This window comes from Mchenga conophoros, linkage group LG12 (genome assembly GCF_057382185.1).
Source record: "Mchenga conophoros isolate Kocher_MC1m ecotype Shallow Benthic linkage group LG12, M_conophoros_male_GT1.1, whole genome shotgun sequence".
Lineage (NCBI taxonomy): Eukaryota > Metazoa > Chordata > Actinopteri > Cichliformes > Cichlidae > Mchenga > Mchenga conophoros.
The window spans coordinates 20,252,737-20,313,280 of record NC_140537.1 but is presented as its reverse complement, the minus strand read 5'-3'; the positions used below and the strand labels follow the sequence as shown (position 1 = coordinate 20,313,280).

The 60,544-nt window shown below is 41.0% G+C and overlaps 8 protein-coding genes across 15 annotated transcripts; 4 read left to right on the top strand and 4 right to left on the bottom strand.

Annotated features, from left to right (window-relative positions):
• Positions 1 to 1,089: 1,089 nt before the first annotated feature.
• On the bottom strand, positions 1,090 to 21,223 carry ssh1a (slingshot protein phosphatase 1a). Of its 2 annotated transcripts, XM_085294341.1 has the most exons (15): positions 20,921 to 21,223; positions 18,918 to 18,955; positions 11,789 to 11,889; positions 9,695 to 9,759; positions 9,061 to 9,182; positions 8,609 to 8,677; positions 8,366 to 8,431; positions 7,889 to 8,083; positions 7,687 to 7,780; positions 6,614 to 6,742; positions 6,341 to 6,387; positions 6,078 to 6,224; positions 4,581 to 4,781; positions 3,820 to 4,492; positions 1,090 to 3,710 (listed from the first exon to the last, which is right to left on the bottom strand). In XM_085294341.1, the coding sequence occupies exons 1-15, from the start codon at positions 20,999 to 21,001 to the stop codon at positions 2,604 to 2,606; spliced, it is 3,135 nt and encodes a 1,044-aa protein (XP_085150467.1). In that variant the 5' UTR covers positions 21,002 to 21,223; the 3' UTR covers positions 1,090 to 2,603. The 2 variants fall into 2 exon arrangements, with proteins under 2 accessions (XP_085150467.1, XP_085150468.1); XM_085294342.1 differs by lacking the exons at positions 18,918 to 18,955; positions 20,921 to 21,223 and adding an exon at positions 14,024 to 14,983.
• On the top strand, positions 20,149 to 33,934 carry LOC146562534 (D-amino-acid oxidase-like). 4 transcript variants are annotated; one of them, XM_085294350.1, is made up of 13 exons: positions 20,149 to 20,248; positions 21,746 to 22,507; positions 23,023 to 23,223; positions 23,320 to 23,434; positions 26,163 to 26,239; positions 26,770 to 26,835; positions 27,199 to 27,253; positions 27,804 to 27,908; positions 27,992 to 28,074; positions 29,037 to 29,154; positions 29,396 to 29,494; positions 29,578 to 31,664; positions 33,733 to 33,934. In XM_085294350.1, the coding sequence occupies exons 3-12, from the start codon at positions 23,030 to 23,032 to the stop codon at positions 29,701 to 29,703; spliced, it is 1,038 nt and encodes a 345-aa protein (XP_085150476.1). In that variant the 5' UTR covers positions 20,149 to 20,248; positions 21,746 to 22,507; positions 23,023 to 23,029; the 3' UTR covers positions 29,704 to 31,664; positions 33,733 to 33,934. The 4 variants fall into 4 exon arrangements, with proteins under 4 accessions (XP_085150476.1, XP_085150474.1, XP_085150477.1 ...); XM_085294348.1 differs by lacking the exon at positions 20,149 to 20,248 and adding an exon at positions 20,911 to 21,048; XM_085294351.1 differs by lacking the exon at positions 20,149 to 20,248 and having other exon boundaries at positions 21,314 to 22,507; positions 23,028 to 23,223.
• On the bottom strand, positions 30,036 to 36,423 carry svopa (SV2 related protein a). Its single transcript, XM_085294343.1, has 16 exons — positions 36,188 to 36,423; positions 34,928 to 35,085; positions 34,732 to 34,817; positions 34,542 to 34,640; positions 34,038 to 34,109; positions 33,749 to 33,873; positions 33,589 to 33,652; positions 33,384 to 33,509; positions 33,153 to 33,281; positions 32,959 to 33,032; positions 32,770 to 32,846; positions 32,546 to 32,650; positions 32,148 to 32,259; positions 31,976 to 32,057; positions 31,780 to 31,869; positions 30,036 to 31,688 (listed from the first exon to the last, which is right to left on the bottom strand). Exons 1-16 carry the CDS (start codon positions 36,232 to 36,234, stop codon positions 31,476 to 31,478), a joined length of 1,659 nt encoding a protein of 552 aa, XP_085150469.1. The 5' UTR covers positions 36,235 to 36,423; the 3' UTR covers positions 30,036 to 31,475.
• Positions 36,424 to 37,259: 836 nt separating this feature from the next.
• On the top strand, positions 37,260 to 45,002 carry usp30 (ubiquitin specific peptidase 30). Of its 3 annotated transcripts, none has more exons than XM_085294345.1 (14): positions 37,260 to 37,369; positions 38,315 to 38,471; positions 39,552 to 39,661; positions 39,753 to 39,926; positions 40,020 to 40,123; positions 40,427 to 40,525; positions 40,750 to 40,795; positions 40,875 to 40,969; positions 41,073 to 41,132; positions 41,222 to 41,308; positions 41,497 to 41,577; positions 41,709 to 41,931; positions 42,037 to 42,145; positions 43,185 to 45,002. In XM_085294345.1, exons 2-14 carry the CDS (start codon positions 38,401 to 38,403, stop codon positions 43,435 to 43,437), a joined length of 1,512 nt encoding a protein of 503 aa, XP_085150471.1. In that variant the 5' UTR covers positions 37,260 to 37,369; positions 38,315 to 38,400; the 3' UTR covers positions 43,438 to 45,002. The 3 variants fall into 3 exon arrangements, with proteins under 3 accessions (XP_085150471.1, XP_085150470.1, XP_085150472.1); XM_085294344.1 differs by having other exon boundaries at positions 37,263 to 37,369; positions 38,312 to 38,471; XM_085294346.1 differs by lacking the exons at positions 37,260 to 37,369; positions 38,315 to 38,471 and adding an exon at positions 38,521 to 38,746.
• On the bottom strand, positions 44,991 to 48,944 carry alkbh2 (alkB homolog 2, alpha-ketoglutarate dependent dioxygenase). Its single transcript, XM_085294354.1, has 4 exons — positions 48,809 to 48,944; positions 46,851 to 47,147; positions 46,579 to 46,777; positions 44,991 to 46,495 (listed from the first exon to the last, which is right to left on the bottom strand). Exons 2-4 carry the CDS (start codon positions 47,128 to 47,130, stop codon positions 46,159 to 46,161), a joined length of 816 nt encoding a protein of 271 aa, XP_085150480.1. The 5' UTR covers positions 47,131 to 47,147; positions 48,809 to 48,944; the 3' UTR covers positions 44,991 to 46,158.
• unga (uracil DNA glycosylase a) lies at positions 48,448 to 51,210 on the top strand. 2 transcript variants are annotated; one of them, XM_085294353.1, is made up of 7 exons: positions 48,448 to 48,707; positions 49,038 to 49,238; positions 49,322 to 49,417; positions 49,954 to 50,051; positions 50,230 to 50,318; positions 50,443 to 50,621; positions 50,705 to 51,207. In XM_085294353.1, exons 1-7 carry the CDS (start codon positions 48,609 to 48,611, stop codon positions 50,843 to 50,845), a joined length of 903 nt encoding a protein of 300 aa, XP_085150479.1. In that variant the 5' UTR covers positions 48,448 to 48,608; the 3' UTR covers positions 50,846 to 51,207. The 2 variants fall into 2 exon arrangements, with proteins under 2 accessions (XP_085150479.1, XP_085150478.1); XM_085294352.1 differs by lacking the exon at positions 48,448 to 48,707 and having other exon boundaries at positions 48,936 to 49,238; positions 50,705 to 51,210.
• A 1,107-nt stretch (positions 51,211 to 52,317) lies between these two features.
• pxmp2 (peroxisomal membrane protein 2) lies at positions 52,318 to 54,876 on the top strand. Its single transcript, XM_085294338.1, has 5 exons — positions 52,318 to 52,487; positions 52,821 to 52,943; positions 53,144 to 53,306; positions 54,031 to 54,150; positions 54,254 to 54,876. Exons 1-5 carry the CDS (start codon positions 52,378 to 52,380, stop codon positions 54,320 to 54,322), a joined length of 585 nt encoding a protein of 194 aa, XP_085150464.1. The 5' UTR covers positions 52,318 to 52,377; the 3' UTR covers positions 54,323 to 54,876.
• Positions 54,864 to 56,046, bottom strand: LOC146562528 (polyubiquitin-like). The gene has a single exon (XM_085294339.1). It carries the CDS (start codon positions 55,441 to 55,443, stop codon positions 54,943 to 54,945), a length of 501 nt encoding a protein of 166 aa, XP_085150465.1. The 5' UTR covers positions 55,444 to 56,046; the 3' UTR covers positions 54,864 to 54,942.
• Positions 56,047 to 60,544: the final 4,498 nt, after the last annotated feature.

The window sequence follows — 60,544 nt, the reverse complement described above, 5'->3', positions numbered from 1 at the left end:
ATGCAAACACTGACGGGAAGCCAGATGTTATATAACCTGGCTGTTAGAAAATATTTCCTCTGCCAAAGCGTACAGATGAGGACACAATCATGATGTAATGTCAGGGCGCACACTCCATCACAGTGGATTCGTGTATTTCGTTATTATGTCTGAATATCTGTGCCGGACAGTTCGAACATTCATGAAGATTATTCTAGCTGTTTGTGTTCACCAAAACATTTCAAAGACTAAAACCTTTTATTTATTACAAGTTCAAAAACTTATTTTTCCATTTGCCATCCATCCACATTGTTTGTAATTTGAACATGGAAAAAAAAAATAGAGATACTGACTGGGCACGACAGAGAAAAAATGAGTTGTAAAAATGCAAGGAAACGGAAATAATCGCAAAACAATAAAATACAAAAGAAAAAAAAAACATTTTGGTTTTTAAATGCAAAAGATCGTGGAATAAAAACTTATTCCACAGGTACGTGTTGTTTTGAATCTGTAAATTAAGTTGGATTAAGTTACCCAGTCAGGGTTACCATAGCTGATAATCATGTATATTATGGCTCAAAATGTTATATTTTTCCTCCAAGGAACCACTTTGCTGTATTGTTTTGAAAGTGGTCTTGAGAACAACTTGGTGAAAAAATGATTTTCAATTGTATTTTTGGCAGTTTATTACTAGCAGCTTGTCACAAAAACAGCAAATTTGTTCCCACTTTAGTTGAATCTATGAAAAATGTCAGACACATAGACAAGTCTTTTCACACAAAGACGACTTGGTATGATAAGAAAGGTGTTCATACCAAGTATTAACTTTAAAGCTGGTTAGAATTATTCAAACTCCATTTTTGCTTTATAGACTGTATTTCCATGTGTGTTATTTTGTATTGTTGTTGTATGTTATTTTTCCATTTACTTTATCTTCATGAACCAGTTCTTAACTGTTGGGGGCTCAGTTTTGAGACGACTGTGATTCCTGTCGGTCCCCTCTGGCATTTGACCCCGAATTGCAACGTTTGGATCTTTTACGAAATCCTGAGTAACTCTTCAGTTTTGAAAGAATTATGCTCAGAGAGGGAAGAGCAAAAGCAATTATGTAAAAGAAATGTTTATTTCCATAATTAACACATACAGTACAGTATCTTTACCAACATAAAAAGTGCAATATGCATTCAAACTACAGCAATGTACAGTACAAAAATTACTGCATACTTAAATATAAAAAGAAAATGGTTACCAAACCATGAAGTAACCTACTGTGATCGCTGTCACGTCAGTGTGACAAAAGCTTCAGAACTCATTAATGATATGAGTGTAAAAGCTTAACAGCTATGAGCCCGGTGACTCCAACGAGTCTCTTTTGTTTCTCCCAAAAGGTGCAAAACAGATGTGACAGCATTTAAATATGTACGTGATTGACGTTATGATTCACATGTTTTATACAGCTTCAACGGCATTTCCTATTTAAGACAGCCAAAATTAAAAAACTTAAAAAAACAAAAAAAAACAAAAACACTTTGGTCTTTCACATTGGAAAAAAAAAAAAAGTAAAAAAATGTTGTGAGCTAAAAATGTTGGCAACCCTTAAATAATTTTAAGGTAAAGAATGTTGTAATGTTTTCTGTTGTTTTGTCAAGAATGTTCAGCTAACTTTAGCTGTCATAAATCCCCAGTTTCTGTCACGCTTTATGATTTTCAGCCATGTAGTGTGACTCCACACTCCGCTCTCCAAGAACAGTGAACATTGTAGGGAATGATGAGGTCAATAACATTACTCCAATGTTATTTTGGAAGATAGCTTGTTGTGTACCAGTATTCACTCAATAAAAAAGCAGTGCAAAGGAACAACAAACTCAGAAATGTTTCTGTTTGTTGAGAACAGTGAGCGTGCCTCTGGCAAAAAGTTACCTCTCCTCTCTACTCTCATCCCATTCACTCACTCAGGGACTAACACATAGTAAATGCATTAAAATGGATTTAAAAACCAAACTGATTTCCTCACTTTAACTAGACATCAGCAACTGAACTGACTTGAACTCTTGGTTGGCGTTCATGTGAGCAAAAGCTCCATGAACACAACATGAGGTAACCATTAATTTTACAACCCGCTAGCATCTTAAACATAAACCGTGTGGTAAACAACTATGTTTATTCAACAGTTTGCTTTATGTGAAGCTCTTTGAGGGAATCAAGTTCATCAATGTAGGCTACCACTTTGTACCCGACAGATAAAAATAAGATAAGTGCCAGTGGACACCAAATTAAAGGTTACAGATCACCGTACCGTCTCGTTCTGCGGACGAACACACAGCTCTGTGCCTCTGGTCTCGTAGGTAAGGCACTTGTTTGTCCATAAATCAAACAACTTAGAGGTGAACTGATGGCTTTACACACTTCTCAGATACAGCAATATGACTTTCATCACTGTGAACAGCAGTTTGAGAAACAATGTGGCAAAGGAGAGCATACACTCCTTATAACAACAGTTGGCTTTCTTTTTATTTTCTCAGACTCTACCCTTTCCCGTTTCCAGAATCTGTACAACCTTCTTCAGCCCCGCAGGGTGACAGAAGAGGGGATGAGTGGACCGTATACAGCCTCCACTTGATTTGTCAGCTTCTAGGTTCACCTGGTCGTGCCCTCTCTGGAGTGTGCAAGTCCTTGCGGGGCCGGGATAGCGCAGAGGTGGTCGGGGAGTCCCAGTCCAAGCTGGGGTCTGGCTCTGGCGACAGTGAGAGGAGCAGGAGTGTTCCTGCATCTGAGGAGCAGACTGAACACAGGTCCTCGGAGGACAGGTTGAGGCTGCCCAACTTGGCCAGCGAGTTGGACCGCTTCAGCCTCGAGGGCACAGTAAGGCCAGCTAGCCGCATGCGGGTCTCGATCTCCTGTGCCCTCTGGCGTACGAGGCCAGGCTTCCCCCTCACGCTCCTCAGGCTGTCACTGCTGGAGCTGCGTGTCAAGGTGGAGCCGTGAGGCGAGGAGGTGGGTGTAAGCAGCCCAGACCCCACCACCCCCAACAAGGCTTCATTGGTCAGTGGCACGACCAGTGGCTCTAACCGCACTTGGCATGGCGTTGAAGATTTAGCGAAGTCGCTGGAGAACTCCTCGTCCTCCTCAGTGTGAAAGGGACTCTTTTGGGACATTTGGCATCCGTGCAAAGGCTTCAGAGAGTTCAGGCTTTCCTGAGATAAACCCGCAAGTCTCTCTAGTCTCTCTGCACGGCGGCGGACCAACCCAGATTGTCGCAGCTGTAAAAGGGTCTCCTGTTGTTGGCCAAGGTAGCAAGCCACTGCAGGCTTGTCGTCCTCAGAATCGATTTTCATCAGCTCAGGGAGAGCCTCTGAGGCACTAGCAGACTGACTCTCATCAAGCTCAGTCTTTACTTCAGAGAACTCCCCATTATGCTCAGGCTCTACTAACTGCAGTGATTCTCCAAGCCGTTCCTCTCTTTCAAGTGGAGCCTTGGTTGGGGAGGCAGCACAGTTGGCACAGTCACACAGAGGCCCACAGGGGCTCCGCAGTCCCACTGAGGATCTGAGGCCTTCAGATGAGGTATGGGACTGTAGGAATGAAGCACTTGGGACTTCGGGAGGAGTCAGGTTAAGGCAACGCTTAGAAGCCAAGTTTGGAGAATCTCGTTTCAGATAAGACTTGGTCTGATCACACCAAGGCAGTGGCGTAGAAGCATCGGCTGGAAGAAGGATGGAGGAAGCTTTTTTCTAAATAAAGACGGCGCAGAAAAACAAATGCAACAATCAACAGTTATTTATGCAAATATTTAGCATTTTCAGTCTGAAATATGGGCTAAACTTCAATTTTCAAACTTACATTGTAGTTGCATGGAGTGCTGAAATGGTTGTTATTGTTGGAATTTTCATTGAGACTTGCCAGGTCCATCCCATTACCCTCTACTTCGACATCTTGCGTTTCACCACCGCCTTCATCATCTGGCTGCATTAATACCTCCATCTCTGCCTCCTCCTTTTGCACGTCCTCCTCCTCCTCCTCCTCCACTGTGCTGAATTCCAGCCTCAGACGCAGCTCCTCAAGGGGCTCCGGACCGCGACTGCAGGTCTGGGCCGCAGTCCCCTCTGCCGTCGGCCCAAAGTGGGGGAGCGGCAAGCCCTCACGGCCATCAAAGGCCTCGTCATCCAGCAGAGCATCCCTTTCCACATCCTCAATTTCTATAAAGACCTTCTCCATGCCGAGAAGGGGAGGGCCGCGCACAGGTGTTGATGGTTCACTGTCCAGCGCAGAGTCAGAGAGACGGCGGAAGTAATAGTTGTTGTAGGCTGGGTCGTTCTCCAGGGGAACAGTCCTGCATGGGGAGGGGCACGCTGCACCTTTATCAGATAGTGCTTCCTCACAGCAGGGAGACATTCCTGGATCTGGAGTCAGGATGCCTCCCTCCTCTCCTCTGCAGCACTGAGCCATTCCCTGCTGTCCCTCGGCCATCTCACAGTCTCCGTCTGGATGCCAGAGCTTGTTGTGCCGTTGTTTACTGAAAACAGAGAGAGACCAAACACAAGTTTAAAAAAGCTTAAAGAGTTCACCTACAATTTATGCATAGATCAATCGAGGGATTATACCTGGCATCCAAGATGCCTTCGTATTCTGCCAGCTGTCTCATGAAAGCTGGGTTGGGTCGCGTGATGCTCCTCTTTTGCTTGACAAAGTTATAAGCTTTCTCTAGCGACCAGCCGTACTCCTTCATGGCATAAGCGATGACGGTGGAGGCAGACCGACTGACACCCATCTTGCAGTGAACGAGACACTTGGAGCGGTTCTTTCTGTGGGAAGGAATACATGCACATTTTTATAAAACACACATAAACATCAATTAGCAATGAAAATAACCAAATAAACTACAAACTTTCTTGTTCCACATTTGCCTTCGTCTCATCTGAAAAACTGTTGAGGTTGGATAGTAGATTAAAAACAAAAGAGGCATCTGAGGACTAATTTTCTTAATAAGTAAACCAGACTCATTCTATTACTCGATTCAGCTGTTTTGTGAAAGGGATGATCAAAGTAAACCAGAAAATGCTGAAACGGTTTTACACTTATTAAGCAATATTTTGGAACACACACGTGATAAAATAATCATGTGAGGTTTGTTTTCTCAATTGTTTACTTTGTTCTCTCCTTGCTGCTCCTTCTCTCACTCCCAAAATCTCTCTTTTTCCACTTGTGGCCTCAGCTTATGGACTTGAGCACCTCCCCAACACTTAAACTGGTGGATCCCTTTATTTCCCCACTGTGTGAACTTTATCAAAGCAAATTTTGTGTTAATCAGCACTTCAAGAACCTGCCTGGCTGGTTCAAGTGTTGTCAGAAAATATGATCCCTAAAGCAGGAAGTTAAGCTGGAATTCTGTTTTTCTGCTACATAACAGATTGTTAACTAAACCTGTTCAACTTCTTTTTAACACAAATATCTAAACATTCAATCACATGGGAACACCTCAATGGCTTTTAGTCATTTAGACACGGTCATGACAACCTGCTGAAGTTTAAACTGAGCATCAGAATTGGGGAGAAAGGCAGTTTAAGTGAACGTGGCATGGTTGTTTGTGCCAGACAGGCTTGTGGTGGTGGTGCAATAGTATGAAGGATATTTGCTACCAGCCGAACACTAAACTCCACAGCCTACCTGAGTATTACATAAAACAGTGGGGCCATCTTATGACAGCTGCTTCCAGCAGGATAATCCAAGAGAGCACCTTTGGGCTGTGGTGGAACAGGGGATTCGCATCATCTGCTGCGTGATGCTATCATGTCAATATGGACCAAAATCTCTGAGGAATGTTTCCTTGTTGAATTTACGGCATAAAGAATTTTAGGCAGTTCTGACTGCAAAAGGGGGTCTGACCTAGTATTAGCAAGGTGTGCCTAATGAATGAGTAAGTGTATGTACTACAACCTTGAAGTTACCAAGTGGGGTCATTTATGACCTCAGCTGTATATTTATATGTACTAATGTGTTACTTCACTAAAATACTAGCTTTGTTGACAGTAAGTCTCTAGTGATGATGACATACAGATAGTTATATCATCGACATGTTTTCTGTTCCACTCAGGACTCACTTTGCTTTAACAATGAAGTTATATGTGTCGTTCCAGTGAGCAAGCAGGTCGGTGGCCTCTTCATCGTAGACGCGTATGTTGTGATAACTGAATGTGCCTGGAAAGAAGTTGTCTATTTCTCGGGTTACATTGAGTATATAGGCCACCCTGGGGAGGAAAGATAACATGAACTCATCAACAGCATTCTTTCTTGCTCAAATCATAATGAAAATATGTTTTTTTATGTGGATATCTGAGCTTCTCTATTATCTAAAATAAATCACCCTGACTCTTGCAGCTCCTCCAAATTAGATGCATTCCATTCAGAGCCCTAAAAAACAAAATGAGAGAAAATAATGTTTAGACTGGGTATATTTTCAAATCTTCGGGAGACTGTTCTTTCTCCAAAACAATGATTTTAAAGGCAAGATTACTTTAACACTAATGTTCCTTTGGGGTAGAACAGAAAAGGAATCATTTTATCTCAGCTACTCGCAGGAAACAACAGATGTAGCAAATGTTTCTGTCAATGTAAGAGACAGCATTAGTTTTCCCACCAGGTAGACATGGTCAAAGATGAGGGTGGCTTTGTCCATCTGACCCAGGATCAGCAGCATCTCATTATCAATGAACTCTTTGTATTCCTTAAGGTTGCAGTTCATGTGTTGCTCCAACTCTGTACGGATCTGAACAAAAAAAACAACAAAAAACCCCCCCAAAAAAACAACACAGCATGACTTATGTGTGAAGGGCAATAAACACACATTTAAGTGATCTCTTTTAACAAGTTAGTCCATTGATTTTTATTTCATCAAGTGACCTACCAAAACAAAGGACAGGGGCTATTCAAAAATCTTTTATCTTGCAAGCTAGACAGTCAAAAATTGACATTAAGAAATGGCAGTTAAAGCAATAACATGGAGGTATTGACAACATCTTAAAGACTATTAATACTTTCAGATACAACTGCCCATCTGCTGGGTGAAACCTAAGCAGAATATTGACCTTCATATAACTGCAAAGGAGCTGCAGGAAGGTTTAGCTGACACAAGTGGCACTGCACCTCTCCACTCTGCAGCACTGATGCAGAAACAGGATCTACATCTAAAAAGGAAATCCTACCTGCAACCTCATCACAGAAGACTAAAGCATTGCGCTTGGGTAAGCCCAATTCACTGTATCCGTTTCTTGATGAAGAGACTACAGTGACCAAATTTAAGTAAAAAACAAATCCAATCTAGAGCTCAACAAGCACAAAGTGTATGGAGTGGCATTCAGAGTTTCCTAAACAGAAACTCTGCAGGGAGACTTTATGCTATATGGTAAAAAGTGAATAAAATCCTAAATCAAGAATAGAAAAGATAAATGGTGTAAAGAGGGGTTAGTAACAACTAACTTGGTAGGATAGCCAAATGCTATAATTTAAGTTAATGAGAAAAAAGTAGGATGCATGTTTAGGTGTTTGCTTAGTAGTTCTTTTCACTTCCAAAGCAAGAAATTTGCACAGGCGTGCCCAAGTATTTCCATAAATAATGATAAATCTTTAAAGAATAAAATTTAAAGGAAGCCTTTCAAAACTAAACCACATGAAATGGAAAGTAAATGACTTTTTTTTTTTTTTTTTTTAAACCTGTTTGGAGGTGACGTTCTCAAGGTCCTGGCACGTCATGATGCTTCTGAGTTTTGCTTTAATAAGGCACTCTGTCCTCTCTCTCTCTGAAGGCCTGCAAAAGATGATGTCTCATGAAACTCTCAGCACTTGTTAAAGACAGCTGCTCCAAAAGAATCTGAACCCATTTCAACAAAATTTAAGTTGGACCGTGTTTACTGACTTGTCGACAAACATGGTGGGTGAGTCTGGTCGTGTGGTCTCCAAGTCCTTCATGGCGTTCCACTCGTTGATGCAGCTCTGGTCTGAAGCAATGCAGCTCTCATAGTAGCCCATCCAGGTGAGAGCCATTCCTCCAGGGAAATAGTTATACCTGCGTGAAACCTCGCATGCTTTGTGCAGAACCTGCAGGGCTGACCTAGATGGTTGTTGAATAGGAAAATAAAGAATTGATAGTTTGATTCTCTTTAATGATGAAAAAAATAATAATAAAATAAAATCACATGATTGTGTTGTTTACAGTTTGGCCTTGTGCACTTTTGTGCACATATGTCTTTATGCCAGTAGGTGGCATATTGAGCACTGCCTCAGCCTGCACCATTGCAGCAGAGTCTGTCTATTAGGGGATTTATTGTTGTGTGCCATGAAAGTCAACTGTAGCAGCCAGCCACTGTGACTCCGGGGGTTGATCATTACTCACCACATAGCCTGCACTGACACGGGTTTGAAGACATGAGTCCGACCTGCCGTGTTCACAGTAAAACCCCTGAGGAGCAAATAAAACAGATGGTTACTATGTGTTCATCTAAAGTGTCAGGGATGGATGCAAAAAAAAAAAAAAAAAAAAAGCAGCACGATAATGCTCCAGCTGTGGCCTCTGTCCTTAAAACAAGGGTCATAAAGAAAGAATTAAAAAAAAAAAAACAAAAAAAACCAAACTCACCCATCTCCATCCAAGTGGATCTTTGTATCGCTCCACAGAGGTAGCACCATGCCTATCGAGCAGCTTTTACTGGAAAAGTAGAATAAAAAAGGCAAAAAGGGGGAATGAAAGAACAATGTTTACATGGACTTTTAATTCAGTTGTTACAAGAAATTTGTATTTTGTTTAAAACTACTAGCTTCACAGGTAACTCCATACCTCCAACAGAGAAATGGTAACATTTAAATGTCAACTGTTTTAAGGTACAAAGGTTTGAGCTTGTGTGTGGCTAGAAACAAGGACATATTTTAAGCTTCAGTCAGAGTGGTGCAGGTGAGTGCTATCTACATTCACAAGTACATATTGTATAAAGTATTTCATCTGTCTTGTTCAGAATAAACACAAAGTCAATAAAAATATCAAATCTTTAATGGAGCTTAGCCTTTAAGAATATTAAACTCTACATATTTTACCAGTCTTTGTTGGTGAAGTCAATTCCCAGAAGGATGTTCTCCTCTGTGTCTTGTCGCCCACTGGTGTACACCACCACCATGTACCGCACACGATCTGACCATGCACTCTCCAGCCGTACCGCCTGCACAAGACACAAACAGTGGAATTCAAAGTGTTTCATCCAGGTTATAAAATTTCAAAACACTAATTTAAGTATTTATATAATAATTAAAATGTAAACATTGTGTTAACTGCCTTCACACAGGCAGAAAAGCTAATGCACAGGAGAAGCAAGAAAATTCTGGTAAACTGCTTTTCTGTCCAACAAAGTGTCGCACGCTTGATGCAACAGGGTAGCTGAGTGCTCAGGATGTGTGCGGGCACATAGGTGGTAAACATAAAGTGGGTAACACATACACCCCTATGCTATGGAAACATGTTGTAATGCTCTCCTGAGTATGTTCAAACCTGCCCTTGTGAGCTAATAATTACAGTGAGCAAATAAGCATCTGATTACACAATAAAATGCATTCTGGAGGGTTTGTTAGTCACTGGTCTCACTGTGTGTGTGTGTGTGTGTGTGTGTGTGTGTGTGTGTGTGTGTGTGTGCATATTTCCATCTAGATGTATGAACAGATTTAAGCTGTCTCTTACCAGTTTGATTCTGTCCTCTGATCGAAGAATGTTTATCATCACCTGCAGGTGTTGAGGTAAGTCACCTGTTGAGGTGGTGACAGTTATTATAAATTTTCATCAGCATACACACATTTGTAGTTTGAAAACAATAAGGAGAATTAAGGAGAATAAAAAGCAAGCACAGTGGCTTATTAAATGCACTGCTGCAGGATACTGAAGGTAAGTGAAATTAGGCTGCTCCCTAGTGTTGAACATCAAGGCCAAAACTAATACCTGCTCCTGGAAAAACGAACAGATCACCTGCTCAGTGATTCTTATCAGCTGACAAAACGTGAACTGACAATGAAATTGCATGCACAAATTTATCTAACCACAACAACTCAAGAACTTGTCTTGGCTCCTTTTATATCACTGAGTGATCTATCTGCCAAGACATGTCAGTGGAGCTGGATAATAAAACAGGGCGTGAACCAGCAGTTGATAGAGAGCCAGCTATTTTGAAATATGTCACAACAGGTCAGGAGAAACAAACTGACATCCTGACTGGTTTAACTTACAGATACTGGCATGAGACAAGGTAAAAGACTCTTTCTGGCAGTGTCATGTCATTTCTCTGCTCTGATTTTTGGGCCAGGCTTAAACTATATACATTATATTTAAAACCTACAAATAAAAAAAAGAGGAGGATCAACACTATATTGAAGGTATTCTAAAGCTCCTCCACCAAGTTATTGCTTTCAGTACTAAAACATTACTCTGAATTTATTTGACAGACCCTGTTTATGCTTTGGGTTCCTTCTTCATAGCTGTTAGAAATAAATCCTCAGAAAACTATTCACATGCTGTGGATCAAAGTCAAGTGAGTTCCTAACACTAACAGCTGCAAGTTACCAGTCATACTCAACACATAAATGCATTGTTTTGTTAGTCTCGTTTAAACTAGTTCAACTTAAAGTCTTCACTTAAACCACTGAGCCTGGAGAGAAGTTAACAACAACCAAACAGCTCACTCATATGTAAAGTCAAACACGTCACAGCCACATAAATATTGTCTCCCAGATTGCAGAGCATTGTATTTTTAATGTCATGGTTATTTCCACAAAACTGGTTGATGAGACCAAAATATTTTATTCCCACAGAGCAGTTGTTCTTCTCATGCACGTTTTGCATGAATCCCTCTCACTGTTCTGCACTTTTCGTTTCTTAAAGGCCAGAGTTACTGGGAAATTACACAAGTATTTCCATAGTAAAATGTGTTTGAGGACAAAGTAGGACCTTCAAATATGTGGGTTACCTGACAAAGTGGCTGGCAGCATAGACCAAGCTGCCAGCCGCAGCCAGCACTTGCCAAGTGACTTGGCAGTGCTTCAACTGTTGGCTAGTGTTAAAGACCCATAATGTCATTGGACTGACTCGTAAGCCTTATGTCTTTAAAGCTATAATTGTGTCTTTCAAAAGTGATTAAAGATACATGCAAGTTCAGTTCAACTTGTAACGAAACCTCTGACTTTAATCAATAGAAAATCAATTACAGATAAATCACTAGTTTAAGTTCAAACAGGCCTCACAGGAGTGTAACCATAAATGAGAGACTTAAAACAATTTGTATAATGGTTCTATTTCTACAATATCCAAATTCCAGTATTCTATTGCAATATAATGGTATTGTGGCATTAATTTACACAAAGAACCACAAACTCGGTTTCACATAAAAAATTAAACTTGAATAATTTTGTTTATCTTGCTTGAGCTAAAATGATGAAAAACTACCAAACAAAGTCACAAAAGGGAAATCTGAGTACAACTGTTTATAGTTACTAGGTAAAGTTAACACAAGCAAAGTAGTTCAAATGATAAGGCCCTCCTTTAATCGTCAGCAGAAGTTTTGTCCACAGTGCTAACATACGCTGGATTTAAGCACTAATCTGCCTAAGCTACACGTCTGGAACATGCTTATCAACGAGGCAGCCTCCATTCTCCACACCTCAGCCGCAAACATCTGCTGCAGTGTTAGGAAGTTTACCAGCTAACCTGGATGAGAAGTCTAATGAAGAGATTCACAAGCTCATGAGTTCAGTTTGGGTGAATGACGTGGGTATTGTAGTGTCTCACCTGCATGTTTGTGATGAGGATGTGCTTTCTGGCCCTGGTGACTGCTTCCCTGCTGCAGAAAGAGAGCAGCACCCTTCACCATGAAGAAGCTCTCACTCAGGCTGCAAACAAATGAGAGGAAAGTCAGGGGTTACACATCTTTAGAAAAGACACACTGTGTGTAAACTACAACTCAGCAGAGCAACAGCTCAGGTTGCTCTTTGGAAAACTCAACCAAACAGTGGGACACGAGACAAATGAATTTTTTTTTTTTTTTTTTTAACAGGATGCTTCTGTTCAGTTGGAAACATCCAACGAGATGACAATAAATCCTGGTTGTCTGCTGAGGGCGAATTACCTCAACAGCTGAGTGGAAAAGCCCAGCTGCCATGTTACAGGCCCAGACGTCAGGTCTGCAGCCGCCATGAATCAAGCTTTGATCCTGAATGCTTATCTGTCTTTTTTCTGCTGCACTCAGATTTGACCTGTCAGGACTCCACTGTCTTGGTATAATGCAGCACAGGCCCAAATAACTGACCAAACTGCAGCTGTTTGCGGCGCTTAACCTCCACAAAGACCGAAAAGCAGCAATTACTACGTCACACCTGCTTGTAAAAATCCATGAGTTTTTCAGGTTAGGCTTAAGACGTGTCAACAGACGACACAAGTATGAAGGCGCAAAAATAAATAAATAAGTGAGGTGTTTCCTCCGGGCTGAATTCAATCATTCCATTTCACTGAAAAACAATGTCAACGCATTCATAAATCTACAGTACCTGGCAGCTGCGTGGAACACACGCATCACGTATTCTGTGTGTGCACTCTGGCAAACCAGGACATCTTTGAAAAAACAAAATCCTAACATGTACTAAAGAAGTGCCTGCCTGCAAATACGGTCGTCAGGAAATCACGGTTTTCAAGTTGTGTGAGCTTAGAAAGCAACACTGGCATCAGTTTATGATTATGAAAGAAAAGAAAAAATATTTTGCTTCTCAAGTTTGCAGAAGTTTAATGAAAAGAATTGAGATGAAATCACACTTCCAGGGGAAACTGCCGATTACTGCAGTGGCTCCTAAGGTTGCCTCAGAGGAAAAACTCAAATATGAATTATTATCATAAATGTCCTCATCTGAATTAAATCAACTACTGCACATTTTTATATCCAGCTCTGGAATTCCTCTCCCAAACAGCCCTCTCTGATCATACTTTCACAACCCACATACACAAGAGCAAGCCTGGCTCAAAACGGATGATTTTGTGGGAACAAAGGATTTCGTTTTGTACACCTCACAATAAACTCCGGCCGCCCCCAGCAGCACAGCAAAAAAGTTTCAGTGACAAAGTATGGGGGCGGACACCTCTCAACAAGAGCTTTTTGTCTCACTTTGGAGGATTTTTGTTTCACTGTGTTCTCTGCTTGGGATTTATTACGCTGTCAGGAAGGTCTACTGTCAGGGAACGACTATATGTGCCAAAAGTGGCAATACCAAGAGCAAGAGCAGAGCAACAGCCCCATTATTGCTCAGCAATTTGCACAAAATCCATGCTGCCTTCATTTTCTAAGTTGTAATCCAACTGTAAGTTCACTGATCTTAACCTGTGATACTAGATAACTTCTAGCAAAAAAACCAAAAACCAAAAGTGCACTCTGGTGAAATTTGAGAATCTGTGAAACTTGTCCTCGTGTAAAATCAAGAGCTGTCCCGCAGCTTCACGATCACACTCAGACATCCTAATTGAACCTACTGTCTCTTACCCTGCAGCACCCTGCTATCAGCTTCTCCACAAACACTATGGCTAAAAATACATCTGGTATCAAAGCAAAACAAAAACAACAAATGACTATGAAAGAAAAGCTCGCCAGATAGCCAAAATGATTCAGCTAGAATGTGGAGTGCTGTACCCATACCTTATTTACATCATAGTGAAAAGATCACAGTGAAAAAGTCACAAGAGCACAGCTACTAACAGAATGATGGTGAATCCAAGATTTTGGAATCGCATAACTCCTTTTAACTGATGTTCATTATCTCATATCAGCAGGAAAAGTCCTAAAACCAACTTAGTCTGTTGACCTGAAAAGACACCATGGCATCTGTTAGAATAGAATCCAGCCAATCTTCAACAACTTATACTGACAGATTTTATTAAAAGTTAGAATATACCAAGTTGTTTAAAAATCTAACCACTATCATATCAGTGAAGGATTTCATTCTTAGCTGTTTAAATCCCATTTAGAAGTTAAACTTAACTTACATGCGGTTTATCTCACTCTGGGTCAACACTGCATTCTTCACAAAATAAGGTAGCATCTTCATCATGGCCTCCTCAATGGCTTCTACAACCAGATACATCCTGTTAACCCGAACCAGACACACGCGTCTCCTGCACGAGGTAACCCCTCTTGGTCAGCCTCCAGAAACAGCGAAGGAGCAAAGCAAGAGAAGAATGGTGGCTACAGCACTCTTGAGTGACAGACTGACTGACAGCCTGTACTCATCTGCGCTGCTCAGTAGAGAAGTGCCGCCTGTTCAGATGCCACTCCCTCCGTTTCACCTCCTCCTCCTCCCTCATGTGAGCGTCTCTTTGTGCAAGTCAGCCTTCTTCCTGCAGGGACATAGTGCAGCCTCCACCCGTTGCCTCAGGCTCACACAGCCAGTCTCCCTCGTCTCCCAGTCTGTCCTGTCTCTATCACACACTTTTGCAGTGTTACACTGAGCTCTGTTACGATTAAGATATTCCAGTATCACTCAAAGTGCAGATCTCCAGTATGAAATCTGTGTCAGCTGAGAATGACAAAGTTAAAGAGAGGTGGTTTCTTCCTTAGCTAATGCAGAACATTTATCTCCAGGATGTTGTGTTGCTAAAAACATGTCTGCAAAACGACGGAAAAGCAGGGGAAAAGCAAAACCACTTGAAAGACAAAAAAGCAGACTGAGGAATTTTGGCTTGAAACTCCCTAATGGGATGTCTCCATGCCACATTATAGGTCAACAGAATCCAAGGTAGTTCCTCTAGGCTGCTTGACACATGGGCCAAGCATGGCTGGATAGGACAGTAAGAACTGGCAACGTCCCAAAACTCCTAAATCTCATTATACGCAGGCTTATAAGGGAGGGATTATCTTGGCTCTTTCCTTAAAGTGGCCAGTGCTGGTTCTCACTCATTCACATGAACCACAAACAAACAACATTGTGTTATATTGTTGGAGATTACAAGAGGTGAAAACAAGCATATCTTCTATGTCTAATATGTCAGCAAGGACTATTGCTTTTAAATGCAGGTAAAGAAGGAAAATATGGAACTGAAATTAAATACAATGAGGCCATTATAGTTCACAACAATTGGTGAAACGTGCAGCCACATGGTAGCCTAGGCTATAACTTTCCTTTGCACTTTCTCTTTCTCACCAAGCATTTAACCCCCCACACATTTACAATGAAGCGGCACTACTGTGTTAATCTGAGAAGATTGGCTAACAGACACTAACAATAGCTCTGCGACACGGATAACAAGATAGCCCTCCTTTTCTCCTCAACAATGGGACATCGTCTGTAACACCCGTGGTTACTAGCAGGTGCTGTACTCTACAAACTGCTCTGTGGCAGTCCAGGTGAAACCCTAAACAGCTTGATGTGCCAGGTGCAGGAAACAGAAGCGTAGACCTGAACATAGGAACTTATTCTGCATTTAAGGTCAAGCTTTAGAAGCAACAGGTAGGAATAAAGGCATGTCATTTAATTAAGGTGTAGGCTGTTCCTGTAAAAGTGTCCAGGTGGACCTGAATGGGGCCAAGCAGGACCAGATGTCTGCTAAAGCACTGCTCTGAGTCACCAGGTGAGCTGCTATGTTAGAAAGGTACTCTGGACTAGACTGAGCACTCACAAAGAGGCTACACAGAGGCTGTAACCAGGCGGGTTTATCCACGGTCTTAGAGTGTTTTGCACACAGCAGCACAATAAGGGGAAAAAAGCCTCCTCTCGGGGCTGTCAGTTGCATAATGCTGGCATTTTTCTCACTGACACCACTGAAAGCAGTAAAGAGAGGGAGGGGCCAGACATGGAGGAACAGACCTCAAGTATCTGTGGAGTTTTGAAGGACCTGAACAGGAAACAAATAACGTCATCGTGTTACAGAGAAAAATAGACCCGGATCTGGTGATTCTACTGTAGTTTGTTCTGCCAAAAAAAAAAAAAAAAAAAAAGAGTAAAAGTATTTACTTTCTGGACAATAAAAGTACAAGTATAATAGTGCCTGTGGACAACCTCATCTACCAGTCCTTCATCTCACTATCTGTGCTGTGCTTTCTTTCTCTAACGCACACATTAACACACATTTTTGTCCGATTCTGTGTCTTGCCCACCTCTGCTGTGTACAAGGTGGTAAAATGAAATCATTCCTTGGTTTAGCGCCATAGACACCTGCATGATGTTTATGTTGGCCCAAATCAACCCCTCCAATTCGTCATCATTATCGAGGTGGGCCAGGAACAGCGAGCACAAATACTCCCAGTTGGCAGATGCACAGCTGTCAATTAACAGATGCAACTACATATCTACCACAGAAGATAAGCAGTGCCTGTCAAGTAAAAGACAACTTATTACACCTTACTATAAACATGAATTTACTGGCATTTTAACCACAGAATGTTATCTTACAGACTCCTCAAAAAATGAAAGAAATCTTGAGGCATGCCAGCACTCGCATCACACATAGATCATTCCCTCACACATGCATTGCTTGGGGACACAGCACAGAAGATTGCATAACTCCAAAAGAAACGAAGCTCTTAAAATGATGAATGTGCACACATCATCCAAAGTGAATAATAAGAAATCAGGGAATCAAGTTTATGAGAACAAAGAACTTTCAACAGGAGAAAAGAGAAATCTGTCAATATTAGTGACACACAAAGACCGGCTTTCTCTGTTTCACCGTCTTGACAAGTTTATTTTGTACATGGGACTAAGCTGTTACAAAAGTTATTGTATTGATTTGTTGTGAAATAAAAAGTCTGCCTGTGCTTTGAGATTCAGTTTGGCAGAGTTCATTTTTCAAAATACAGCGGTTACAGTCATTGCATTTAATGTTTTAAACCTTCACATCTTGCACAGTTATTGGAAGAAAACTTTTTTTAAAAATTGCTTCATGTTTTCTCTGTCAAAAATATTTACACATCTACATCAACATAAACTCAAAGAGCCTAAAACAGTGCATTTGCATTAATGTTACAAAAAGAATAAAATAACACACGATAAAGGGACAATTACTCTATTTTGAAAAAACACACCTCTTTCTCTCTCTCAAGCTGCCCCAGGGACTCAGAAGAAACTTTTGGAAGAAAACTGAGTTTATTACTGAACACAGCTGAGTCATAGAACTTGTAATGCATGAATCCCTTATCCAAAGATAACAAACCAAACATATTCAGCTTGGGAGTATTCACAAATTTGAATGCTCAAAACACAAGTTACTAGAGCCAAGTGGTTTCTTGAAATCATTGACTGTTCTAAAAATGCACTCTTGTTCTTGTTATAAGATCAGGAACACAAAGGGAAACCCACTTCAGACTGAAAAGAACAGATTACAACAATTATGGCTGCTGTACATTATAGTCATGTCAGATTTCTCATATTCCTACATAATATAAACACATAATATATATGATGCATTATTAGATACACCTGACATAGTTACTATGACCTGTAAAAGTTTAAACTGAGCATCAAAATGGAAAGAAAGCAGGCTGGTCAGAGTATTTCAGAAACTGCTGATCTACTGGGATTTTCCCACGCAGCCATCTTTAGGGTTTACCAGTGAGCGACAGCTGTCTGAGCAAAAATTCCTTGTTTATGCCAGAGTAGAATGGCGAGTCTGCTTTGATACAACAGAAAAGAAGAGCAACTAAAAAAAAGCGCTTGCTGCAACCAAAGTATGTAGAAGAACATCTCCAAATGCACAACACGTTGAACGTTGAAGCAGATAAGCAACAGCAGCAGACGACTACACCAGATGCCATTTCTGGCAGCTAAGAACAGGAAACTGAATCTACAGGCTCACCAAAATTAGACCTCAATTTTGGTAGTGCAATCTTTAAGCACTTTGGTCTCCTTAGTCCACTGAGCATTGTTTAAATGCCACAGCCTACCGGAGTATGGATGCTGACCATGTCCATCCCTTTGTGACCACACTGTTCCCATCTTCTGATGGCTGCTTACATCAGAATAACACACCATGTCATGAAGCTCAAAAAGTCTCAAACTGGTTTCTTTAAAATGACAATGAGTTCACCGTGCTCAAATGGCTTACAGTGTCACTAGATCTTAATCCAACTGAGCACCTTTGAGATGTGGTGGAACAGGAAATTCACGTCATGACTGTGCCAACAAATCATCATCAATTGTGTGATGATACCAGCGTGGACCAAAGTCTCTGAGGAATGTTTTCAGCACCTTGCTGAATCTGTGCCACGTAGAATTAAGACAGTTCTCCAACCTGGTACTGGCAACTAACAAAGTGGCTACTGAGTGTACCTGACACATCCATCCGAACAGACTAGAGAGTCAGTAAGCATTTTTTTTCTTTTATCTACACTCATTAAACACTGCTTAATAATTTGCTTGCAGTCAAATACTTTTAAAAAAAATGCTGATATTGTGTGTTTTTAATAAGTAAAAAGATCAAATCCTAAATGTTAAGTTGTTTTTTTTTTCCAATCTATGCCACACACACACACACACACACACACACACGGTCTGTTAAACAGCAAAAAAGAAAAGCTGTGGGAACGCCAAGTGACTCAGATAATGGCGCGCAGTCCAAGAACACGTTGATCGGTCTAAGTGCTGATAAATAAACAGACATAATTGTCAACATATTACATGATAGACTACTAGGAACAGCATGTTTTTTTTGTTTGGGTTTTTGTTTTTTACAGTTGGCTTTTAAGAACTGTAGACTTTAATCAGACACACACCCACACGCTTTTTATGACCCTGACAATCAGGTGTGCTCATTCACCGATAGCGCCTTGTTTGCCAATATTCCAGGTTTTACTAAATGACTCAAAGGCAGATGCAGACAGTCAGTTGATAACACCTGTGTGGTACCATATCACAGAAAGCTTAAGCTAAATTTGAAGTAAACTTACCTCAGATTTACTCGCCGTTCATCTTCACTCCCAAAATCCTGCAACAGATAACAGAAAAGATTTATACCATACTGAAATCATTTCAACTGCACTGTTACTGCTATAGCAGAACTATAGTCTTGTCTGTATTTTACTAAGCACAAACTCTGATAAATGTATGCAAAAAAATCAAGCAGCAGTAGAGGTGCTATACATTCAGCATCTACACTTTGGAAGATGAACATACAGAGATACTACATTTTGATATAAAGCATACTTTCTAGGGTTACCACCACTACAGCTACTCATGTGATCAAATGATCTGTAAGAAAGCTGTACAACTTCAAACACCTATTCTTAACCGTATCAACAATGGCTCACCACAGCAGGATTGTAGGGATGCTAGGGTAGAGTTTGATTGAAAACATGACTCTGAAGTAAATGCCAGGGTAGTCAAGGTACATGTTTTACCTTCATTTTAAAGGCAGCCACACCACCAAGAGAAGCTTACAAGGTAAGAGTAGATAAGACTCTAAAGTTCATCAATATTTTGAAAGATGTTGTTCCAAAGACGATTTTTCTTGTCACAGTGAAGGTGCATTAAAGTACTGGCAATGGGACTCAGTTGATGCTGAATGTAACAAACATTCAGCTAAAAGGAAAAATAAAAATGAGGAGTACCATTCGTAGGGAGGACGGAAGGAAATCATTTTGCACGGGCTTCCACAAAGTAATGCACAGCGAGCTGAGTGTCTTTATTATTGTGCATAAGCATGAAAATAACCTCACACATTAGCTGCCTCATGCCTTCATACCAGTATCTCCTGCCTCCCTGTTTACCTCAGTTCTCCTTCCTCCCCTTCCTACAGTAGTCCTTCTCCACCCCACCCACCCCTCATGAGCAGATGACATCATAGTTGCAGCAGATTTCTGCCAGCTTTATCTGTCACACCTAAACAGCCGTCAGGCAACAATGACATACAGGACAGGACCAAAAAAAAAATCCCCTTTAGAAAAAGGAGACAATCTACTTGCACTAAATAACGTGTCACCATATTTATGAGTACAAAATAAGGTAGAAATAAGAAGTATTTCAGCCTATCCTTACCTAACACAGCTCACACACTTCTGGTTGTAAATAAAGCCAGCTATAGATAGTAATTCTAGTTTCTGTTACAGGCAGAGAGCAGCACAAGGTAAGCTTCTCTGCCTATAGCTGGTAGTTAGCGCCCCCATCTGGTAACGAATAACTACTTAAATAGCAAAGGGAACTTATTTTGAATGGCTTAAACCATTGCTTCTTCTCAGTGAAAGTATGCAGAAAACTCAAACCGTGACTATCTACTGTTACAGTTAAGTATTAACAATTTCAGTTGTCGTCGTATGTGTCTGTTTGCCAGGAATATGGTATTTTCCCATGCTTAATCGCACGACCAACGACACAGCACGATGGAAATTAGAATAGCGATAATCTGTGTGTAACTGTTTCCAATTTGATTTCTGTAATAGGTATTTTATAGTCAAGTCCGCCGAGTCAAAACATCCACACAGCTTTAGAGTCAGTAAATTAATGCAAATATAGCAGCAGTGCATTAAGCTCCCTGACAGTGCTGTGTGCTTGATATATTTAAGAAAAACGTTCATTTTTAATGTCAGCCACTCACATCATAAACAGCTAACGTTAATGTTAGCCACAGCTCTTATCATTTATGAGGCACTTGTCAAACTAAGCTAACGTTAGCTCTTTAAAATGGACACCTGGCCAATTGAACAGGTGTGGCGTTTCTTTAATATTATTAAATAACAAAAAAAATTTCACAGACTAATTGGAATAAGCGATAGTCAGCTACAACTCTCTGTAACGAAAACGTTTGCTAGCTACCATGAGCTAACAGCCTAGCATAACTAACTAGCTAATTCAGTCTCAATCAGCAGGCCTTCCTCTGGCAGCATCTCCCTCATCCTCACTCTGACACCACCACAACGGAGCATTGAAGCTTTGCTTCACGCGGCACCAAACTCACCTCCCCCGCGGTCGTAGTTGCTGTGCTGGCGGTGGAAGCGGCGCTCGGGGTCGGGGACCGCTGCAGAGTAACCAACGCCATGGCTGGGAGCTGAGGATGATGATGCACCGGCCGGCCGCTCTGGCCTGGTGAGCTGCAGCTAGCTGCTGGGCTAACGATACATACAGCTGACAGAGAGACTGATGATTGGAGGGAACCGAGCCGAGTTATCCTTTCAGGCAGGGCCCCCGGTGAAGGAAGTTATGCCTTCAATCCATCCCGGCGACACTTCTTTTGTAATTATGTAGTCATAATATAACTGCTAAACCTATGAATAACAGTGACATCACGGCAACTGACATGTACAGCAGCCTGTTTGTATGCGACCTTTAAACGAGGCAATTCAGGTTTACATAACAGGCTATTTACAACAGGATCGAAAACACAAACAAGGCTATGTAAAAGCACACTCGTGGGTAGGAACAAAATGTAAAAATCGCGAAAGAAAGAAATATTCAAAAAGCTTTACAGATATACGAAAAATAAGCAATGTCTGAAATATGTTTTTACTATTTTGTTCAGAAGTAGGCGTGACTTGACTCATAATAATGTGCAAAATGCGACCCAAAGTACAATAACAATTTCATTATTATTATTATTGTTGTTATTGCTGTTCTGACTGCTTTTATAATAATGAATCAATATAATGGCATATCTGAATATACTTAAAGTGTTGCTTCTGCGTGTGTCCCCGTCAATCTGTGTTGAGGTGTGGCTTCATGAGACAGGAATGGCAATTTTATTTTTATTGCTGATTATTAACGTATCCTTTTTGCTTTACACCAGGTAATGTATTTCTGACTGTCGGTGGATTATTCTGATACTGATGGATATGCAGAACAGGACAGAACTTGCCACAGAATCTGCCCATTTTTTTTAAACATTTCTTCATTATTAACGAAATCTCTGATTTTAATTCAGCACATTAAAGTTTTTGAAATGAAATGACAATGATCCCAAACACACTGCCAATGCAGTAAAAAGAGACCGGGATAGAAAACACTACCAGTCATGGATTGGCCTCCCAGGAGCTCGGACCTCAACATTATTGAAGCAGTGTGAGATCATGTAAACAGAGAACACAACAAAAGGCAGCCAACATCCAAAGAAGAGCTTTGAATGTCCTTCAAAAAGCCTGGAGTACTATTCCTGAAGATTAGTTAAAGAAATGACAAGAAAACTGACCAAGACAGTTCCGACTGTGTTGAAGAATAAAAGTGGTGATAGCAAATACTGACTTTCAGATTCGTAGGAACTGTACAAACTACGTTTTTGTCTTATATGCTGTATTTCTGTGTAAGGGTCAAGAGTTTTGGACAACACTGTGACTTCCATCGTTGCAGTCCTTTTAATTATCAGGCGAGATCGACAGAACATTTTCTCAGTAGGTTGATTGCGGTTTAAACTATACACCGTGAACGCGTCTTGCGCTCTACGTGCCTGCAATCTCCGCCTTGCTTGCAAGAGAGAGGCGGACCAGTTAGAAGTAGGAGCTGAAACACTTTTGCTTTTTAACTCTGCCAAAAGCGGTGGAAAACCAGAGTGAAGGTAAGGCGAAACTTATTTGTAATCTATAAAGTGGACTATGCTGACAGCACGTGCGTCTGATCCCTCTAACCATGCTGCTTTTACTCAAGTTTCAGTAACTAAGTTGTTGCTTCTCAGATGGATTCTTTGTTTCACCAGATCTCAGTGTTACGTAATACTGTACTCTTAATAATAACCATGTGGAAGCACAAGTTCTGCACAGCTGTGCCTCACCCCTCAGTTATGCAGCAGGTTTGATCAGTGGAGATAGGTTGTTTAAGGTCTTTATTGTAATTTCTGTTATAGATACTGCATACGCACATGTAATGATTGACTTAAAATGTTGAAATATTTTACATTTTATTTAAATATTTCATTAACATATAACTTATTCTCAACGATGAGCAAATAGACAAAAAAAAGAAGAAGAAAATCGTTTTAATGTTAATATTGAATCCAGTCTTAGTCAATCTGCTGGTTAATGTTTATGTTTGATTCCTTCATGGGTTAGTGAGTCTCACTGTGTCTCATGTTAGTGCAGACATGCGGGTGGCAGTGATTGGGGCAGGAGTGATTGGCCTGTCAACAGCTCAGAGCATCTATGAGCACTATCACTCTATTGTCAGTCCGCTGACCATCGAGGTGTATGCAGACAAGTTCACTCCACTGACCACTAGTGATGGAGCAGCCGGCTTCTGGCAGCCTTATCTGTATGATAAGGGCAACGTTCAGGAGACGTGAGTGTGTTTTATTTAACTTTCCTTTAGATTTTAGTTTTTATCTACAAACATTACTATTGCTACATTATTCCCATATGTGTCCTTCACATTTAGAAAATGGAATAAAGAGACATTTGACTACTTGCTCAGCTTTCTCAAGTCACCTGAGTCCATAAAAATGGGAATATTCCTTGAGTCTGGCTACAACCTTTGCAGTGAACCCGCACCAGTGAGTACTGCTTCTTTTTTTTGGAACTACACTTTTTTTTATCTCAAAGATAAGATTTATTCTTATTAGGAAACCTTTTACAGCCAAGAACATAGGTGTGTGTATATTTGGTTAAAGTGCAACATCAAGCAACTCATTCACAAATTTATTGCATTTCGGGGCAATATCTACACTAAACAAAGTCCAGTTGCTCTGAAGTAGAGCTTTGTTCAGCCACATAAATGATTGTTGAATGCACTGGTTGGAAACTGTAAAGAGAGAGGCCCCACTAAGGGTTGTTTTTACACTCAGAATCAGGGTTAATTGGGATTCTGTGTACTAACGCCACAGACATTTCTAGCAAATAATGAGGAAAAACTTGCAGGAAAATTGCTTTGCACATGATTAAGACTGTGGAAGCTGTATAATTATTCTAGAAGTACAAGAAAGCACAAATATGCAAATTCTGAACTCTTGTAACAAAGTGGATGACATCCCATAGTACGTACAAAACATTCAGGAATGCACGCGTAAACTCCTCCGGTATGTAGTAAGGACCCTGTCACACTGCAGTTCTGAAAATATGGAATATGGAAATATTCAGCTGTCTGCTCGAGTGGTCTGACAGTCACGGACGGAGATGGACTTATGTGGTCAGAAGTTTACTTACACTCATCAGATTCTTGTCATACCACAGCTTTACCAAAAGTTTAAATTGGGTAAAAAACAGTTAGTTGCAGAGATCCACATTAGCAGATGATAAAAAGAAACACAAAATACAGAAATTACAAGAAAGCTTGCATTTGGGTGTTTAATGATTTCTTTCAACTGTTCCCTTTTTAGTGCGGAATGATTGTAAAGCATCTTTAATGACTTTAAAAAACCAAAATTGGGTGCTCAAGTTTGGATTTATTTTAGATGTTCTCTGCACACAGTCAAAACTAAACATACAGACTCAAATATTTACATACATTAACTTTAACTTCACCTTGAATCAACAGCTAGGTGGTTGAATCTTGGACACATGTGGGTGTTACAACAGGACGATGATCCCAAACACAAACACACATGAAAAATGTTTTTTGGAATGAATAAAGCAGACTAACATTACAAAAACCAGCCAATTTAAACAAGCTTGTTGATGGCTACCAAAACATCTGGTGAGGTGCCACTTACATTTAACCAAAAATCAGTGGGGGCTAATGTGTATATATATGAGACTATATGTATAGTTTTGATGCTGTGTGAATTAAAGAAAATCCTAAATGAATTCAAACTTGTGCATGTTTAAGTCATTAAACATGCTGTACAATCATTCCACTCCAGAAAACAACAGTTCAAAGACATCATTAACATTGATGTACATCCATGGCCATGATGAGTGGATGTAACCTTGAGAACACAACTGTATATTAGCCGGCACTGACATTGTTGAGTGATTTCTGCATGTTTGCAAATAAGATCATGCAGTGGGCTCTTTTTTTTTTTCTGTTGTGTCACATTAGTTTAGTGCCAGTTAAAAGTTCACAGGTCAAGCGATGAAACTGGAAGACTTTCAAACACTTATTTTTTCATATTCTTATTTTATCTTAACCCTTAACTTGCTATGCTAAAAGCTTAGCAAAACAGAAATAGAAAGTTGCAGAACCAATCCAAGTTGGCACAATGCAGAGTTACAATAGTGATGCAAAACTCAAGTATATGTCCAGTTTCGGGTTCAGTGCACTCTGGAAATTCTTTTGTGAATTTCATGTGTTACAATAAATCTGCTCTTAGCAGCAGAAAGCATTTCATTGAGCTTTCTCTTGCAACATGAAGTAACATACATTTCTTTTAGTTGTAGTCATGCCTACATCAAAAGCCTATTTGTCATGAATGGAAATGGCTTGTATCTCATTAGAGCAGCCAAATAATCCCAAAGTACAATCAGGCTAATTCTGTGTTATTTAGGAAACCGGGTAATTACGTCAACCACAAAACTGCCTGTACTGGTACTGATGGTGATCCTTCACTGTTACCACAGTGTCCTATATTGTTCCATATTAGGAAAACGGAAACCAATATTGTACCATAAAGTTTCACTGCAATCTATGCAAGATGTCAAATATTAATAATATACACGATAGAGCAACTCTGTTTAGTTGGCAGGGCTTATTCCCAGCGTTAATTTGGCATTTCATAAAAAAAAGTGGTTAATCTCAGTTGTAGCAAATGTGGCTGAGGAAGTTAGTAAATAACCAGGAGCTGATGAAACCCCATCTAACCCAGAAACACTTATTAACATATTAACTTCTATGAGAGTGTGTACTGAGAAATCTGACAACAAAAAAATGTTTCTTTCAACTCGATTCCTAATCTTTAGGGAGTTTGTATGCATTAAGCTATTACTAAGTAGTTCACAGGATGACTTTCATAATGTAATAGCACTGAGAGGAATGTGTGACACAGACATGCGTTTGAGTCATAACCAGAGTGAAGAGTCAGCTGACTTGATATCACCAAGACAGCCCATGCATTAGCAGCCCAGATATAACATGGTAAAGACAAGCGAGTTTTCAAGATGCACTTAAGTTACTTTCTCTGTTGAAGATCTCTTTATTGAAGATAAAAACCCAAACAAAATATCAGTGTTTGGCCACAAGAGACTCAGAGTTTCACAGTGGATACATCCTCTGTAATAATGTGATTTGGTGACTGTGACACCCATAAGATTGCCCTCTCACTGCCTGTGGCTTGTTTTTGGTTGCAGGATCCCTCGTTTAAGGACAGCGTTCTTGGCTTCAGGCAGCTCACAGACCGAGAGCTGCAGATTTTTCCTGGATACAAGTAAGCTCTTTCTGAAAAACGCCAATGAAAGACAAGACACAAATAAACAAATAGTTAGCCACATAGTCAGCTGTTTGCATACAGTGTGAACAAGTTGACTTTGAATGTGTGGTAATTAATTAAAGAAACTACTTGACCCCATAAACTCTGAACCATGAAAAAATTGCCAGAAAATTTAAATTAAAAAATGCAATGTGTATTTAAATGTATGACCAATTTAGAAAAAAAAAGGAAAAATTACATTTAAGTTTGAATATATGAGTTTTAAGTTGTATTTTCTTTGCGACATCTGGCATTTGTAACCCTAACAGGGTTAGGGTTGTAAGTCACACTGAGGATGTTGACTCATGTTTCAAATAACATAAAATCATGTTTAGTTTGATAAACATGAATTTAAAAATGCTAAATGTGTGAATTTCACTGTATTACAAGCGTCCCACTAAAAGTTACCAGTATTTTTTGTGATTGAATGGACAATGTTGCACAACCAGCAGTTTTAGTGAAACATTTGCTTCTTATCATTTGTTCAGGTTTGGGTGGTTCAACACTGCTCTCATGATAGAGGGTAAAACATACTTACCTTGGCTTATGGAGTGGTGAGTGATCACCTAACTGACTTCTCATGTTGTATCAGTATTGATTTATTTAGTCCAACCTCCTGAGTTAGCTTTAAAATTCCCAAAGTATTTGACATTGTTTGAGATCCGTTGTTTTTATATTTTACCTTTAACATAAGACCATATCGTGTTTACAGTTTTATAATGTTGTCCGATATATATGCTGTACCTGGTGGACTGAAATGATCCCACAATACTGAGTAACGTATACTTGAGACTTCATCCTATTATGTATTAGTAATAAGAGTAATAAACATGTAGTCTTCATTAGGTTCTTGTGTGTTTAGCATCGATGCTCCTTAATATAAAAGGTTTTCTAGTGCACAGTGTTTTTATTTGCAGGTTGCGAAAAAGGGGAGTGAAATTTTATCACAGGAAAATAAAGTCCTTCAAGGAGGTTAGTGAAAGTTTTCAGTGTATTGTGCTTGCAAGTTCTTTATACATTCACCGGACACTTTATTAGGCACACCTTCTAATCTGACTTAATTCGTCATGGGATAGATTCAGCGAGGTGCTGGAAACATTGCTCAGAGATTTAGGTTCATGTTGATATCATTTCTTGTAGCTGTCTGGTCTCTCTCCTCTGACCACAGGCATTTTCACCCAAACAGCTGCTCACTGCATAGTTTCTCCTTTTCTGAACATTTTCTGCAGTGTGGGAAAATCCCAGTAGGTCAGCAGTTTCTGAAATACTCAGACCAGCTGGTCTCCCATTAACAACCACACCACACGTTCAAAGTCACTTAAGTTACTTTATTTACTCATCATGACGCCTGGTTTGAACTTCAGCTGGTCGTCTTTAATGGTGTTTTGCTGACTTATGCCCAGTCTGTACTATATTAACATTTATTACTGAATGTTGTAATGTTTTACAGCCTCCAGACAAGTTGAGCAAAAGTTATCTGTCACCATGTTTGTTATCTCCTATCATCCTTGACTTTTTTTAGCTGGCTGAAACCGGAGCAGATGTGATCATAAACTGCAGTGGGATGTGGTCAGGCCAACTGCAGCCAGATCCAGACCTGAAACCAGGCCGTGGCCAGATATTGAAGGTGAGAATATACAGGGCTGTGTGTATGTACTGCACAAGAGATAAAGGAATGACGGAATGAACTGGTGTTTGTTTGTATTTCAGGTCGATGCTCCCTGGCTGAAGCACTGGATTATTACCCACGATTTCACCAAAGGAACATACAATTCACCATATATCATTCCAGGGTAGTACAAGTAACATGCCACACTGATAAGCACTGAACTGCAGAACCACACAGCTGTTGACTTATAGTATTACTACATTTGCAGTTAGAGGATTTTATATATTTCACCTTAAAAAAAAGTTTTCAAATGTAGTAGCTCTAGTAGTTACTCTCTGTAGTTCAGTCGCTATGTTAACAGCTGCAGCACTTTTTCGTATAGAATAGAATAGAATAGAATAGAATACTTTTATTTGTCAATTTCTTCAAATGTACTTGCCATACAAAGGAATTGAAATTACGTTTCACACTGTCCCATGCGTAGACATTGACAACAATAAGGTGCAGATGCACAACAAAAACAGCCCTAACAATAAAGTAATAAATAGTAATATAATAATATAAATAGTGCTAAAAGAAATACTAAAAATATATATATAGTTGCAGGTGTGTGCAATTGCAATGCAAGTCAGGAATGTTTTCAGTTCTTGGTTCAGAGAGTGTTTCTTTGTTGGAGAGTGTGCGTGGGTGAGGGGGAGTAGAGTCCAATCTGTCTTCCTATACTTCTGCCAATCTGGTGATTCTGCTGGCTGGGAGTCGGGAGGGAAGAGAGTTCAGCAGTCTCACAGCCTGGTGGATGAAGCTGTTGGTGAGCCTGGTAGTGCGGGAGTGGAGACTTCTGTATCTCTTTCCAGAGGGCAGGAGGCTGAACAGACAGTGCGCGGGGTGGGTTGCATCGTTGACAATTGTGATGGCTTTGCAGGTGAGGCGAGTGGTGTAAATGTCTTGCAGGGAGGGGAGTGGTACACCAACTATCCTCTCAGCTGTTCTCACAATGCGTTGTAGAGCTTTTCTGTTATAGTCAGTGCAGCTACCGCCCCACACAGTGATGTATTGTATTGTACAGTATTGATTTGGGGTTGGAGTACAATGAAGACAGAAAGCAAGAGCTGTTTTTATCAGTGTGCAAAACATTTGTGTCCGCAGAAGTCGTCTTGTGACGCTTGGTGGCGTTTTCCAGATGGGAAACTGGAGTGAACAGAATAGCTCTGTCGACCATAAAGAAATCTGGGAAAAAGCTTGTCAGCTTGAGCCTAGTCTCAAGGTACGATGATTTCAGCAAGGCCATAAAAAGATATGATGATTCAAGTGTGATTAATTATTTACAGTAAGTGTTCTGTGGTGCTGAAGTTTTTAACATTTTTCATTTTATATATTTAGACCTCATTCTAAAAAGATGTAACTGAGTGTCAAATTTTCAGTTTCTGAGTTACCTTTATTATTATGTATTTGTTTATTTATTGTCAGTTCTGAAAAGCTTTCATCTCTTTGTTCTCTAATCTCAGCATGCCAGGATAGTCGACGACTGGTCTGGCCTCAGGCCAGTTCGCAGCAAAGTCCGACTGGAGAGGGAAGCCATATGGTCTGGTGAAACCCCCATAGAGGTATCCTTTCTAAGATCTAAGTAGCGGAACTGTAAATACATATTTCTGCTATTAATTGTCTAAAATACTGTGGCATTATTCAGGTGATACACAACTATGGCCACGGAGGTTTCGGACTCACCATTCACCGAGGCTGTGCCGAGGAAGCGGCGAGGCTCTTTGGTCAGATCGTGGAACAAAAAGGCAAAGGTCCAAAAGCTCGCTTGTGAATTGGTGTGCAGAAGTAGCGATTGATGCTCTTTTTTTTTCAAATGTCAGCATCAGTGCATATATTGCTCCTAGCCTCCACTAATTTAATATTAAACATCATTTTCAAACAGTCTCATGCACCTGCAAAGTTAAGGACAAGGCCACCATTGTTAATTAAACAATGGCACATATGTAAGACAATCGTGCTGAAATCTATTTGAGATTTGGATAATTTGAGAAGCACTTTTTATGTATAAATTGTACATATTTTTGTGAATTTTTTAGTGCACTAAATGCAAGATTTGCAATGAATTTAAAATATTTAACTAATTAATAAAAACACGACAGTTACTTGTCTTTGAAAGATCATTTACTACAGTATCATACACATTTACATCCAGTGCGTTGACAAGGATCTGTGCACACAGACACGTAATGCAGCTCTTCATCTCAAACATTGGCAGGTAACAGCTCATCAGACCTATACTCGTTAAATAAATACAGAGATTATTTTTTTAAACAAAACTTCCCTCAGTCCATCTCCTCGTCACCTCTGTTACAAACAAAAGCAAAGACAACAACTAAACCAGGTATTGATACATTATTTACAGAACACAACATCCCGTTGTGGACATTCGGAAACGCAGCATCAAAGTCTGCTGAAGTAGGGCACGAGATGCATCAACGTCTATAGATTATGACACCACATACATGTGTGAATGTTTTTGTATTTTTAAATTATGTAAACCTTGCTAACTAGGCTCAGTCAGCTTTGGATGTTGAGAAACTGCTCAGATTTAAATGATCAAACACTTTAATGTTAACGTAAATACAGGATCCATGGAGCATGTTTGTGCTGTAAATATGAGAAGTTATTATCTTACTGATGTTAATATCTTCTGGTGAAGGTTTCAACAGATCCCTCAGCTTGCTATAAAGAATCTGTCCTGATAATGATCAAGAGATGAGGTGGTATTTTCAATGTTACCTGCATTTTCCATGGGTCTTTACCGTGTTAAAATGTGAACTAATACTGACACAAGAACAACACATACAACACAAGAGTTCAAAAGGATGCTCGGTGTATGAAAGCTAGTGACTTCCTTTCACCTCTCACGGCTGAAACTATTAAATAACCCCACACCCTTTTCATTCAGATGCCCTGTTGTTTTGATTGTGTGGGATTTTCCTTCAATCTATCAATGCTCTGTTTTAAAAAAATAAAGACAAGTGTGATTAGTGTATTTCAGCAGGCAAATTGTGCGCACAGGATAATGCTGTTCCTTACATATGTATCTACGCCCACTACGTTAGCAGAAGCAGCTTTCTCATAGGTTTAAGAGTAGGTCTCGACCACAAGCTAAATAGGTAGTTTTAAGGCTTTTTGAAAAGAAGATAGTTGTTTGACCTTACGCTATCCCTTTTGCTTCTCTTGGATTAGAAAAGCTTGATTAAAATACTTTGGTTGAAGTATTAGAATTCTCTCTTTACGATTTTCCTCCCCCATTCACTCTCACACTCATGTAGGTCATTTGGTCTTTCTTGATTACCCTGTGTGCAGTTATACAGTGGCAAACTTGTGAGAGCAATGGTGTTTAAAAGACTAAAAAAGTACAATGACATGTACATGTAACTACTGTGTTGCCTGGCTCCCAGCCACTGCGGTGACTAAACTGAAGATCATTGAAGGGGGGCAAAGATGAACACAGAGAGCTGGTTTTGTTGTCTTTCCTCTCCTTGCTTCTCTTCTTCACTGTGGTCTCCTCTCAGCTGCACTGCAGCTGATGCATCCTCAGCCCTGGGAGCCGGAGCTGGAGTCAGGGACTCCTCCAGCGCTGTGGGAAGAGGCCCTACCCATCATCTCCTGTCCCCACTCACGGTGGCTGGACTCCTGCAAGCCGCGGCCTGTCGTCTCAATTGGCAGCGCGCAGGAGGCGATGGCCGCGAAGAGGCAACAGCAGCAGTACACTGACAGAGCCAGGTACACAGAGGACTCCAGCATCACCTGCAGGATGAAGCCCATGGACAATCACAATGTGTGACACTAACACTCTGACATTTTTGTGCAGTGTTGTCATGGGAAAACAAAGTGTTACCTGGGCAACAAACGGAGTTATTAGGGCACCAACCCTGGCCATTCCACTGCTTGTTCCCAATCCTAAAGCTCTGGTCGCTGTTGGGTATACCTGCAGAGTTTCAGAAATACATAGGAGGCTGCCAATTTTCTAATTCTGCCCTGCAAATGTGTTTTACACAGTAGGAGCAAAACTGCTCACTGTGTAGATATCTTACCTCTGGAGTGTACACATAGGCTGCCTGAAACCCTCCTGCAATAAATGCTCTGGCGATGAATATCAACACTGTCATGGAGGCTCTGCAGGGGATAAATCAGTATCAGTAAATGGACAGCATTACTAATTCTTAAAGTATTTAAAAGCCTGATTATGGCCAGTTGTGCCTTTACCTCCCAACACAGCCATAAAGTGGAATAATACACATAGAGAAAACGAAGAAACACAGTGCCATGGTCTTCCTCCTTCCCAATCGATCGATAGCCCACAGCGTCACCAGCAGTCCTGTACAACATCAGCATACTCAGACCCCTAAAATCAAACTGCATGCTCTCACATAGTAGAAAAAAAAATGCAGGTGCAGCCAATCATATTGAGACACCAAAATGAGTGCCTGCATGAGTGTAAAAAAAAACAACAATAGAACAAGAATTGAAGCAAGAAGAGAGGAGGCATTTATATTAATGCATAATAACCAGCAGGTGGTCATATTTGTGCATAATTTAGAGCAGAATTTGCACAGTTTTTAATATATTGAACAACAAATTTATGAGAGCTTGGTGATGTGTACCTGGGAATTCAGATAACGTAGTCCACAGCAGGTCTTTGTAGTCGTCAGAATTCAGGTATTTACACTCTAAGCTGCATCGGAGCTCCTCCTTATTACCTTTGGACACTAGAGGGAGTTACACCAAACAGGATGCTTCAAATCCAGCACTCAGCCTACTGTCTGTGATGCTTTTTGCAAAAACATAACCACCATAAAGTGTGTGAAGCCCTCAGCATCTGACTCACTTCCACATGCGCCTCCCTCCTGAAACAGCTCTGTGGTGAGCAGCACCAGCCCATAGTAAGAGAAAGCATTCGCAAACCTGCATGAACAGACACAGATCAATTCATGCTGATTTGCTTTAGGTAAATCACTGGACAATGAAAACGCAAGGTTTGTGAGAAAGAGGAAGACATTATCAATTGCTAATTTACCAAATAAACCACAGCAGGACTGTGGTCCAGCGGAAGTGAGATGAAAATAAGTCTCGAATCTTCCCACGATCTTCCTAATAAAAAAAAATAAAAAAAACAGCCATAAAAAAAACCCTCAGAACACAAATGGCAGTATGATAGAGGGTACTTAATGTACACAAAGCATTTAGAGTTTTTGCAGATGCACACCGCACCTGTCTGGCGGCAATCAGTTTTCCCAGTGGCATGGGTGCTCCGTTCTCAGTGGCAATCCGCTTCAGTGTGTTCAGAGCCTTTTCCTGATTCCCTGTCAGCACGTCGTATCGAGCACTCTCTGGCAGCCACTGCTCCCACCCACCAAAAAACAAAAGAAAAATTAGGTTGATAAAGCTGTAATCTATCATGCTTCAAATTGTAGAGCAGCTCAAGACTGCCAACATACTTACAAAGCACAGAATGGCAAAAATGAAGAGAGGAATGGTAGAAAGTCCGAGCAGCCAGCGCCAGCCCAGAGTGGGCATCACCAAGATCGCTAAGAGGACCTCAAATACAGTGCCCAGTGCCCAAAATATCTACGACAGCAGCAAATGCAGGTTTTAGGGCTGAGAAGGTTTAAGTGCTGAAATGATATAAGATTTGTGCACTCCATACCTCAATAAGCAAGATGCATGTGGCTCTGGACTTCATAGGCAGAAACTCAGCATACAGCGTCACCCTTACAAAAAGAGGCACTTTATTATGAACCCAATCGCCATACATTACAATTTGATTGTTTTTTTGCTTTGTTTTTTCAAGATGAAGGGTTACTCACGACTGAGGTGCCCCTCCAATGCCGAAGCCCACCAGTGCACGGAGGACAAGGATCCAGCCGTAAATAGGTGCAAAAGCACTCATCAGGCCGTAGAACATCGTCCACAGAACACTCAGCTTCAGACCCTGCATGTGTATACAATCAAGACATAATACACTGCTAAATAAATAAATAAGCAAAATCTCACTCTGGCATAATGAAGCGGCTCACTCCTGTTGTCTAGTATGTACTAAGAAACCCTAACTCTGTAAATCATTTGGACCTCTGACTGAATGCTATTAGAACTTACTGTCTTTCTGCCGTATTTGTCAGATATGTTCCCCCAAAGAGAAGAGCTGATCATCATCCCGATGAACACTGCCTGTATCAAGAAGAAAGAAAGAAAAAAAAAAAACCCAGAAAAAAATCAAGTCCCAGTCAGATTGCAGCCAAAAGTTGTCCGACATAGCATGCACATCCTCTTATACACTGTTCTTAAACTGTCGGTAGTATTTGGTTTTGGTTGAGCCACAAAAATGTGAATGTTTAGTGTCCTTAGTAAGTGAACCTTAATTTCCTTGTTTGAATGATATTCTGTATTTCACTCTGACTCTAAATAAGACTTTCAGATTCATTAAGGTTGCAAAGATTCAGCACATATCTGAAGTGTGCTCAGGTCTTCTTTTCTTCGCCATTTGCTGGCTCCGTTTTAATCCAAGCACAAAATCATCCCTGGGAACTCGATCAATAACTGACAGGACGGTCATATTGCACTGCAAGAGGAGGACTTTCACAGACATAAGAGAGACATTACCGATGTAAGCAGTGCCACTTCCAGGCTGGGCAGTCTCCATTCACAGTGGAGCTGTGGAGCTAAGATGCTGAGGATCATCATCTCCATAGCATCAGCCATCTGAAAACACACAAAGATACTCAGTGAATTCATATGCAGTTGTCATAATTACTTTGTATTGTGCTTATTTAAATGAAAGAGCAGTTCTCACCCAGGATAGGCCAGTGAGGATGGAGAGTTTCCACTGAAATGTCCCAAAGCCTATGGCTTCTACGGCATCTTCCACCATGAATGTGTCTGAGAGAATGAGGGCGTGCAGCAAGATTGTACTTGAGTCTGAGCCCAGGAGGAAAATGTAAGACCTTAAAACAGCTGTCTGAGAGAAATGAAGCCATGCCATACTGTACCATCAGTCGGATTAGCAAACTCTCGAGGTACTGGAGCTCCCTCAGTGAGCGCCACAGCCTCCAGATCAGTCTGCTCTGCAGTCCTTGCATCCTGCTCTCTGCTCTCAACATCTTCCTCTGAGCGTGTGCTCTCACCTGTGCGACGGAAGCGGACAACACTACAAAAAACATAAAGAAGAGGATAGAGTATATCTTATCCTAAGCTCAGGAGAATGAACTTATCTGCAATAAGGCAGGTCACAGGAGTTTCATAAGACTGGTGTCAGAGCAATGCTGAGTGCAAATGAGAGTCAGAGGCTGTTGCCTTGGTGATATGAGCTTTTCCTGGCTTTGATTTTGTGTATGGGTGATATTATTCTCCAATGGGGAAACCATATCAGGCCAGCAGACAGGTTGGCACACTCCACTTCACTGCCAGACAAGCTTTTAAAGGCTAAGAGATACACATGTGAAGGATGGAAGGGATACTCTTCTTCTACATGCAGATAATTGATAGTTTGCTCAGCCTGAAAGAGTGGGACGTCTTAATCACTGTAATTACATAACATAGCCTGCTTGCAGTGGAAAGTAGCCTATCAGTATTACAGATGAGTTTGTGAGATTTCCGGGGAGGTCTGTGTTCCCCTGTAAAGACTATAATTTCCCCTTTCAATCTCTCTGGTAAGAAATGCACACGGGAGTAGGAAGTATGCTGCAGTGGACTGCTCTGACATGTTTACCTTCCCTTTGAAACAAAAATAAAATGTGATTTTAATTTTTTTTAGCAGGATTCTGAAAGGAGACTCCTAAATATCTCTCACTAAGGCTAAGCTAGACTGTCATGGGTCAGCCTTAACGCATGTGCAGCAGGGCTGTGATAAATTGTCTTATGGCAGTAAACATAGTAAAAAAAAAAGAAAAAGAAAATCATGTTTAACCCCCCCAAAAAACTTATTAAGCTGAGAAATCACAGCCAATCTGCTTCCAGTAAATAAATAGTTTCTTAGGAAGATGCTACGCCTGTAAACAAAATGCCTCCAGTAGCGGAGACAGAAGACGCGGTGTTATTGTTCTTTGTTTCTCTTCTGTCTGGGAACACATGTGTGGATAATAAAACTGCACGATCGGTGCTTTTGAGCAGCTTCAGGCTATCTGTGGTCCAGGGAGCTAATCAAAGGCGACGCGAAGCCGTCAGAGGGCGATGCGTCGGACAATCACGCAAAGCCGGGAGGAGAAAACACACAGAAAAAGGCGTTGGTGTGCAGACTGCACCGTACTCACGGCAGCTGTCTCAGCTGGAACAGATCATCGTCCATTTTGGTGTTCATTGGCCGACGGTCCGTTTGGCATCATCGCCGTTTACATGGTCACGACGGGCTGCGATTTCAGCACCGAGGAGAGCGATCTGCTCCGGGTGTCCGTCGACAGCCAATGAGAGGCTGCCCTGCGCGAGTCACAGCGCGAGACTCTCGGAAAGGCATGAGCTCAGGAGGGTATGAGACCGCATGACTGCTGATTACACGAGCCAACACATGACGAGTTATCAACACTGACGCTGGAAACCAGACCGGGAAACGCACAACACAGATGAATCGGAATTTTTAAAGCTGTAACGTGAAAGTTATTGAAAGAACACCCAGAAGCGAGTGTACGAGTGGGGTTGAAACTATTAGTACAACTCGATGCAAGTTTGCTATATATTTAAATAATAATAATAATAATAATAATAATAATAATAATAATAATAATAGGGGTTAGGAAATAAGTTACAACAAGTGACGTAACCAGGGTTTAAAAATTAGTAAGGTGAAGATTTTTTTTCTCTTAAGGTATCATATTCCAGGTGTAGATAGATTAAATGTGAGACGGAAACCTGGTAGAAGCTTTCCCTTTTACGCTTTTAGAGTCACATAGCTTTCGTGTCAAAACTGGCAGTCTTTAAAAAGGGCACTAGTGTTTCCAAGTACTTTTTTGTCTTCATTCTGAGCGCTATACCAGTTTTCTGTTTAAAAGAGTCCAACAAACATCCTTTTTTAAATCTACACTCTTGCTTGGTAACTGCACTCGTGTGCTTTCTTTGAGATAAATGGAAGTTTCTTTGGCATTTTGTTTTCTAAGCCAATGAATTTCACATACACTCACGGAAAAGTCACGTTACGGCAGCAAAGTGGACAGTGCAGAACAAATAGATGCGGTATAACTTATAACAGGGGTGGGCAACTCCAGGCCTCGAGGGCCGGTGTCCCTGCAGGTTTTAGATGTGTCCTTGAACCAACACAGCTGATTTAAATGGCTAAATTAGGTCCTCAACATGTCTTGAAGTTCTCCAGAGGCCTGGTAACGAACTAATCATGTGATTCAGGTGTGTTGACCCAAGGTGAGATCTAAAACCTCGGGGCCTGGAATTGCCCACCCCTGACTTATAACAATAGTGCTATACAGAAAACCTATACACTGTACAAGGTATGAGATTTTCAATTTATATATATCATACAATATGAAGCTTAGTAGCAGCAAAAAGGGACGTTTGATGCAGAGGTTGTGTGTTTATAGCAGGAAAGGTGGAATGTTGCACCTGTGCTCCAATCATCAGTAGAAAAGGCTACACTTCTGAAGAGACTAGCTCCAAGAGTTGCAATACAATCAAAACCAGAGAGTTTGAAAACTGAAGGACTTCGTTTAATACATGTCCCCTCTTTTGCAGGTGCAACTATATATATGAAAAAATAGAAGCTGAAATTTAGATTAAAAAAAAAATTAAACAAAGAAATAAAAAAAATAATAATAACAAAGCGCAGATACGTGTTTATCAGTCCACTTGAAATGAAAATAGGACAATGGAAAAGATTACTTGCCTTCTGGCTCTGGCCCTATACCAGAGGGTAAGCCAATCCTTTACTTTCCTCGTGTCATGTGTAAAACAAGTGAGGGGCAGTGTGAGGCAGGGCACAAGTTCCTGAACTTCCCGTAAAAGCCACTTAGAGAGTTTACAGGCCAGATTTAATTGTCTTTCTTCTGAAAAAACAAAACCATCTGATCTCGTAGGTGCTTACGGCCATTACAACGTTGTAAAAACATGTAAAAAGAGAAAGGAGAAAATAATTGAAATAAGACCTATGGAAATTTGGAAGGCTTGCACGGTGTTTTGATGGGTTAATTTCTTTTCCAAGTGTGAAACCTCTCGTTTTGTTCTACAAAATGTTTTGGGGAACTTGAAAAAAAAAACTGTTTTGAGTTTCAGCTTGAAGTGTGATTTTAAAAGATTTGTGAAATGTAAAGAATTTTGTGGTTTTATTCTGTTTTCTTAAAGAGTCTGATGAAAGCATAAAAACTAATTCAGACTAATCAAATCAAAACCAACGCATCAGTGCTTCAAGCCCTACTTTTTTTTTTTTCTTACGAAAGCAGGTAATGACGTTACAGGCGTGCCACTCTTCCTTGGGTCCGTCCTGAAACACACCACCAACCATTGAGAGTTCCGCAGAAGGAGCAGGATGTTGTGGTGCAGAGCAAAAAGCTCTGATAAGCTTGTTCGGGAGTTTCTTGGCACTGGACCCGTAATCAGGTAAATCCTCACCACCTGGCACAAAACAGCTTAATTGCAGGTGCACGCGGAAGGAAGAAGCGCGGTCGCGATGCCGCCGCCGTAGGCTTTGGTTGGACCCAAAATGAAACATGCGCAGACTCGCTGTCTGGTTTAATGCCACAGTTAGTAAGCCTGCTACAGGAGATATGCACTGATATTAATGAGGTATAGACTGTTTTTGAACATAGAAGCGTGGGTGCTTATTGATGGAGGATACGTAGGGGCCAGAGGGTAGCCTTACCTCGGAGCTCTCGGTAAGTTAGCTACTACAGCTAAACCTAGCCTGTATGTCCTCTTATGTGAACTGGGTCGTGTTTACTTACTGATAAAGATGTGGTAATTAGTAACGCCAGGGACTTTTAAATTTTTTTTAACCCACATAATGTTTGTATTGAAGCCGCAAACATAAGTTCAGGCAGTTCAACTGAAGCTTTATCAGAGCAGATGTCGGTGGAGGTTTTCTTTGATGTGATCGAGTCTCGTCGTGTCCTCGTTTACTCCAGATTAGCTAATTAGATGTCGGGTTAGTAGATCAGAGTGGAATTGTTGTGCCCGTTTTGTCTGTGCTGTCTGAGAGGATAACATTTTACAAATTCTAAATATATTTATATACTCAAATGCTAGGACGACTTATACCAGTGTGGCATGTAAGAAAAAGTGGGATTGATGAATAAAAGTTTAATAAAAAACAGTTTGTAAGAATAAACTTTATGACAGAGCTGATGTTTAATTATATTTCACAGCTTTAGTCTGTAAAGTGTTTGGTGGTATATTAGAGAATTAATATTCATTTTTGGCTTGAACCTTTATCATATTTTGTTTCAAATCCGAGCTGATCGCTTTTATTGGGTGCCAAAAATTTAGTGATGCAAGATATGGTGGCCAAAAAACAACAAAACACACACACCTCCATCATCAATACAACTATCAGTCTATATATGTTTAAATGTTACTCTCATGCCTATCCTTTCTGTCCTATTTTTATGAATCCTCCCCCCATGTCTGATCCCTTGCTGTGTTTTGTTGATAGGAATATGTTGTTGTCGTTGTTGTTTTTAGAAACAAGATGATAAAGAACTGGGGCGTCATTGGTGGGATAGCTGCTGCGATTGCAGCTGGAGTATATGTTTTGTGGGGTCCAATCACAGAGCGAAAGAAAAGAAAGAGAGGTAAGAGCTGTTGTGACCGTGTGGCGCACACATTATATTTATGGCACTGTTTACATTGCAGCAAACTACAGTGACTCGTGGTTCCCTGCAGGTATGGCACCAGGTCTTTTAAACTTGGGGAACACCTGCTTTCTGAACTCGTTACTTCAGGGCTTAGCAGCATGTCCGTCATTCATCAGGTGGCTGGAGAAGTTTGCAGCTCTGCCTTCAATCCAGTCCTGCAAAGACAACCAGCTATCCACGACACTGCTCCAGCTTCTCAAAGGTACATAAAACCAGTGTGTCATATAAGCACAGTGTACTGGACATGCTGAGTTCCTCTGAAATGTTCACATGGAGGTTGTTTCTGCACTGACAGCGCTATCCAGTGAAGAGCCAGGTGAGGATGATGTTCTTGATGCTGGATGTCTCCTGGATGTCCTCAGACTGTACAGATGGCACATCAGCTCATTTGAAGAGCAGGTCAGTCGGTATTATTGCTGATATTGTTTTTATTTCAAATGAATAGTGCAGTGCACTAGTACTTTTCCTCATTGACCCAATCTCACACACATTCAGCAACTTAATCTGCCTCCAGGCTTTTTTTTTTTTTTTTTTTTAACACACATTCACATACACTGTCACTCTTGGGGGCAACTCAGCGTTCATTATCTTCTTCTAGGATATGTCTGGAGGAGCAGTGGATCGATCCACCAGCTTTAGATTTGTATACAATTTGCTCGTCCACCTCATAACCGTTGTTTGTGTTGGTTCATCCCTTCTTAGGATGCACATGAGCTGTTTCATGTCCTTACATCTTCTCTGGAAGAGGAGCGAGATCGTCAGCCCAAAGTCACAAATCTGTTTGATATGCACTCCCTTGAGGTAATTCATTTTTCTCGCCATTTCTCTTGCATGTTGCATCCATTCCAATACACTCTGTAGAGTCTTCTAGAACAATGAAGCACAATTGTAATCTGGAGTTTGTAGGCCATAATAATCCAAAGATTGCCTCCTACACTCTAAAAATCTCAGTCGGTCTCTGTGCTGTTGAAGTATCAGAAATATGTGTCTAGTTATTCTTTGTGTGTGTGCTTATTTTATACCAGAGTCTCCCAGATCAAGATGAGAAAACTATGACATGCAGAAGTCGAGGTGAGAAGGAGTAGAAATCATAGAACCTAGATGATAAAACAAAGTTGTATTTCATTTGAGTGAAATTCTCATTTGGCAGCTCCCCTTCATCCAATACCAAGTCCGTGGAAGTTTCAGCATCCGTTTCATGGCCGGTTAACAAGCAACATGTTCTGCAAGCGCTGCGAGCTACAGGTGAGTTTTTTGTTTTGTCTTTTTGAGGGGAAAAAAAAAAAAGGAAAATTACTGTTTGTCTTCTTTCAGGATGTGATTTTATACCTCTGCTTTGCATTTTTAGAGTCCAGTGCGGTACGACTCGTTTGATAGTCTTTCCCTGTCCATTCCTTTACCTCAGTGGGTAAGTGAAAATGTATCTTGTGCTGTGTACACAACAGTATATTTCATGGTTGTTCTGTTTGTTATAATATGACTTGTGCTTGTTCTCAGGGGCGGCCGATCTCTCTAGATCAGTGTCTTCAGCACTTTATCTCTTCGGAAACCATCAAAGAAGTGGAGTGTGAAAACTGCACCAAGGTACACTCACTTCCATATCAGTGCCAAGCTATACTGTGGCAATCCTCTCATTAAATGATTTACTCAGTGAAAGATTTGAAGTAGGGAGGTCGCCTGAAGAGGAACAAAAGGTCCAGTTGTTTCTTTCACAGGTGTATTTTTTGCTGATTTTATGTATAAATTTTAAGTTTTTGATCATTTTTCCTCAGCTTCAACAAGCAACCACAATAAATGGACCAGTTGTAGAAAGCCAAAGGACAACATTTGTTAAACAGCTAAAACTGGGGAAGGTAAGTAGTCTCTTTTGGTTAAGCATTAATAACCCAATTATTTATTTTCCTTTTAGGAACTCTGTACATGGCAAATGCTAGTACTTATCCAGCTTGAGGTTGAAGGGTAAATGATTGGCAGTCTTTGTTAGCTCCCCCAGTGCCTTTGCATCCATTTGCAAAGATTGACGTGGTCGAGTGAAGGAACCCCCATCAAACGACAGGAGCATGTGCAGTTTGCAGAGTATCTATCAATGGACCATTACAAACACAACACTTCCACACAGAGGAGTCAGCGGCTCAGATGCACTGCAAAATCCATAAAGGCTGAAAGCAGAGACGATTCAGTAGAAAAACCCTCTGCCAATGGCTCCGGTATGTTGGAGTTCTTGCATCTGTAGTATTATTATTATTATTATTATTATTATTATTATTATTCAGTTTATTAGATTCATGCATTTATTGTATTTCGTGTTTCAGATTCAGAGCATCATAACAACAACAAACCTTTTTCTAATGGAACTTGTTCATCGGTCCTCCTTCACACTTCTGGTGTGAACCCACAGCTCAGCCTCGCATATGACTACAGGTAATCAATAAGGAACTCAAATATATCAGGGTATTCAGTGGTGATCTGGTAATTGAAATCCCTTTTTCCGCATTGGCAGAATTAGCAGATATCAATGTGTCTACAGATTTTTATTTTTTTCTAGTAGAGCTAAAACCAATACATATGGACAAAAGTACTGGGCCACCTACACATTACACCCACAGGAGCTGCTCAGCTGTGGAAACTCCTACCATGAAGCTCCCGGCAAACAGTTTTTGTGCTGATGTTAATGCCAGTGGAGGTTTGGAGCTGCCACTATGGATTACATTTACACAGTATGCACTTTGCTGACTGACTCTGCTCTGTAATTTTATGTGGTCTGTCACTTTGTGGCTGTGTAGCTGTTCTTGAACACGTCCACTTTGCAATAATACCACTTTTGGTAGAATATCTAGAAGAAGTTTCACAAACTGACCTGTTGCAACAGCAGCATCCTATTACAGCTCTACCCTCGAGTTCAATGAGCTCTTTAGAACAACCCGTTCTTTCCCAAATGTTTGTAAAGGCAAACTGCATTGCTAGGTGATGGATGTTTGTAAATCTATGGCAATGGGATGGCAAACAGTTCAAAGATTAAGCGTAGTGGCCCAACACTTTTGTCCCTATAGCGTGTATTAAACTTAACAAGCCTTTCTACTGAAAGCTAAACTATCACGAAGCTGAAGTTTCATTGTTTAAACGCCAAGTAGGCTACCCAAAGGAAATCTACAGCTTTGTCTTAGACCTATTTTTGCTCTCATACACCTACACTAAGTACTATACAAGAAGAACCCAGTATCCCTTTATTATGTTTAAACAACATCGATACCATTACCAGCATTTCTATTTAATAACATTCAAAGCAATAACTTTCATTGTTTCTGACATCCATTGTCTGTCACAACCTTATTAACGAACGCACCGGTGAAAATGAACCGAAACAAAGACTGCATCCAAAAAGCGTGCATGCAGATTGTTCCACACAGGGTCTAAGCGAGGACTGATCATAAACCACATGTAATTGTCCCGTTCCTTCCAGTTCTACAGAGTACCTTTTCCAGCTCACGGCGGTGCTGGTTCACCACGGTGACATGCACTCAGGACATTTCGTCACCTACCGCCGCAGTCCCTCCTCATCTCGCAGCTCTTCGCCCTTCAGCTGCCAGTGGCTGTGGATGTCAGACGATTCGGTACGCAAAGCCAGCCTGCACGAGGTGCTGTCTTCCAACGCTTACATGCTCTTTTACGAGAGAGTTCGAAGGCTTGGCCTCTCTCTGCAGTCAGAGCAGTAACCAAAGGCTCGCAGCCTGAATGACTTCTGCCTTTCCAGTCACACTGTCACACTCGATGTGGCAGGGGACAGCACGGTTACCAACAGGTGGCTTTGTGAACATGACACCAGAGAAGAAAGCCATCCTAGAGTTGTCCTAGGGTGTAGTGTGATGTGTTGTGGACACCTTGCCTGCTGCTCTGCTCCAGAGGAGGAGCCTTTTAATCCCAAAGATAATAAAACTGCAGGATTTTTGTGTTAGCGTTTATCGGTAAGCTACTTTTTCTTTGACATGTAATAATTTATGTAACACCTCGACTTCTACCAGATAAAGAAAGAGGAACATTAAACGCTGCATCGGCCACAACATCAAAAACCACTGACAAGCAAAATGAGTAATGGTTGTCATCACTGGTGCAGTGATCTGCTGCAAAACCTATGGGTCATGGTATATGGATGCTACTTTGGTACACTCCACCCACCTAAAGACTGTTGCATCCCAAGCAATGGCACTCTGTGGCAGTATCCTCCTCCAGCAGCATATTTACCCCAAACCCCACCTCCTCGTGTGAGTGTGAGTGAGAGAGAGAGAGAGAGACTGACTTGAATGTAAAGTGGTTTGAGTAGTCAGTAGGACTAGAAAAGCTCTAAATAAATGCAGTCCATTTACCATATTCCCAGCTTCCAAATTCCCCAAATCCTGATCTGATGGAGAGGCTTCATCCTGCAAGCAAGCAGATTAAACAAATGCCAAAATGATTTTGGTGACACCACAATATTAGACTGGTGGTTTTACTGTTGTGGCTTATTGGTGCAGTCTATGCCAAGATAATAACCCTACAAACTGCGGTTCACATTGAAAGCATACAGTGTTTAGGCTGGCTCAAAAGTTGGCTAGAGGTGTGGTTTCTGGTGTTTAAATGTGAATACACCCTAGGCTGCTTCAAGGTGTTCCTATTATTTTGTCCATTGCCTTCAAGTGGCTCATTAGGACTTGTCAGTGATTATATTTAGGAGCTGTTGCATATTCTGTAGAGTCACAAAGGTGGAAACATCCTTGACTCCGGTTCTCTTTGTCAGATGTAGTTTGCCTAATCCTTCTCAGCAGTGTATGTAAACCCAGAGCAGTAATAATGTTTCTATTGACACGGTTTCTGTTTGATTATTTTTGCTGTTTCTAGTGAACCTAACTCTATCACGATTTATAAAACTGCACGTTTGTGGTTTAAGTGCCATATTGTCTTAAATGCCTGAGATTTTAAACACTTGGAACCATGAGTGCTACAATTAATGTGAACGGGGCCCTTCCTTGAAATGTGACACATCACAGCCAGTTGACATGCTGTGGGTGTTTTTAAACGGGTTAATAAGAGACGTGCCCTTAGTTAACATGACTGCAGATTTCTGTAGTCATCCTGTTTGTTTATAATTAATGTGTAACTTTTGACCAACAAGGTCAAAATGAGCAGTGATCTGTTGCAAAACTGCTTAATTTTTGCAGTTTGCACTACTGTATATTCATGTGAGATTGTATTTGTGTGCAGTCTGTAAGGTGATCGTTTTCAGGTATTAAAAGCATTAACAATGGTCTTTAGAGTGTTTTATTAAAGCAAGAACATTTTTTGGTACGTTTAAGAGATTGTTATGTTAACTACCCCATTATTTAAGTGTCTTTGAATGAAATACAGTTAATTTGAAAACTGCTCAATTTGCAAGAGGTTTAAAAGTATACTTGTTACTGGTATACCAAAGGCAGCAAATCTTTTATCTGATCAAACTGCTGATCTACTTGGGCCTTTCCCACACAATCATCTCTGAGGTTTACAGAGTGTGGTCTGAAAAGGAAAATAACCAGTGAGCTGCAGTTCTAAGTGCCAGAGTCAGAGAAGACTGTCCAGACTGCCTCCAGCTGATCTGAAAGCAACCGTAACTCAACCACTTGTTACAACCAAGGCATGCAGAAGAGCATCTCTGAATGCTGGAACTGCAAAGCAGATGGGCTACAGCAGCAGGAGACCACACTGGGTGCTAGTCCTTTCAGCTAACAATAGAAAATTGAGGCTACAATTGGTATAGTCTTACCAAAATTTGCCATCTAATGATTGTGGCAGCAATCTAATAGAGCACCTTTGGGATGTGGGGGCAAACAGAAAATTTGCATCATGAATCTAAAACAACTATAGGATGCTAACATGGACCAAAATACCTGGGGACTACTCTGAAGGTAAAAGGGGTCCAACCTAATAAATTGGCAAGTGTATATAACCTTGGAATCTGACAACTCTGGAACATAAAAAAAGCTCCTGTATCAACAAATATTTCCATATCCAGGGAACAAACTGATGCTGAAGTCATGCACCCTCCTCTCATACCCATTTAAGCCCATTAAAGAGAAGTCTGATTAAAGCAGTCTACATTTGGACCAACCTGACAATCCACTAAGAAGTACATTTTCATTGTTTACATGCCTTTCCTTTAAATGCAACCCAGCGACCTTTTACTTTCCAGAGCTGCTAGAGTACAGCAGCAGCAGTCCAATCAATGAGAACTAACAAGCTCACAAGTCAACTGTTTACATTTATTGATCTGAAGTCTTTGCCTTCTTTTCGAACAGAAACATGAATATGAGTTGAGCAAAGTTAAATGCTGATTCACTGAAAAAAATTAAGACAGTCTTCCTCCAGAGTGTCAAGTTGCTTAAATTGGAGCTGTGCTGTTAGTGGCTGTGCACATGGCCGTGTCCCTAACTTACACCCGGCTTTGGCTTGGTCTCACGCTTGCTGTCCAGCAGAATGCGCCTGAATGTGAGGTTAATGCGAGGCAGGAGGATCTTCTTGCGGACAGGGAGGCTGTGGTACCAGAAGGTGTTGGTCGGCGGGTTCATGAGGAGCAGGCTTCCGTGAGCGAGCTCCAGCTTCACAGGTTCAATTTGTCGGCGGCTCTGCTTTCCTCGCGAGTCTCTGTGTTTGAAGAAGAAGTCCCGCGCTGCTCCCAGAGAGACCGACGCGATGGGACAGCCGGGGTCCAGCTCCTTCTCGTCGTCACGGTGCTCGCCCATGTGATCTTGCCCATCTTTGTACCTGATGGAGAAAAGTGTGTTGATCAGTAAAACCTCCAAATCTCAAAACTGTGACATTTACAGCTTGCATCAGTCATTTCTCACCTGTTGACCAAGACAAAGTTGAATGTCTGTCCTGTCGTTTTAGTGACAGTGTCTCGAATGTATTCCAAAGTTGGAGTCCATGGGCAGGCTGTACGCCTCACCCCAGAATAAGTGTACGTTAGGCCTGCGTCTCCATACGTGGCCTGCTTTCTCGGTATGTTGTACACCTTTCCATACACCTGGACCTTTGACTCTTCACCTGGAACAAGCGCAACAGTTAAAATGCACTGCAACTTCTGCTCATAACTTTAAAGAAAACAGGGTTGATGTACCTGTTGCATACACCACCTCCTCCTCCAGCTGTGTAAAAAGGCAGTCTGCCTCCTCTTTAGAGAAAAGCAGTGCATAATCACAGTCTAGTCCCTCTGCTTCTATTTTTTGCCAGGGAACAGGATTGGAGAACTCTGCAAAGGCTGCATCCTCATCATCTTCAGAGTCTTCCTCCTTTATTTTCTCGTCTCTTTCCTGTTTAATCTTTTTTCTCGGACTTCCTGCTGGAGTGTCACTGGTGCAGCGACGTTTGTTCCGATCCTGAATCACAAACTTTTCCATTGGTGGATTTTTAATACCTGAGTGATGGAAAGAGGAAACATTAGCATTCCTCAAAGATGTTGGTCCATATTAACACGACAGCATCACACAGTTGCTGCAGTCTGGTGCACATCCATGATATGAATCTCCTGTTCCAACACATTCCAAACGTGCTCTACTAGATTCAAATCTGATGACTGTAGAGACCATTTGAGTACAGTGAACTCATTGGCATGTTCAAGAAACCAGTTTGAGATTATCTTAGTTTTGTGGCATGGTGTGTTATCCTGCTTGAACCAGGCATCAGAAGATAGATTCACTGTTGGGACAGACATGGTCAGCAAAGCTGTGGGGTTTAAACAATGCTCAGTTAGTAGTAAGTGTGCCTGTGAGTGTACTAAGAAAATATCCTCCACAGCATTACACCACCTGCAGCCTGGACCTTTGATACAAAGCAGGACTGATCATTGCTTTCATGCTCTTTACTCCATATTCTGACCCTACCATCTGAATGTTGCAGCAGAAATCCAGACTTATCAGACCAGGCAGCGTTTTTCTAATGTTCTAATGATCTTTATCCAATTTTGGTGGCCACTGCATCCTCGCTTGCTGTAGCCCTTTTGCGTCAAGCTTCAGCTGTTGTGAGCAAGTGTTTATTTGACTTCCTGTAGCCTTCCTATGAGCTGGAAGTAGTCTGGTCATTGTCTTCTGACATCAACAAGGCATTCTCGTCCACTGAGCTTCTGCTCACTGGATATTTTTCTTTTCTTCAGACCATCCTCTGTAAACACTAAAGATGGGTGTGTGGTCAAATCCCAGCAAACCAGCAGTTTCTGAAATACTCAGAACAGCCTGTCTGTCACCAAAAACCATGCCACGTTCACCTTTCCCCCACTATGGTGCTCAGTTTGGACTTCAACAGGTCTTCCTCGCTATGTCTGCATTTCTAAATGCACTAAAATTCTATTATGTGACGCAACTGGCCGACCTGCATTATGGGCAGTTGACCCGGTATACCTAACAAAGTGGCCGGTGAGTGCATGTTTAGTTTACCGGAAAGAAGAACAGCAGAAAATATGCTCAGTTATTTTGCATGAAAAATGACTCAAAACTGATTTAAATATGAGGCTTTCTGGTCATCATTACGTGGACGTTTTGTTTCGTTCAACAAACACCTTAAATAACAACAACAACAAAAATCCCTAAAAACGTCAGACAGACACTTTTTTTATTCATGTAAATAGACGCTTATCCTTATGCTAGGTGCTGCACGCTTACTTTTAACAACATAAAACGCCAAACAGTAGTGTGTCTTGAACACCCCTCAGCTCATTAACATATCTCTGTGCCGTCACTGTTTAGGCGCCAAATGTGTTATTCCCACTTGGGGAGATTTGGGTTTCGGAGCAGCAGACTGCTGTTTTATTCTCATTCCGGGTATTTTTTTTTTTTAACTCTCTTGGTTTACAGCAGGTTACCACCGCAGTGTTTTAGACAAAATGATTGGACAGAAGACTATTAACTCATTTTTTTCGCCAGTTTCGAAGAAGAGGACTTCTACGGAGTTAATTGAATCCGAGGAGGATGCAAACGAGCCGGTGAGTGTCATTTCTTTTTTAAAACAGTTTAAATTTTAAGAGTTAAATATGTACCTTATAAGTTTTATATTAGCTTGTTGGCATGTATTTAAAAAACTTACAGTGGAGTCATGAGCGTTTCAGACACTGGGAGATTTGTAGTTTCCCGCGACGCGTTCGCGTACTCCAAGCTGCGTTCAAAGCCACCGCTGTGTTGTTGGTGTTCAGCGTGACACTCGCAGCGCGACTATGATTCCACCGCTCTGTCGACACTTTCTGAAGCCGTTTAGACCCCCGGCTGTCCGCTTCTCACCAGTTCTATGTGTTTCTCAATACATTAAAATTATCCAGAAAAAGCAGAAGGGCTGTGGGGTGGAGACGGAGCAGAGCAGCCCACGCCCTGCCCCTCTGTCCCCGGAGCAGCTGGACAAGATCGCCCGCAACAAGAAAGCGGCGCTGGAGAGACTGTCTTCCGTTCAAACACCACCAGGGTTCGGGGAGAGCTGGAGGAAGGCGCTGTCGGCTGAGTTTGGAAAGCCGTACTTCAAACAAGTGAGAAGAGGAGGAGACGGGATACTGCACACTGTGTCTCTGTTGTTTTGAACAGTTATAGTGACTTCACATCTCTCCCACAGCTGACGAGTTTTGTTTGTGAAGAGAGGAAACGCCACACAGTTTACCCACCTGCTGAACATGTATTTACCTGGACACAGATGTGTGACATCCGAGATGTAAGTGTGTAAACTGACAATCGATGCCATGTACAGATTGAGCTTCAGTGACACTGGTTGTTAGACGTAGACATAGACTTTGTTTCATCCAACAGTGGGGAAATTCACTTGTTACAGTTTTTTTTTTTTTTTTTGTGCTGTTATTATATTTGTAGATGTACATAAAGCGCAGTGGGAGTGATAATGATACACATGTATTTTTAGACGGTATTTATTCTGTGTGTATACTGTACAGTGCGACTGTTGTCGGGATGAAGGAACAGTCTGCTGCTCGAGAAGCTGCTCAGGGCCTCCACAGTCTTATGCACGGGGTGTGAGGTGTTGTCCATAATCGACATTAGTTTGGCTAACGTCCTCGTCTCACCCACTTCCTCTATGGGGTTTAGGGGACTATGCAGGACCGAGCCAACCCTCTCTGCGCTGCCATCTCCCCAGCAGACAACTGCATAAAAAAAAATTTCCTGTGTGATGTATTATCTGAGGTGTCCTTTACTCTGTCACAGTCGCCTAACCCAAACGTGTGTCTACAATTCCAGGTAAAAGTGGTGATCCTTGGCCAGGATCCATATCACGGTCCTAACCAAGCTCATGGATTGTGCTTCAGTGTGAAGAGACCAGTGCCTCCTCCCCCCAGGTTTGAAGCCCTTCACTACCTCTGATGGGGGAAAAACACATATAAATGGCTTTCTTCATGCAATTTCTTCTTTCTTCTTCTGTGAATGAATAACTTTCATACCTGCTTGTTCCCTGTGTTGGAAATTTGTGAGTTAATTGAAATCAGTGCTGTTGAGTCAGATCCTTTTCATTTCCAGCTTGGAGAACATGTTCAAAGAGCTGAGCTCTGACATCAAAGGCTTCCAGCACCCGGGACATGGAGATCTGACTGGATGGGCCCAACAAGGTACTTGAAAAAAAACAAAACAAAAAACCCATTTTGTTAAATGTTTAATCATAGTTCCACAATAAGAGAGCTGCAACAAACCTGCTCTCCTCCTCCTTTTTTTTTTTTTGACCTTGCTCACCAGGAGTGCTGTTGCTCAACGCTGTGCTGACTGTCCGAGCGCACCAGGCCAACTCCCACAAAGACCGAGGCTGGGAGGCATTCACTGACGTTGTGGTGCAGTGGCTCAGCAAAAACCTGGAGGGCCTCATCTTCATGCTGTGGGGATCATATGCTCAGAAGAAAGGAGCTGCTATAGACAGGGTCAGTTGTTTTTAATTCAGGCTCATTCAGCTTAAGCTTTATAATGTGTTTTCATACTAAGTTTTCTCTCTGTGTGTTTATAGAAACGTCACCACGTCTTGCAGGCTGTTCATCCATCTCCCCTGTCTGCTCATCGGGGGTTTTTTGGGTGCAGACACTTCTCAAAGGCCAACGAGCTGCTACAAAAATCTGGAAAGTCTCCCATTGACTGGAAAGCACTTTGAATTCTAGTTTTCTAGCATGTGTTCAACTACAGACCAAAACACCCATAAGCTTTCCTGCAACCTGTTTTTGCATCTTCTTAGTATTGGCAGCTTTTTCTGTATAGTTTTTTTGAAAGCCTTTTGGCTAAAGCTTACTGTTGAACTGCATATCTTTGTATGCACATAACAGTTTCCATGTTGTAAATATGTTTTGTACACTATTGCTCTTTTTAGGTTAAACAATAAAGTTCCTTTTTTGTTCTTACTTTTTTACATAAATGTTGGGTTAATTAAAGTGATTCCAAAAGGCAGATATAGTGTTTTAATGCCAGGCATGTTGACTACCTCTGACGTCTGTAACACTGAGTTCTGTTAGGGTCTGCTGTTGAATAAGGGTAGTTTTTTTTTCTCTCACAGTAATTTAAAGTAGTTCATAGTTTTGTAAACTATTAACTTGAAAAATAATCTGAGGGACCAACTAAAACTATTTTCTCCTAAATGGGGTGTAAGTAGAAGTATAAAGTAGCATACATCAACTATAAATCAACATTGTGCTTTCATACTTAGATGGATACATTTTTGGGTTTAACCTAGGCTAAAAAAACAAACTGCTTTTAAACTTTAACATAAAGTAGTCAGAGTCATTGTAATGTTCTTGTTACAGGTTAGCTGTGTCTAATATAACCAAAAATTATATGAGATAAATGTTTATAATATCTGTTGTACATTTATAGGTCTACTCCGATCTATAAACCTGTAAGGCACATGTGAAGGTTGTAGACTGGAAAACTGAGATATGCTGTGGAAACTGAATACTTTTTTAAGAAGAAACATTTTTTAAATTTCTTGATTCATGCTCAATCACCTTGTTGTGAGGGGCCCATGCTAACTAGTGCTGACCAAAAGAGGTCACATTGCAGATTAATTTAATAATTTTCTTTCTAATAATAATAATCATAGGAAGAAGAAAGTATATAGTTTCCCTTGCTGTGTATTTATTCACCACTCTGCATTTAATAATCAGTTATTAATAATCTCGGGGCCCAACCAGTCACGGCTAATGTCCGTCCCTCTATGAGCCTGGTTATGCTGAAGGTTTCTTTCTGTTAAAAGGTAGTTTTTCTTTCTTTCTTTTATTTTATGTTCTTCAAGTTTATGGAACATTTATGCAGCATACACCAAAAAAATACAGACCTTAACTAATTTAATTACATGTACATTTCCCATCTAGCATACACGCAATTTAAAATATTAAATCTGGTCGAATGAAATGTACTTGATTGATATATATTTAGTTTATACCAAGGGCGATTAATTATTTACTAAATAAACATTTTATTTTACGTATTTCAACTGCATTTTACTCAAAATTATTGCTTAATGGTGTATGGTGAAATTAAGGTGAATTTTTTTTTCTTTTCTTTCTTTTTCATGCTCGTTTCCGAACTGTTTCGGATGTAGACGTCAATGCATGGCGCCACCAGTGACGCAATGACGTCGACAGGAAGAGAGGCGGTAGTGGTAGTAATATTCACACAGGTAGAAAACTGAGAATGCCCGTGCAGAGCCGCTCCGTGCGGGACTCCTCCGTACATTTCAGGTTACTCCAGCAGTACCTGGTCCTCCTGAAGAAATACCCCATCCTGACTAAATCTGTAACCAGGTTAGTACACGTCGCGTTTCTGCACTTTGACAGTGTTGCAAGTTAGAAGCTCCCATTTACTGACAGCCAAACCACTGTACTGTAGTCAGGTTTCTTGGGACGTTTATTACACTGTAACTAAGAAAAGTGTTTTTATCAGTGTTTTGTTTCCTGCTCGTCTTCAGGTTCTTTAAGACTTTGTTTGCATTGAACGCACACTCATTTTGTCACAGCACTGCTTTTAGCCAATCAGCATCTGTCCTGAAAACCTCCCCCACTAAGTCTTTTGCAAGTGGACTATTGATACTTATTGACAGTTGTGTGTGTGTGTGTGTGTGTCCTTTGTATTTTCAGTGGCATCCTCTCTGCTTTAGGAAACCTTCTGTCTCAGTTTGTGGAGGCGAGAAAAAAAGCCCAGAAGGGAGCTCCTGTCAGTAATATCGATGCAGCTGGAGCTGCACGCTACGCCATTTATGGGTGAGATCCAGTAAAGAAAGCAGACTGAGCACTGACTTGTTTTAAGGCTGCAGGTCTGTGATTGTGATGTTGTTCCAGTTAGACTCTGATAAAACTAATCGAACACTGTCCAATGTTATTGGTGTCTGTGATAACACAGTTATGTGATAACATTTAGATGTTCTTCTGCTATTCATATTTGCCCTTGTTGTGTGTTTCAGGTTGCTTATTACAGGACCCGTGAGCCACTTGTTTTACCAGCTGATGGAAGTATGGATTCCCACCACAGATCGGTTTTGTGTAGTCAAACGTCTGCTGCTGGACCGGCTTATTTTTGCCCCGGGCTTTCTGCTCCTTTTCTACTTTGTAATGAACATCCTGGAGGTGGGTCATCTCAGACACCATTGCTTTCAAATTAGCTCTGTATAGAGGGACACCTGCTCTCTAATGCAAAAAAAAGTCATGTCAAAACTGAGGCAGCAGAGGCCCTCACCTCATTTAATTATTTCTTAATTTATCAAAACAGCTCACACAACTTAGGAGTCCAGTTTTGCTTTTTCATTGCACTGGAATGGTGTTTAAGCGTAGTTGTTGTGGTTCAATGAACAACAATTTTTTGTTGTTCATTATACACACCATTGCCAGTATCTTAACAAGCTTTAATGCCATACATATGTCCTAACATTGGACTGGCACTATGATGTACACTCATTGGCCAATTTATTAGGGACACCTTGCTACTATTGAGCTGGATCTACTTTTGTCTTCAGAACTGTCTTGATTTTTTTTTAATGGCACAGAAGGTGCCGGAGACATTCCTCAGAGATTTTTGTCTGTAGTGACATGATGGCATCGCACAGATTCTGCAGATTTGTTGGTTGCATGTCTCCAATTCCACTGCATCCCATAGGTGCTCAATTCGATTGAGATCTGCTGATTGTGGAGGCCATTTGAGTACAGTGAACTCATTTTCATGCTCATCTGACACCAAGAACCTGGCAAAGTACCCGATTCAACCTGGACATTTACCATAGTATTAATTATCATGTCCACAATATAAAGATTTTATATATAAGCATGTAATATGACTGTAACCACTGTCCCTTAGGCTAAAGGATGGACTGATTTTGAAAAGAAGATGAGAAGAAGTTATTGGACCGCTTTGAAGATGAACTGGAAAGTTTGGACCCCTTTCCAGTTCATAAACATCAACTTTGTCCCTGTTCAGGTACACGTTTCACTTCATTTCATCAGAGAATGAGTTATTTTCTGTCGCCACATGTAATCAATTTCTTCGCGCCTTCTGTTTCTGTGTACATTTCTGGTTTCAGTTCCGAGTGCTGTTTGCCAACATGATCGCCTTATTTTGGTATGCCTACCTTGCATCTGTGAGAAAATGATGCTACCAAGACGTCTCTAGAGAAAACACATCTTCAGGAAACAGTTTTGGCATATTTGTAAATGCCTTAAAACTGAGATCATACAACAGACTGTTACGTTTACTGCCATAAATCTGTGCCTAATCTGGTCACTAATTTTCACATACACAAGCGCTTGTGATTAAATTTAAAGTGGACTGAAACCATTACCACATGTTGCTGTAACATTTTAAATACTTGACTTGAAATTTATATCTTAACAGTGTAAGATCTAATAAACTATTACTTTATATGACTCATAAACATTGAGAATGACAGCCCCACCTTCCTGAGCTGACACAGGCAGAGGAAATGTGAAGAGACGTAGGCTCCTGTTGTTAACTTTATGCTTTGTAATAAGTACAGTTAACATGTATTTGTCATGACAGAATCACCAACGTGTTGATTTGTATGAGTTACTTATCTGTTGTGCCAAAAGAAAACACAGATTTGCAAACTGGTTAATGACCCATATTGTACGGTCTATGGGAATGTTCTTGTTTTTCCAAAATAAAAGCACTAATAAATATGATAAATGAGTTAAGTCAAGTTTATAATATTAAATAACATACATGGGTTTTCTGAACCATTTTAAAGTGTCCTCAGCCTCCTCTCAGGTGCAAAGTCATGTAGATGGTGCTGTGGTTTCTGACGTTGTAGTCCTCCAGTTTGCCACCCTGCATCTCCCGGCCTTGGTGAATGAGCCTCTGCTGGCTCGCTGGCACCCCCTCTCTTTTCTCGACTCTGTTCTTGAAGTTGCTCACAGTCTCGCCGGGTTGGATGTCGTAGGTGCTCATCTGTCCCTTTTCATTTCTGAGGAACACCTGGATGGGAGCAGGTGGAGGAGGCTCGGTGACCAGCAGGGACACCCGGGAGCCGTGCTGTAAGCCGTAGTAGCTGATGGGTTTGGAGTCGTCGTTGGGATGACCGTTCAGAAAATCCAGTTTCTGCGTCTGAGGGTCGACTTCCAATTTCTCCTGGATTTTTATTTTCAGAGAGCCAACTGTGTCCTCTGGGTTCACGGTCAGAGTGTGGGACTCACCCAGCATGTTAATAGTTATATCCATGTTGGTTGTAGTCTGAAAGAATTCAAAATAGTCCATTAGAAAACACACACACTGGGGAAAAATGACTTTTCAGTTCTTTATCAGCTTCCTACCTTGTGATGACGTTTTCACTTCAAGTCTTCAAACGTGGAAACGTAAATGATGCTCGAGCAGCAGCTAAGTTGAAGGGCTCAGCCTTTATATACACTCTGCCTCAGCTGATCCACACCCTCACACTCACCTAAGGTTCGTTTTCCCTCTCTGCCATAACAACTTTCAGTTTCTATTGTCTAAGCATGACTTGGCTCTAATGCTGTAATTAAAAAGCCTTTCCTTCACAAAATCTAGACTTAAGAAAAATGCCTGCATGACCTGTAGAATCTCCTTAGGTGTCCACAATTGTCACTTAAAGTCGAACTTTATGCTTTCTCACTTTTGAAAGTGATTACATCCTTGCATTACATACTTGAGTCTTTTGCTGATAGGTTTCTAAAAAGAAACATGCAGATTTAAAATATAACATGCAGCTTTCTATAGATGGATACATAAAAACACTTTATTTGTTACATTTATGATTAATGTATTTGAACGTAGACACAACACATTTGTGTCGGCCTTGGCTTATTAAAGTTCGTGTCTTGAACTTTGCCTGTGTGTGTTTCAGGTACTGCACTCTCAAAGACTGAATCAACCGGCATTTCAGCCATGGGTCATTGTGAGCATCACAGGGAAGGTTGAAGCCGCCCACTGCAGCTGTATGGCTGGAGTCGCGGAGAGCTGCACCCATGTCCCTGCTCTTCTGTTTAAAGTAGAAGCAACAGTGAGGATCTCTGGCACAAGGACTGTTACAGATGAACCTGCATACTGGGTTTTGCTGGGTAATATGACCAAGATACAGCCAGAGGTTGGCCATAAGATAGACTTCTCCTCTTCAGCTGCCCAAAAAAAGGCTCTCTCAATCAAAACATAAACAGACCATCTGTAGTGACAGGTAAAAGAAGCCGTCCTCAAAACAGAAAAATTCCACCTGCTACTGTGGAGGAGTTGGATCAACTGATGGGACAATATTTTTCCAAGCATAGTTCTGTTCTGAATAACCCATAATGTTTTAATTTAGGGGGGCCTGTAAATAATTTGCATTTACTGATTATGTACTTACTAATTACCACTGTTCAAAAGTTGAATAAAGAAAAAATCAGGTGTTTACCTATTTTTAATTAAAACCAGTTTATAGAACATCACATCAGTTACAATGTAGAATCAGTGTCATGTATAGTTTACAAATGACAAAATGTTCACATAAAATGATGACAGCATTTATATAATATCACCCACTGCTAGCATTCTGTAATTTACTGTCTCTTTTGAAAATGTATCACTGCATATACAGCACAAGACTTTTAGGAGTATTTAACAAGAGCATTTCCCCTGGTTTTACTAACACACTGGGGCACATGTTCACCAAAACGCAGCAAACCTTTGCCATCTTATCCAGGAGGGTCACCTTTTCACCCTCACATGGAAGAAGTAATCTGATTGGCATGGTGTTAGCATGTAGTATGTATGTAGCATGTACAAAGATTTCGTAGTGCCCCATGTGTAGTGTTGGAACCCAGTCATTCATTTCATAGGCTGGTTTGCTGCAATAATGCCAAATAATGAGCAACTTTATAAATAAAGGTAGTTCTTCATGTTTGTTCTAATTTGCTATGACCTCAGAGCGCATTGAAAATAAAAAGAGTAACTTACCAGAATGAAAATACTGAAGCACACCAACAGATATCTGTGGATGGTAGAGAACTGAATATCAGCTCGTCTCACAGCCGCTATCCAGGCTAGACGCCTTCTTTTGGTAACATCCAACACATAAGCTCCCTCATGATGCTTCCAGGTGAGGAAACAATGAAAAGAGAGCCCGTTTTCAAGCTTATTCCTTTGCCGGTAGTGCAATCTAATAGTGATGGGTCGTTCGCGAACGAAATGGCTCTTAGAGCCGCCTCTTTGACGTGAACGACGCGAGCCGACTCCTTATCGCGAGCCGTCACGTGGGTTTTTTTTTTTTTTTTCTTTCTCTCAGCCTCTCTCTCGTACTTTTTTTCGCTTCACTCTGCACGCGAGCCTTGTGCTTTACGCTGGGCAGAGGGGGGAGGGGCGGTAGTTACACTCAGTAGCACAGGAACAGAGCCAGAGAGAGAGAAAGAGAGGCAGGGACAGCAACATTAGAAAGGTATAGTAATCATCCACAACTATTTTCGGTTGCAGATGATAAAGGATTGAGAAAGTTTATTCATGCAGGTCCATATGACAGAGAATATGCATGTTCTTTTAGTTTTCATATTATAATTTATATTTAATTGTGTTGTGGTTTGCAGTGTTTTGTGTTCTTTTCACTTTAAATTTGTGAAAGGAAAAAGCTGAAAATTTAAATAGTTAAAACTTGAAATGTGAATAGTTGATTTTTGTATTATATGATTTATTTATTACATTTTATGTGGAGTGAATAAATAAAAGTATATTTACGGTGGCCCCTAGAGACAAAGCACGAACTCTGAAGCATGTACAAACTCCAAAACACGTAAAAACACGTACAAACTCCAAAACACGTAAAAACTCCAAAACATGTAAAAACACGTACAAACTCCGAAGCACGTAAAAACTCAGAAGCACATAAAAACTCAAAACAGACTTCCGGTTGAGCTTTGATGGAGTAGGACGCGAGTCTGGGAGCTCCCGCCGATTTCGATTAAATTGTTATTTATTCGCGCGTTTTGGCCGTATTTTCAGTCCTGTTTTGGTTTGTGGATTGTCTTGTTGAGAAGTTTTACTCGGGCCGGCGTAAAATGGCAGCAAAAAATGTTAAAACCCGCAGTACTATTCAGACACAACTGAGGCCTAGTTTGCAAACCGCGACCACACCCGCGAGTGAGCCGTCGTCTCCTGCAAAGCCCCCCACATGTCAAGCTAATCCTGATATTGAGGCTCTCAAGGTCGAGTTGCTGGCTTCGCTGAGGAAAGATATCGCCGACATCTTTAAAAAGGAACTTCAGGATACTCTGGGTGATGCTTTGTCTACCATTAAGTTCGACCTGCAGGCGGTGAAGACGCAGCTGGCGATCGATAAAGCTGCAAATGACGCTACCATGTCTGAGCTAAAAGGTACGGTGAAGGAGATGGAGCACGCACTTACTGTCTGCTCTGATGATATAGCTGAGATGAAAAACACTATCAAGGGCCTCACAGCTCATGTAGCCAAGCTGGAAAGTAAGTGTGAAGATTTGGAGTCCAGATCGCGGCGCAACAATGTTAGGATAGTGGGAGTACCGGAGGGCCCTGACACGTGCACCACTGCCGCCGTAGCTTCCTTGCTAAAAGAAGCATTTGATCTGGGGAAGGAGCCGCTTTTGGATCGTTCGCACAGGACCCTCCAACCCGCACCTAAGTCTGGCGACCGTCCACGAGCCATTGTATGCAGGTTTCATTACCACACTGACTGTGTCGACATTTTACGACGTGCTAGAGAACGCCGACAGATTAAAGTTGGAGATCGGACCATCTCAGTCTTCCCCGACTACACCGCCAGGGTGGCACGGGCTCGTGCTGCATTCAACACGGTCAGGCAGCAACTCCGTGGCATTGACGGTGTTCGGTATGGCCTGCTTCATCCAGCGCGACTCCGCATCACATATAAGGGTGTCGAGAAGGACTTTGTTTCGGCAGAGGAGGCCAGTGATTATGTCAAAACTTTGATTTCTGGGTGAGCCTCGTTAGCTCCTCAGTTTGATACTGTAATGCTGCTAAGGGTTCACGGTCTCCTTAGGTTTAACGCCACCTGTGCATTGTTTTCTTAGGCCATTGTGCTGGTTATTGTACTGTTGGTGTGCTGGTTCCTTTTATTTTCATTGTTATTTATTGAAACTGGATCATATAATATACTCTTGAACTTCGGACCAGTCCGGCACAATCTTCTCCAAGCTTGCTGCATTGATTTGCATAGGACTGAGTTGTTTTTCGTTTCTGTTAAAATTTTATTTATTTATTTTTTTGTTTGGTTGTTTTTGTTTTAATTGTTTATCTATTTATGTATGTTGTTTTTGTTTTTTGTTTTTTTAAATTTTATGCACTTTCGGTGATTTGTTGGAAAGTTCTCCTTCTGAGGAAGTCATATTTTGTACTGTGAGATCTTTTTTTGGTTGGTTGGTTTCCTTTTTATTTTTTCCCTTTTTAAAAAAAACATGTTTACTGTTACGCGCACACTGTTATGCTGTAGAGAAGTTGGTGAGAGGTTATTTTTCCCTCTCTCGCTTTTATTTTTATTTAGACAACAATTAGTCCAGTCACTTCGGTGAATCATTTTTGCTACTTTGGGGGTACACTGCTGTCTCCTTTGTTCTGTTCTGTGGAGACTTGGGGGTGTATTTGTGTTCAGGGTTGGGTTGGGGGGGGGGGCTGTCCCATTTCGGCTCTTCATGGCCACTGGCATTTTGGTTTGGTCTTTTTCCTCTTCCTTTTTGTAAATGGTTAATGGAAATATAGACCCCAGCATTGCTGGGTCAGGTATGCCTCTTAGATTCATTAGTTGGAATATCAGAGGTATGGGTAACCCTGTTAAGAGATCTAAGGTTTTTACTCACTTGAAACGTCTAAATTCTGACATAGCATTTTTACAGGAGACTCATCTTCGCATTAAGGATCATTATAGGTTATATTGCCCTTGGGTAGGTCAGGTCTTTCACTCAAATTTTAATTCGAAGGCTAGAGGAGTGGCCATTCTCATTAATAAGAAAGTTCAATTCACTTTGACCAATGTTGTCGCTGATAGGAACGGTAGATACATCATTGTTGCTGGTACCCTAATGCAGAAAAAGGTTTTGTTGGTAAATGTATATGCCCCGAATTTTGATGATGCTGAATTCGCTAATAGATTGCTGAGTAACATCCCCTTTCTGAATACACATTTGCTTATCCTTGGTGGTGATCTGAATTGTGTTTTTGATCCAATTTTGGATCGATCTAGTCCTCGTAATTTGACTCAATCATCTATGTCTAAAACATTCTCAGATTTTATGAAACAGAATGATCTTGTTGATCCATGGAGATTTCGCAACCCTTCAATCAAAAAATTTTCATTCTTCTCTCAGGTCCACCAGTCTTATTCCAG

Coding starts and splice junctions, on each gene's coding strand:
- ssh1a (XM_085294341.1), bottom strand. CDS start 21,001: ATGGCGTTGGTTACTCTGCAGCGGTCCCCGACCCCGAGCGCCGCTTCC. Junction 6,743..7,686: donor AGAACGTCACCTCCAAACAG/GTTTAAAAAAAA, acceptor TTTTTTGTTCAG/ATCCGTACAGAGTTGGAGCA. Junction 6,225..6,340: donor GAGGAGCTGCAAGAGTCAGG/GTGATTTATTTT, acceptor TTTCCTCCCCAG/GGTGGCCTATATACTCAATG.
- LOC146562534 (XM_085294350.1), top strand. CDS start 23,030: ATGCGGGTGGCAGTGATTGGGGCAGGAGTGATTGGCCTGTCAACAGCT. Junction 26,836..27,198: donor TTACCTTGGCTTATGGAGTG/GTGAGTGATCAC, acceptor TTTTATTTGCAG/GTTGCGAAAAAGGGGAGTGA. Junction 29,495..29,577: donor CTGGTGAAACCCCCATAGAG/GTATCCTTTCTA, acceptor GGCATTATTCAG/GTGATACACAACTATGGCCA.
- svopa (XM_085294343.1), bottom strand. CDS start 36,234: ATGAACACCAAAATGGACGATGATCTGTTCCAGCTGAGACAGCTGCC. Junction 33,033..33,152: donor AACTGATTGCCGCCAGACAG/GTGCGGTGTGCA, acceptor TTTTTTTATTAG/GAAGATCGTGGGAAGATTCG. Junction 32,260..32,545: donor TACGTTATCTGAATTCCCAG/GTACACATCACC, acceptor GATGTTGTACAG/GACTGCTGGTGACGCTGTGG.
- usp30 (XM_085294345.1), top strand. CDS start 38,401: ATGTTGTGGTGCAGAGCAAAAAGCTCTGATAAGCTTGTTCGGGAGTTT. Junction 38,472..39,551: donor GGCACTGGACCCGTAATCAG/GTAAATCCTCAC, acceptor TGTTGTTTTTAG/AAACAAGATGATAAAGAACT. Junction 40,970..41,072: donor GCAAGCGCTGCGAGCTACAG/GTGAGTTTTTTG, acceptor TTGCATTTTTAG/AGTCCAGTGCGGTACGACTC.
- alkbh2 (XM_085294354.1), bottom strand. CDS start 47,130: ATGGAAAAGTTTGTGATTCAGGATCGGAACAAACGTCGCTGCACCAGT. Junction 46,778..46,850: donor GGAGGTGGTGTATGCAACAG/GTACATCAACCC, acceptor CGCTTGTTCCAG/GTGAAGAGTCAAAGGTCCAG. Junction 46,496..46,578: donor AACTTTGTCTTGGTCAACAG/GTGAGAAATGAC, acceptor TTTCTCCATCAG/GTACAAAGATGGGCAAGATC.
- unga (XM_085294352.1), top strand. CDS start 48,936: ATGATTCCACCGCTCTGTCGACACTTTCTGAAGCCGTTTAGACCCCCG. Junction 49,239..49,321: donor GAAAGCCGTACTTCAAACAA/GTGAGAAGAGGA, acceptor TCTCTCCCACAG/CTGACGAGTTTTGTTTGTGA. Junction 49,418..49,953: donor AGATGTGTGACATCCGAGAT/GTAAGTGTGTAA, acceptor CTACAATTCCAG/GTAAAAGTGGTGATCCTTGG.
- pxmp2 (XM_085294338.1), top strand. CDS start 52,378: ATGCCCGTGCAGAGCCGCTCCGTGCGGGACTCCTCCGTACATTTCAGG. Junction 52,488..52,820: donor CTGACTAAATCTGTAACCAG/GTTAGTACACGT, acceptor TTGTATTTTCAG/TGGCATCCTCTCTGCTTTAG. Junction 54,151..54,253: donor TCAACTTTGTCCCTGTTCAG/GTACACGTTTCA, acceptor TTCTGGTTTCAG/TTCCGAGTGCTGTTTGCCAA.
- LOC146562528 (XM_085294339.1), bottom strand. CDS start 55,443: ATGGACTATTTTGAATTCTTTCAGACTACAACCAACATGGATATAACT.